At 45.9% G+C, this 72,089-nt stretch overlaps 3 protein-coding genes and 2 pseudogenes across 3 annotated transcripts; 2 read left to right on the top strand and 3 right to left on the bottom strand.

Annotated features, from left to right (window-relative positions):
- Window positions 1-22,291: 22,291 nt before the first annotated feature.
- Window positions 22,292-23,266, top strand: LOC133883469 (ethylene-responsive transcription factor TINY-like). The gene has a single exon (XM_062322804.1). The coding sequence runs from the start codon at window positions 22,326-22,328 to the stop codon at window positions 23,127-23,129; it is 804 nt and encodes a 267-aa protein (XP_062178788.1). The 5' UTR covers window positions 22,292-22,325; the 3' UTR covers window positions 23,130-23,266.
- A 757-nt stretch (window positions 23,267-24,023) lies between these two features.
- Window positions 24,024-26,144, bottom strand: LOC133930101 (protein CPR-5-like; annotated as a pseudogene).
- A 4,230-nt stretch (window positions 26,145-30,374) lies between these two features.
- Window positions 30,375-45,935, bottom strand: LOC133930100 (uncharacterized). The gene is made up of 7 exons (XM_062376801.1): window positions 45,870-45,935; window positions 31,654-32,385; window positions 31,431-31,503; window positions 31,291-31,351; window positions 31,111-31,210; window positions 30,997-31,026; window positions 30,375-30,915 (listed from the first exon to the last, which is right to left on the bottom strand). Exons 1-6 carry the CDS (start codon window positions 45,933-45,935, stop codon window positions 31,009-31,011), a joined length of 1,050 nt encoding a protein of 349 aa, XP_062232785.1. The 3' UTR covers window positions 30,375-30,915; window positions 30,997-31,008.
- Window positions 45,936-52,894: 6,959 nt separating this feature from the next.
- Window positions 52,895-55,311, bottom strand: LOC133930099 (cyclin-D6-1-like; annotated as a pseudogene).
- A 13,753-nt stretch (window positions 55,312-69,064) lies between these two features.
- LOC133883274 (uncharacterized) lies at window positions 69,065-70,211 on the top strand. The gene has a single exon (XM_062322546.1). The coding sequence runs from the start codon at window positions 69,273-69,275 to the stop codon at window positions 70,029-70,031; it is 759 nt and encodes a 252-aa protein (XP_062178530.1). The 5' UTR covers window positions 69,065-69,272; the 3' UTR covers window positions 70,032-70,211.
- The last annotated feature ends 1,878 nt before the right edge of the window (window positions 70,212-72,089 follow it).

The following is a 72,089-nucleotide window of genomic DNA, read 5'->3' as shown; positions in this document are numbered from 1 at the left end:
AAGTGTCTCAAGCGCTCAGAATGGACCAAATAGAAGGAAGCAATTGAGGCAAAATTGCACTCACTCAACAAAAGAGAGGTATTTACTTCAGCAATACCTACTCCTCAAAATATCTTCCTTGTGGGATCAAAATGAGTTTTCATCCACAAACTGAATGAAAACAATGAGATAGTGGGATACAAATACTTATATGGGTCACTTGATTCATATATCTATATGAAAGTTGCTAAAGGGCTTAAAATTTTTAATTCCAAAGTAAATCACAATATGTATTGTGTAAAACCGAAAAAAGTCACTTTATGGCTTAAAACAAAAAGGTAGAATGTGGTACTAAGTGAGTTCCTTCTATAGAAATGTTACTAAAATATGATGATTGTCCATGTGTGTTTATAAAAAAAATCCTCAATTGAATTTTATATCATCTCAGTGTATGTAGATGATCTCAATATCATCGGAAATATACAAGACATAAATGAATCATACAATCATCTCAAGACATAATTTGAGATAAAAAAATTTGGGTAAAACCAAATTTTGCTTAGGTCTACAACTTGGTCATCTTTCCCCAAGAATACTTGTACACCAGCCTTCATATATCCAGAAAATATTAGAGAAATTCAATATGGATAAATCATATCTATCAAAAGGACATATGGTCATTCTATCCCTTGATATGGATGAAGATCCATTCAGACCTTGAGATGATGAGGAGGAGATATTGGGACATGAAGTTCCATATCTTAGTGCCATTTGAGCTCTAATGTATATTGCACACTATACCAGACCTGATATTGCATTTGCAGTTCACTTGCTAGCTAGATATAATGCAGCTCCAACAAAATGCCATTAGGAAGAAGTAAATAATATCCTCTGATATCTCCAAGGTACAAAAGATCTTAGTTTATTCTATAAGAAAAACCAAGATATGACTATAGTTGGATATACTGATGCTGGCTATTGATCTGGTCCTCATAATACCAGATCACAGACAAGCTTTATATTCTTATATGGTGGAACAACTTTCTCATGGAAGTCATCAAAACAAACTCTCGTGGCTACTTCCTCTAATCATTCTAAAATAATTACATTATATAAAGCATCACGTGAATATGTATGGCTTTGTAGAATGATTAATCACATACAAGAATCATGTACTATTGGTTCATTAGAATCACTTACCATTATCTATAAACATAATGCTACTTGTATTGCACAAATGCATATATCTTATATAAAGAACAATATCATAAAGCATATTACCCCCAAAATTATTTTATCCTCATGAATTACAGAAAAATAAGGAGATAATATTTTGCAAATAAAGTTATGTGATAATCTTGTAGATTTATTCACAAAGTCTTTACCAACATCTTTATTCCAAAAATATGTTTTTAGAATAGGTATGAGATGACTTCATGAATTGCAAAATGCAGAGGGAGTAAACTCCTAAATTATAACATGTTTATGATTATCAAATCATACATATTGTACTCTTTACCTTTATGAATTTTTTCTATCAAGGTATCTCATATAAGATTTTTACGGAGGCAATATTGAATACAAGCTGTCACATCCGATTTTATAAAGGGACAAAACCAGATGCAAACCACATGTATGTCAGGATCAAGTTTCATACATGCAGCGACTTCATCAGTGTATCAGACATAGTGTCATTAATACAATGTTCAACTTAAACAGAATAGACCTCAAAGTCTCTAACTAAAGCAAACAAACTAAACACAGCGAAGCTCCTATCTTCCACAGGCAATTGACCGAGGGTCCACCAGACTAGCAATCTTCATCTTCATCGACGTAGTAGTCTGGTTCTCCTTCATTGTATGAGCAGCGTTTGACGGACATTTAGATGAAAATAGCAAGTGTGAATACATATCGTACTCCGCAAGTGTGGGACATAAATGTCATACAATCTTAAATAAAGGAACAAGCTATAACAGGTTAAATTTGCATAAATACCAATTATTCTAACGAAGAGTTAAAAAAGTATCCTATTTAACTAGGTGAATCACCACTAAACTTCCATCCTCTAGAAACATCTCCACATGTTTCCCAACCACCTGAAAACCACTTCAAGTTCCCAAACCATTCGAACCAAACCAACTAATCATGTGAGGATCTAAATCTCTCATGACCATAAGCACGACTGATATATCAGATTTTACACTCTACAGAGGTTGTCCAGCTTTCCCCACGAGTCGTGAATTTCTCGTTGCCGTGTCCACGAAACACTTAACACACGCAAGTGGTGTATCACCCGGAAATTCACTACAAGGCCGTTACATAGTTTCATCCAATATGTGCATGCCCACTAGGTTTCACTGCCGTCAAAAGTGGTTTTCACGCCACCCAGAAGCCCCCTTTTGCACCTTGTAGTTTCCAACAATTTTCACCATTCCCTTCCACTACACATCTCATACAACTAACCAAATGGTTCGGTCCTTAGCCGTCCCCACACATCCATTCTTTTGTTTGGCATGCACAAAATTGGAATCCACTAATTAATAGGTCAAGTCTGTCCTATACCAGATCTCGTGGTTGGTACGATACTTCTTAGGTTGTCGCTCTATGAACTGGTCCTTACTTAGATTACTTGAGCAAACACTAAGCCAACAATATAACTATGATCATCATCAGCACATTTTTTCTCAAGGCCTAAGGTTCCATGTTGCTATACCATTACCATAATTTCACAACTCATAGTTGCATAGTTCATTAGGCATGTTTAACTGACTACCCATCCATACCCTTTTGTAAAGTTAAGCATAAGCTACCAAACAAACTACTACAAACAACTAGGCGACAAGGAATATATGGAACATGGTACTATAAATAAATAGGATTCATGATTAACAGTATGCATGTTTGAAATAAAGAACGCATTTGAAAAACTAGGATTAAAAAGTTTAAGGACACTTGCCTCTTCCAACTTGCTGCTTAGACTCTTCAAATACTTGGTCCTCGAGATTCTCGAACTGCTCCTCGTCTGCTCTCGGAACACACCAGAAAAGGACACAACAAAACTAACTAAGATAATACACCAAACAATAGCTAACATCTATGAAAAAGGTAATAAAAGATAAGACGATTGGTTTTGGAAAAAAAAAAACTATGAGACCAGATCCGTAGCTTTATTAAGTTGGATCCTCTCCAAACGGTGACATGTGGGAGCACTAATCTTAATGCAACCATACCACTAACCATCCCATTAATCTAGGGATTCCATTAACCAACATTCTATTTCCTATTTTCATATACAGTCAACATGTATACCATGTTCAGGATTCGCTCCATCAATTAGGGCTCAACCTTAGAGTGCTCCCGATCTGCTCCATCAACTGGTCTTGACCATGACACGCATGGCCGGAAACGGCCTGGACCACAAAGACAAGGTTGGCCTAGGCTTCGACTACGGTGGCGTGCCGAATGGAAATGGCCTTCACCACGACTTCACGGTGCTCCGATCCACTGCATGACGCCATGTCCAGCGTGGGGTCCGATCACTATGATGCTCCGGTTGGGAGAGCCTTCACTGTGAGGATGTTGTCAGCGTTGTATTTGACGACATGCCACTAGGCGCTAATATCATTGCGTGGCTGCCTGCATCCATGCTTTGTTATCCAAGTCACAATTGTTTCACCCTTGTTCCTTCTCAACTTTTATAAATTACTCCCTTCACTTCACTTCTTTTTTTATGTCATATCTACTAGACCCAAGCGCCCGCCACCATGTAGTCCAGCCAAAGCATTGGCCTCCTGGTCAAGCGGCGGTGACTCTACGATGGCCTACACCATTGCAAGGAAAACCAGTAAGGCCATGCGCAACGCGTGTACGTGGCTGGGCGCTTGGGACCTGTTACTGGTTTTCCTTGCCATGGTGTAGACCATCGCGGAGTCGCCGCTGCTTGATCAGGATACTGATGCTTCAGCCAAGCTACATGGTGGCAGGGGCGATTGGGTCTAGTAGAAAAATCGCTGGAGGATGTGATCTACGCGTTGGGAGGACGGACGCTTCAATCGGTTCCTAAGTTTACAAAGTTATTTAAGTACCTATAAAATGGTGTTTCCATTGTAGGTTGAGACTCCTGTATAGACGCTTGATGATGTAGCATTTATTCTCTCTTTAAGATTCTATATAAGCGTCTTTACATTGTACATGCCCTAACAACTCCCAAGTGAGTAATCAAGTTTGTAGCACTGTATTAAGCAATCATCCCTTCACTTCTTTTTGTTGATGTCATATCTGCAGTAAAAGAATTTCGCTGGTGGACAGAAGCCCACTTCTCACGCAACTTGTACATATTCTCCAACCAAGAATTTTCTTCCAACTTTGTGATTAATCAACAACTCATGTCATACCTTATCAAAATGTGCCACTAACCTATCTTCATAGACACATTTCTTGAACTCCGAAAGAAATTCTGAATGTTTGGCAATTACATGGCTAAGATGTTTTGGAGCATTTTGATACATATGCCACAAACAAAGACGATGGTTGGTGTGTGGGAAAACCATTGCGATTGCCTTTGCCATCGCAGCACACTGATCAATAAAAATTGTTTCAGGTTCCTTACCAGACATTGCTTGTAGGAAGATGCTAAAAAGCCACACAAATGATTCAGCGGATTCATCGTATAATAATGTTGCACCGAAAACAATAGTCTGCTTGTAATGGCTAACTCCAAGTAGCGGAGCAAATGGCATTTCAAACTTATTTGTTTGAAATGATGTATCAAAAGAAACTACATCCCCAAAGCAAGAATAATCCATGATAGCTTGCCCATCAGCCTAGAAACACTTAGATATTTAGTCGTTCTGTTCATCTAACTGCACAACATAAAAGAATGAAGGGTCTTCAACTTGTTTATTCCTCAAATATCCCAATAGTGTTTGTGCATCATTGGTCTCTAAGTATTTCTTGCCTTCATTTCTAATGTAATTGTTGCAATCCATCTGTAAGAAAGGAACATTTTTGGCTCTGCTAGACCACTATTCAAAGAAACCTAATATTTCAGATTGCTTGATCCCCGCTATCCGTTTCTTCATTATGTGTTGATCAGCATCTGATATTTGATGTTCTGACCTAAGCATGTGCCTCTTATCCAGACTTAGAAAAGAATGATTGTGTTCAAGTTTAACTTTTTGTATCTTCCAAATACCTTCTCGAGTGATGCAGAACTGAACATGAGTCCCACAAGATGTTCTCAAAAAAGCTTGTTCTTTCTTTCTTTCTTTCTTTAATGAGTTGGATGAATAGCCTTATGACTTTCATTACTGCAAAGTAAATATCTTGAATATAAAGTGCCATCTACTCTATGTTTCTTGTGACACCATCTGATGTTGAATCCTATCTATTTAGCATAAGAATTATAGAAGTTGTGAGCCTCTTTTTCATATGCAAACCACAATCTGACTCTTGGGACATTTTCTAAGGATGCACTCTGATTGTTCACCTGTCGACATACATAAAGCACATGGTTAATTAGTGGTAAATTTATTGAATCAAAGAAAATATCCCATGTTAGTGACCATTCGATGAACTGCGAGTGCATTTTCTTGTCAAAGATGTATATACCTTTCCATTTTGTTGAACTTGAACTTTATATTATTCAGTAAGACAGTTATAGATTGCTATGGCTTACCTCCGAATTTGTTGCAGTGTTTTCTCTAGCCAAAGTGCCATTATGGTCAAAGCCTACGCCTGTGACATTGTCATGTTGCAGGTCCTCTCCAACCAGACCGCCATTGTTGTCGAAGCCAGCGCCTGTGGTGCCGTTGTGTTGAGATCAAGTGCTGAAAAATTGGCAAATGAATAATTGGTGTAATTGTGAAATTGGCATAAGTGCAAAGTGATTTATCATTTCATGCATTTATGTGCATGCCATGATGTTAATGGATATGCTCATGGCAGCAAGATTATATATGTGCATGCGTTTATATGCATGTGATGATGATGCTCGCAGTTGCAAGATTATATTTGTGTTTTGATATGTGCAACATACTCGTGTGAGTGGTGTTGTACGGATTGATGTGAGTAAAGTTTGTAAAACTTCTCGGATTGAATGTTGGTTTTGTTCGTGTTCAGGTGTCGTTCTAAGGATGGACATGGTCGGTGACAGGACCAAGACTAAGTTCAAGGAGGAATTAAGATCAAGAGGGAGGAATTAAAGTCAAGACGGTCAGGAGATCATGTAGGACATTTGAACTAGAGAGCAGTATAGGTGAAAGTATCACGTCATGAAACGTATATACACTACTGCAAAAAAAACGATCAATGCCGGTTGAAAAATTACATCAGTGCTGGTTTTTCAACTGGCACTTTTTACTCAGCACTGATAGTCCATTACTATCAGTACTAGTTCACCACCTGGAACTATTGCTATTTCTAGTGAATAAAAAAAAGCAAAAATTGGCAGCGACGGAGCGGCATTCGAGCCTCGAGCTGGCTTAGATGCCACTCCCGTCACCACTGCCACCAGGCACTACCACTCTCGTCGTCGTTGCCGCGCTCTCGGACCCGCCACCCTTGGAGTCGTTGCTCCCCGCCGCGCTCCGCGCCCTCAGACCCGCCGTCCTCGGAGCCGCTGCTCCTCGTCGTGCTTACATCCTTCATCACCGACTTCAAGAGCACCTCCGACGATCACACCCGTGAGAGCAGCTTCAGCTCGAAGCTGCACCACAACAAAAGCAAAAGGCGCGTAAGCCCCACAGCTCAACATCATTCCGTCACTTCTGATTCCACGCAGCTCAACACCAAACCTTTAACCCCACCCCCCCAACTCACCTATGGATCCGGCTCTTCATCGACCCCTTCGGCGCGCTCGTGAACCCGGTCCATGCCCAGTTCATCTGCACATACAAACCACGCCATCAGGAACCCCACACAAAACCCAAATACAGGTGACGGGAAACGCCGAGCACCTTGTCTGCAACAAAGTTAACGACGGCCTTGGCGTTCTCCAGCGCCATGCGTCCGCCGGAGGCGATGCCGCACCAGAGGTCCTTCAAGGTTGGCAGTGGTGGAAGGGCGCCATCACCGCCACTCGAGAGCTCGTCTTGATCACTGCAAGCAAGCAGCAAAGGGAGGGAAGAAGAGACCAATCAATATGGGTAGGGCGCCATGCTGCGACAAGGCGACCGTGAAGAAAGGGCCATGGGCAGTGAAGTGGGAGCAGGTCGGCGGGGAAGAGGGAGCAGGTGACAGCAACAGATGAGCACAGGAGATAAGGTAGAGAGAGACAGAGCAGACGCGCACGCGAAGAGATAAGCTTAGCGCCGATAAGACGCGAGAGAGATAAGATCGAGCCAAAATATTGAATAAAAATTTTAGGTCCAGCTCTGCTTCAGTGTCAGTTTGAGGTTACAACCGGTACTAATAGTGAATATCAATATCGGTTTTTAGCGCCTCCCTCATTGTTCGCTCGCGGAAGTTTAATAACCGACATTGATACATCTTTAGTAACGGTTATTGTTGAACAACATTGATTGGATGCTACTTTTAATCCCTTCTGTAGTAGTGATGGGAGATGTATGAGCTATATATGGTGAGGTGGTGATGGATTGTGAAATATTACGTCATGTGATGGTACAAAGAATTACTCTATGAGCATGCATGTGTGTGTGCTTTGGAACAGAGGAGTCATGCGCTGCTCGGCCTGTGTGGCATGTGTGGCTGCTTATTAGGGCATGTGTGACGTATGAAGGAGCCACGTGGTGCATGCATGCATGCTCGCTCGTTAAGTGTGTTTGGTGCAGCTGCCAAATAAACAAAGAAGAAAAAGTGCATGGCTCATGCATGTGTGACTTGGACATGACGTCATGATGCATGCATGAAACATTAAGCAATTGTGAGAAGAGGCTGGCGGCTCAAGGCACAGCAGCAGAGCAGACCAAGCTGTGGGCTACTCGGGTGGTTTGGTCCAAGGTGCCAGTGGGCCGTGAGAAGCCGCAGTTGGCCCATGTGGACAATTGGCTCATGGGCGCAGGCGGTTGGTTGTGCTGAGCGCGGCCTACGGGCAGTCTGAAGGGTGGCCGACGAGTTCGAGTCGATCGTGGTGTCGGTCGGCTACAGGAATATAAGGCACGGTTTGTTTAAGCTGGGAGTGGGACTATAGATTCTAGCTTTTACCATTCTAAATTGAAATAAATAATTAGTTTCTTGTTATAGATTATAACAATTTATATATTAGATTGTTACAATCTAACAAGCTAGTCTCTCTATCTTTTCACAAATTATAAAACTCTATTTTACTAACTACTTATCAAAGTTAGTCTAAAATTACCCGTTCCTGCCATTGCCTATTGATCCCACCCAAGACCTGGACTCGCCACCACCGTCGCCTTTAGCGACGGCTTGAGAGCTACAGCTGCCAACACTGATGGTCTCCCCATCGTGCCTAACGGCACGAAGGATCCCTTCCTCGACGTGCACTATGTGAAAAAAAAAACCCTTCAATGATAGATGATAATCGTCATGAGTGACGGGCACTTCGAACATGTCACTGATGACTACAACCCATCATTTATAAGATCATTAGTGACGGGTCGTAATCACGACTGGTTATTTATGACTTGTTATAAGTGATCGATCATAACCTTAAGAAGCATAACCTTGACTATTCACTAATGACTCGTTATAAGTGACAGGTCATAACCTTGAGATCATAATCTTGACCCTTCACTAATAACTTGTTTTTCATGTTTTCTGAACACAAAAAAAACCAAAAGAATATTTTTTTCATCCGAGCCATCACAACACAACCCCATCGTCAATCATCACGGGTCACTTGCTATTTCTCACACTGTTTTTATACTCTGCATTCTGTGGGAATCAAACCCGTGGCCTCCCCTCGGGCGTGTAGCCACTTATCACCTCACCTATCATGTAGTTAGGATAGAAATATAATATTTTATCATTTTGACCTTCTTTGTTGAAGGTCATGAGTGATGTATCGTAATTATAACCTGTCACTCATGATTAAATAGTGACGGATCAGAATCTTGACCCGTCACTGATATTCAATTTTGCCAAATCACGTAGTTACATCTGTTTCTCCTCAACTTTTCTAGTCCCATTGCACTGCACATTCCTCAATTTTTAAATTGCAGTTACTAGAGTCCAAAGGGTGCGATTACATCAATTCATTCTTTTAAATGAGTTTAACCATTGCAGGATTGGATCCACAGTGATTGCCGCTTTTTCTCTTGGACCATCGCAATTTGATAGGTGATATGAAGTGCTTTCAGTAAAACAGATATAACTTTTGCATACAGATTCCGATTTTGAGGTTTTTTAACTCTACGGACATCTACAGAAAAGTTACATCCGTTTCCTTTTTACTTTGTTGGGTTCTGCAAATTTTTTAGGCCAAATTTGTCTTGGAAGATTGAGTTCTCACCCCCTGAAGTTTCTACACTATTTTCAAAATACGTGTTTGTGTCCATAACCACCATCTCTTACATCAAACTTGAGGCAAAATGTATAATAGTTTCTATTCTAGTGCCGATGATGTGAGAAAAAAAAATAGAGAAAAATAAAAAATATTGTGCCTACTACACTGTTGTACCATACACCAGTTTTGTTCAACTTGTGAATGAAAATTCATGAAATAGGCTAAACATAAGTTCTAACTTGTTGATGCATTTTTCTATAAATTTTTGTAGTCTCATACCTCTTTGGTTTGAATTTTAGTTGTTTAAGTTTATGTTTTTATGCATAAATGTTCAGTTATAGCATGGTTATAAGCTTTCTGCACAATATCTTTTCAAATCTCCACAGTATGTTTAGTTTTAGTTGGGAAAACTAAGTAAGAGAAGAGTAGTTCTCACTTGGGCTGTAGCTGGCCAACTCTAATAAACAGAGTTAAGTAATCAGTGACATCACTTATGACTTGTCATTCGTGACATGTTGTAACATCGCATGTCACTTATGACTGGTATAGGGAGACTCGTCACTGATGGTAAGTCATAAGTGACGAATCATAATGTGACCTATCATTTATGACTAACCTAGGACGGGTCACAACTAGACATGTCACTAATGTCGTCAGTGACGGGTAACTTGTTACCCATCACTGATAACATATCATAAGTGATGGGTCATGGTCCGATCCTGACCTAAGGCTACATAAGTGACAGATCGTAACAGGATCCATCACTAAAGGTTCGTAAGTGATGGGTCCTAACGAACTGTCACTTATGTAGTGTCTCCTTTGTCTATTTTTCATGTGGTGGTGGTGCCCCCATCCCGATGCATCGCCTAGCGTGGTGCCCCATCCTGGCGTCTTAGGCGGCTAGACAGTGAGGCTCGGGTGGTGGAGGGTTGTTGGAGAAGTGAAGATTTGGTGTTGCAGGGCTCGGAAGAAGGTGGTGAATGGCGGAGCTCGACCAGATGATGATGCCAAACTCGATTGAAGGGTCACGAGACGTTGGCCAAACTCGAGGAGGCTCGGTGATGATGGGCTTCAACAGAGGAGTTCGATGACAATGGAAGCATAGCAGCAGCGACGAAGCTTGATGGTGAGTAGTCATAGATGACGAGATGCGATCGATGAACGATGTCATGAGCTCGGATGGCTCCAGGAAGGGCTTGAGCAGCACGGGGATGACATCGGTGCGAAGGAAGTTCGGCAATGGCATGAGGACTCTCAGTTGGCTCAAACTCAATGGGAAGTGAAGGCTTGAGCGCGGTGTGGCAAAAGGAGGCTCGGCCGAGGGATGAATCGAGGATTTATAGAGGGAGGAGGGCGAAATGAATTGGCCGGTGGGGATTAAAAGGCAGGGGAGGATTTGGGCATCGGTTTCCTTTTCTTCCGCGTGATTTCCTTCACGAATTCGATGCACTTCCTTAATGTGGTCGCTAGTTTCCATTTGTTGCGTCACACGCCAGTCAAGTACATTGATGCGCGTGGGATTGAGGGGAATTGTATTGGGTAGGTGTACATAGGAAAGGAAGGGGAAGCTTGGGGAGAGAAGAAAGAGCTGACTTGTGGGGCCCATACGGCAGAGAGACAGGGAGGGAATAAACAAATAGGGCATTACAAACTTTTAACATCCAAAAGTAGCAATCCAACACCCCAAATCTAAGTTCCCAAATAGCTATTAGCTTTTTGATCCTCAGCTTTTTACAATCTATAATCTATTTTCATAATTCCCAACTGAAACAAATAGAGCCTAAAAAGGGCTGAGGAACAGTAGTCCGATGATTTTTCTGGAGCACTGAACAGAGAGGAGTAGTTTAGAAAATAGATTAGAAGAGTAGTAATCTAGGTTTCCGCGAGGGAACTTTTTAGCTGTGCTTTGATGTGCATCGAAGTCATCCATACAATGAAGATTAAATTATAGTAAGTTTTTCTCCATGTTCATTGCTTTTGTCGTTTCGCAGTGATTTTCGGTGGAACGCTTGTTCGTTGCAATTTTTGTTGATTTGATCTATCCAAAATCATCATCAAGCATTAAGGTAATGTTATAAAAAATTTGTTTGGTCGAATTTTAGTAATTCTTGCTCTATTTATGTTTGATCTATTTTCATCATAGTCTATCACAATCTGCTTGCAAATATCATATCTTTAAATTCAGATATTCGATTGACTTGATTCTTGTGAGAATAGTTTCGTATTATTGTCTAATTTCTACAGTAGAAATTTAAGGACAATTTAACGGTTGGATTTCTCTAGATATCGTATTTAGTGATATGATAGCTGTCTGTCCCGAACTAGATTTCATAAATAAATTGAATATTTGATCGGAGTGTTTTAAATTTTGAATTTAGATTCCGTAATCATTCATCTCCCTATGATTGGTTAGATATTTTACACGTATTCGATACTACACCTCTCCTGCTAGAGCGCCATTGTTGTACAAGCCCGTGTTTGTGACGTCGTCGTTCTACAGGCCCTCTCAGGCTAGAGTGCCATTGTGGTCGAAGCCCGCGCCAGTGATGTGGTCGCGGTGAAGGTCCTTTCCAGCGGAACCACCATTGTGGATGAAGCTCACAACTGCCATGGCGTCATAGTCGAAGCTCCGCGGTGGGCGTGACGTCCTGGTTGAAGCCATTGTGTCTTGGGATGCAAGTAGAAGAATTAAGATCAAGAAGATCGGGATTAATTCTAACCTGTGCGTCGTGGTCAAGCCCAGTTGATGGAGCAGATCGGGAGCACGTCATGGTCGAGCCCTAGTTGGAGTGAATCAGGAACAATAACACTAGTTGCTTGTTGATTCCCATCGTATACTTGTTGACTGCATATGGGAATAGGAAACGGAACTGTTGGTTAATGAAATCCCTGGATTAATGGGATGGTTAATGGGATGGATGTATTAAGATTAGTGCCGTCACATGTCGCTATTGGGAGAGGGTCCAATTTGATGAAGTCATGGAGCTGGTCTCATAGGATTTTTTTTTTTTGCCGGTTCGAACAAACAGTTTGGGTCCAACTGTTGGCGAACTGCGAAGCTCGTAAACTGTTACAGGAACTGACGACCCTGCGTCAATGTCCAGTGTTCGGCGCGTACAATGTGCATGGATGCGTGCATGCAGTTCGGAATCTCCATCTGATGACATATGCTGGTAGTACTACACAACATATCTAGAATGTTAGGACCCATATAATTGGAGCTGAAGGTTGAGCGACAGATCGAGAATTCAGGGGCGCCGTGGCACGATCGGCACGATCCAAGTTCTTACCCTCCTAATTTGCCTTCGCTATCTGAGAGCAGTGCCAAGCGACACTCACTTACCGGCTTTTGCTGTGCCGGCACGAGCAAATGATCAAGTTGCTTACGTTACCGTCGTGTCGTTTCCTACATATTGACCTGCTGGGCCAATAAAAAGCTTCAATTTTGACGATTGGTCGAGGCTCTCCAAGGGATCATGCTTTCTGCAAGCAAGTACTCAAGTGGATTGTGGGCTTGTGGCAATGATCAGTGTCGATCAGTCGATCTAGCTTGTCATGACTTGAGCCGATCGGTTACTATTGCATAGTTGCATTGCATGCATGCGCATTGCACATGTGGTGGAAACTAAGCCAGACCATTCTAGCCAACTCTGCAGCAATTGTGTCCCCTGTAATCTGTCGTGGTGTCCGTGGTGTTTAATCTGCATGGCCTACCTCACGCACCACAGATGCGTCCAAATGCATGGATGGGAACCGTGCATGACACCCTTCTCCTATAGCTGGAATGCTGGATCGATCTAACCGCTCTTCGCTTTTGACCCGACGGATTAGGCTTCAGTACGTGTCGACAGCGTGCTTAGTACTCACTATAATCATAAACCTAAGTCATTTAGGATATACACACGATCTATAAGGTGACATTTTGACTAAAAGTTTCTTTGAAAATATGATATTTCGAATAAAATGACAATGTACTATGGAAATGTATTTTTCAAGATGAGTTAACAACAATCTTAAGTTGTCAATGTGTGAAGTTCTTTATATATTGATGTCCAAAGTGAAAAAGTTTGACCAGCAAGAATTCTAAAACGATTTACATTTTCGATCGAAAGTAGTATATGTTTATCGATAGAGAAAATAGAATATTGCTACATGTGAATACATCACTTCAAAAATTCATATGTATATACACACATGGACGACTAGCTGGCCCATGCTTGCATGCGTGTGTCCATGACACACGTTCCACTGGGGAAATACAATTCTGTTCCTAGGTGCATGCGCACCAATTTCGAGTTTGCATACTTTTGAGTTCTAAATAATTCTTGGATGTAGAATATGATGGAACGTGATCACCTGCAATTTGGGAACAAAAACGATCATTTCTGAGCTGTTAAAGATGAGAAATTTAAATAATTTTTACATGTAAACTTTTCTTTTTTTTCTATACAGCTCATAAATTATTGTATTTTTCCCAAAATTTTATAGGTAATGCTACATCATATTCTATATCCAAGTATTTTTTTTAATATTTTGTAGAACTCATAAGTATGCAAACATGAATGGGTGCGCGAGCATCCAGATGAGACCTCCGTTCTTTCTACCACCTGTTTTTTTTCCCCCACGAGAAACATTGTTCTACTACCCAGTTGGTGTACTCACTACTAAAAAAGGTTTATCCGTATTCTATTATCATAGCCGATTCGGTTATAATGAACAGTGATAAACTATCAATGTCGGTTTATAAATTCAATCAGCGCATAAAAAGCCAAACTATCCAGAACTGGAAGTGATGATGATTATCACTACCGGCTCTTATTACGAACTAGCTTTGATACATCACTATCGATTCTAGCTACAAACCAGGAGTGATGTATTAGCATCAAATCATAACAAGAACCAGCATCGATAAGAAAGTATCACTGCTAGTTTATAAGCTCAACTAGCACATAAAAAGCCATGCCATCAATAACCGACAGTGATAGCCCACTGCTGGTACAATTTTTACACATTGCCGGTATAGCTTTTCCCGAAAGTTTATAAATTAACCTCCCATTGATCTCTCTCTCACACACACTTGTTCGCACGCGCAAGATCAGCCTCCACCCTCTCTTTCTCCACCACCGCTGTGACCTCTTCCGCCATGGAAACTCCACCACCATCTAAGGGCACCCCACGGTTCCCCTTGCCACTACCATCTCCAGGCACTCCACCCACCTCGCGCCTTCATCCAATGTTGAAGAGGTAGCTCCAGCGCTGTATAGTGCTGATAAGGTGCAGTTCGACTCCAGATCGGTGAGGTCCTTGTCCATTGACGAAGTCTAGGAATACTTCATTGATGAGCCAATGTTGAAGAGGTGTCGGCGCGAGGAGGAGGAAGAGGACAGCAAGGAGTCAAGCAACGACGAAGTCGGTGGCCCTGACGACTACTTCGTCGCCAACGATTCCAACTGGTGGTAGGTGTAGGCGCGCGGCTGGTGGTTCGTTTGTGATGGCAATCTGAATTGAGGTTTTAGGGTTACTTTTGTGTGTGTGGCCGTACGTTTCTTTTGGTTGTACAGTGATTGTTAGGTAGGGTTTAATAATTAGTGTGATGAAGAACAATGATGTTGGTTTAGTAATGTAAAGCTTAATTAATTATTGCTTGTAGGTTTCAATTTCAATTTTTTTGCCGGGATTGTGCCTCACTGCCGGTTCGTAACTGGAACCGACAGTGATAAGGAATATCAATCGGCAGATTAGAACCAAAAATCGGCAGTGATAGTTCATGATTATCACTACCGGTTCAAAAACCGACAGTAAAATAATTTTTGAACTAACAATGATGAGGAATTCTATAGTAGTAACAATTGTTTACTGCTCAATCTTTTCATTTCACCTTACCCTACACATGTAGCTTGGCCCAGTTAAGGCCCTCAATAGTTTCAGTTCAGTTGACATATATAGCTTTACTACCTAATAACAACTTATTAGTGATGAGTGAGATAACCCTTATTAGTGACGGATACCACACCTGTTACTAATATGGACTCAGCAGTGATGGGTCTGAACCCAACCCATCACTGATGACACACATCGATGGGTCTGGATCCGCCCCATCATTGATGTGTGTTAGAAAAGGGAAACTAGTTGGGTTTGTAGTCATTACGGGTACATCAAAATTGTACATCTGTGACATGAGGGCTACATAAAAACTCCACCTTACATAAACATTTTTTGACATACTCAACAAAGGTTGCTCAGAATCTTGCTAATAACAGGGCTCAAAATTCAAGCAATCATAAGTCATCAAGGACAAGGGACTAAAAGAAATGAACCTAAATCAGATCATAATGTCACCAAAGGTTAATAAGAAAAATGGAGTGCAGGATTAACAATCAATATGACAAAGTTAGTGTTGTAAGCATGTAATCTAATAGTTGCTGCACCACATGCTACAAAAATTATCAATGCCACAACATCTTGAAGCGGTAAAAGTCAACAATTTCATTTCATCTAATCTGAGTGACCAATATTGCCATCTAACGGTCCGAGCGCAAGAAAGCAATCAATTAAATTTGACCCTTCTCCTCAAAATGTGCTCTCCAGTAACATTGAGAGGTTTTCAGAATTGTACTCGAAGAACAAACCATTTGATTAACAATCATGCTTTGATACAATGTTACTGTCCTCCAATGAGATTGATACAACAATAACTGGAAATAGGTCTTGACCATTATATATATATATATATATGTATGTATATATATGTATATATGTATGTATATATATGTATATATGTATGTATATATATGTATATATGTATGTATATATATGTATATATGTATGTATATATATATATATATATATATATATATATATATATATATATATATTAGCACTGTGAAACAAAAAGATATTTTTGTAAACTACACAAGGCAACTCTACAAGTACCCAATACCCAATCATTTAGTGAGGATAAGTCCAGCGAAGACAAAATACACCATACATCAACCACTCTTTACATTACATTTACAAATTTTGTTTCTTTATCTCTATATAGGGGCTATTTTTAGAGAATGATAGTAGCATGGTAATCTACATAGAAGAACAAAGGAATACAATTAATGTAACACAAAATGAATGTCAAAGACAAGTTCCGGTCATTCAACAAGGATATGCTCCATGGCTAGCACAAACAATAGCACCAAAGCCATATTCCCAAGTGACTTATTATGCATATGAACAGAAGTAGGAGCATTATGAATATAACAATTTTGCTCGTATATCCTTGTTAACTCTGAAATCATCTTCAGACGGGTTCTCAAAGACAACTAATTTCCTCGAACCCAATATGTTGCACTACTCACAATACTCATCAATTATGAGTTAACTCTGAAAGAAGAGTAAGATACTTTAAGAGGAAAACTACCATACTAACCAATCAAGTTGATGTAATCTAATAGCTTAGTCTTTAACATCAGTTCGCAAAAATGACACATACGGGCACTCGCACAATGATCCAATCAAACCATGTATCATAGGTCGCAATTGACATGAATTTCATAATGGTAACTATCTCCCACCTTGCATGAGAACTGCAATCTTCACCGACTATCCTGTCACCTTGGGCAAATTCACTTGCGCTCACCAAGACCAACACAAATCCAAATTAACACGCACAACAGGAAATAAACAAACATAGAAGAAGAACAGAAAGGAAGAAATGATACCGTGGCACGGAGCTACTGGTCATTGTACTTGGGGTCGAGGTTCATGCGGAAGTGCACCTCCGCCGACTCGACAAATTTTTCCAACACTAGGAATTAAAATTTAGCGATGAGAGGGGTTTGATTGCATACACAGTCACGCTTGAGTGGGAGGGCGGCCTTGCTGGTGCACGGCCTGGTGGGGGAGGTGAACGCGGAACCGCGGTGGCCCTCGTACCATCATCGTCGTCGTCGTTGTCTTCATCGAACTGGACCTGCTCCACCTCCTCCTCGAGCACGGTCCCTTGGGGATCAGCAACGGCACAGAGGAGGGGAACTAGACGGTCGCAGATGCCGTCGGAGAGTGGTCCTGGTCCCGATGTGGTGTCGCTCGCTGCTGCCACCATAGCCGCGCTTGGGGACAATCGAATCTAGTTGTGCTTCTATCGTCCCCAAGTTAAGAAGGGCTCCATCACATCCCTGCATGGGGGGAGGGCGGCAACGAGGTGGGATAAACCCTAACCACCCCCGTCTGCCCCCTTTAAACAACAGCGCTGGTGCCCTCCCACATGGACCGACAGGCCGAAAGGCCACCTAGGCTGGAGCCTAGGTTTGTGGTTAAACTCAAGTGATCAACACATCAGTGACTGATCTCTTTGTAACCCGTCACTAATGTCTCAATCATTAGTGACGAGTTATATTTAGACCTATCATTGATGGCTTGTGTCGTTGCAACCCGTCACTAATGATTATGTCATTAGTGATGGCTTGTCAAGTGACTCGTCACCGATATTATTAGTGATGGATGATTTTGTCACCCGTCACTAATGACATATTATTAGTGATGGGTCTAAGACGGGTCTCAACCCAGTGTCACATAAGTGTTGTGACCTCCTAGGATCCGTCACTAATAGAGTATTAGTGATGTTTACTTAGTAGTCATCACTATTGATGTGTCTATTTTGTTAGTTTCTTATCTAGTGTTTCGTTAGAATATGCATAGTATTACTACTACCTAGTAACCTAGCTTGGTTAAATCATGGTACTAGTATAGTTACCTAGCTAACTCAAGGTGACAAAGAGACAAATATTAATGGAGACAGTTCGGGACGGTCAACACAGTCGTCGTGAGATCCAGGACATGCAACGATGCCATGCACGCTGCCTTTGGTCCCTACGTGCATGCAGTCATGTCTAAATCGCATAAAAGCCCGTAATAAAGCATGCACGCAACGATCACCTCGAGGTGGTGATGGATATGGATGCAGCATGGATCGGCAGAGCCATCGTTGTGCACGTCGTCTTGCGACCAGAACGTAGGACAGCCTGCCCCGGGATGCATGCACTGGCTCTTTGTGCACAGTACTCCCGACGCATGCGCAGCTTGACAGCCCCACAGCCACAGGGGCACGTCGATCGGGTGCTTGCACACCTGGATGCAGTGAAGGAAAATAAACGCAATGAACTGCAAGCAGGGACGTGATACTCAGGAGAAAACAGGCGAGATCAATCATGTGCCCTTTCACTAATTTCCTCGGACTAATCATATCGGTCCGAATCGTAAGGACGGCAATGATGTGCAGCAAGTACTCCTGATTCCCACTGATTCCCAGTGCTAGCTGCAGTAACTAGTACTGTAGGAGGTGCAGTAGTCATGCGACAGCGTGCAACGGTGCAAGTAGTGCATGGGTTCTTTACTGATCATGATACGCACACGACCTCGCTTTACTGATCGATTCGACCTCGATCGACGGGGTTAATATGAGATTAAAGCACGGGAGAAATGTTAGCTAGGTTTGTGCAAAGAGTAGTACTAACAATAATGACGATGGTGACAGATAAGGTCACGGTAATTCTACTATGATGATGTAGCTATATATTATTTCTTCAGTATTAAATTTTTTTTATAGTTATCCCTGGTTGTTCTCTTTTTAGCTGTTGCTCTTTGCCGAGTTATTCTGTTAACGTAAAAAGCTCAATTCTTTTTAATGGATATATAATAGTGCTTCTACCACTGTTTCGAGAAAACTAAAGATGGCGATGTGCTTCTGAGGTGCCGACAGAGAGAGCTATAGCTTAGACCGAGCTGTCTGAACGTGGGATTAGAAGGACAGGCATGAGCGTCGAGCTAGATCTAAGGACTTTGGCGCAGAGAACACAAGCAGCAGCTCACGCGACGCCATTGGAAGAGGTAAGCAAGATGGACAAGCACGACGCACAGCTAGCTACGACTACGAGCCTGCCTATTGTCAAGCTCTAAGAGAACAGCTTCTAGAGAGAAGCTCGAGCCTCCTGCCCAAACACTTGAGCTACACACACCCTGGTTTCACAGAAGTCTAGCTCCAGATCTGCTGAGATATTGGATCGACAATTTCTGGGGGTAGATGCACAATGTCACTACAGGAAACCAGAGAATATCCCAAATAACAGGGTATTTTTTACGGGCCACAAGCAACTCACGAAATATGATTTTATTGACAGTTACGGTAGAACTCAGCTCTTTTTACCGGAGGTTCGAGGAAAACTCCTAGAAAGTGCAATTTCCCTGTCAGTTTGATAAAACTCTCAGGGAAATACAATTTTTATGTCGGTTACTAACTGTCAAATTTTATTTTGGTATTATTTTCCACGCCATGAAACAATTTCCCCCACTTGCAGCACTAGGGAAATATTTCCTTACCATTTTCCAGTCTTTCCCTGACAGCTTTTGCCATTAGGGATTTTCCAATTTCCGGTAGATTTTAACAGAAAATCTATACGCATTATGGTTGGGGCTGGGAATGAGGAGATGTTGTAGATTGATGGTGGAAAATTCGATTGTCTAATTCAGTAAAATAAACATTTTAATTTATGGAGAAACCACTAACAGAAAACTGCATTTAGTTGCAAAGCTTACAAATTTTGTAACCACCATATATTTTAAGTTGAGAAATATACTTTAAACATAAAAGATCGCATGTAGATATATACATGATAAGGTATCTAGTTGTCACCACCTTTACGTGTGCTACCGTGCTACTGATCTATGGTTACGAAATTTTTGGAAAAATATTGAAAACATTTACTTAAAAACAATCTGCCATGCCATAAAAATTTCAATCGTAAACAAAATAAAAAGAAAACCTGAGAAAAAAAAGACAATTTTCTGCTGCAAAGGAAACCTGAAAATAAAAAAATAAAAAGGAGATAAATATAAATTCTATTGTTTACCAACATTTGTCTTTTTTTCCTGCTAATGTACATGTGTTTGAAGTAGTGTTTTTTGTGGGATACTTGAACACATCACCAGTAGTTAACATAATGCTTTTAGATTTTTTTTCATAACCATTTCACTTGTAAAAGGAGTGGTAGCACGGTAGCACACGAAGATGTGGTAGAACCGGATATGTTCTGGTAGATATTTAGATCCCAAAACATGCAAAATGTTTCATTATGGGCTTTTAATTTGTCAAATGCAAACACATCAATATGTATTTTTTTTTCCATTTTTCCATTAAAACTGAAGGTCTCCCAAAGTTTACCGTTAGACCTTTACTAATTTATTGCGTATGGAAACTAAAGAAAAAGAACATATACAACCAACGCTCCATTATTGGGACTGAAAATTGCGGAGACTGAATATTAATGAACATAAGCGTCGGTAGATTGACCATAGGCTGGCTGGTGCATTTCGGGCAATACTTAGGCCTTGTTTGGTACACAAGAATTTTGCAGAAAATGTTCATGTAAGAATCTTGTGAGATCCTCGCGTTTGGGGCCTCAACTTAAAAATTCAAGATTGGTCTCCAAATCTTCATATGTTAGCTGTCCCCGCTTACTCTGACAAGGTAAGTCTTAAATCTTCGTGAGGCAAACTGCAATTATAATCGTAAAAATTTCAGTAGAACAATCACACATTGGACTTGCTAGTTATGTCTTCAATTGTTTTTGAAAGACATACGTTACATCAACTGTGTTAGGGTTTGCTACAGATCTTCGTTAATCATCATTCATCGCATCCCACTTAGCCTATCTTAGGCTGGCCTATGAATGTCCACTTGATGACAATATATCGATGTCTTAATTGCTTGGCAATTGAGAATCTCCCTCAGAGTTGGTTACCACCCAACCAACCAGGATTTGATTCCCACATTCTACCTATTAATGCTAGGTGAACATCTCTCCCCCTAATTGAGTTTTTTTAATTGCTTGGCAATTTTCCGGGATACTAGCAAATATTCACAAGTCCCTCCTAGTCCTAGCTTAGCCCTATAAGTCGTCAACGAACGGAGTGACAGATGTAATCAGCAAAAGTCTTGTCAAGAAGATCACTGAATAGAACTCAAAAGTTCACCGGTCGAATAGCATATCAAATCAAACCTTGCAACACTAAACCTGTTTGTAGTGGACGCACGAATTAATGGTCCAGAAATCAGTTTGAATGATCCATCTTTCCTGTGTGGCCGTAACTATCGGCGAGAGCCGGGATGTATATTTAGGTGAATTAGTAATTGTACACGTATTTTACACATGTAAAATTAATTCAGAATATAGTAACTTAAAGAAGTAAAAGAATATAATATAATAAAAAATATATTTATATTCACGAATTCATAATACGATCATATAATTTTAAGAAGAAAGAAAATGATGATTACATAGATGGAAAGGAGGAGAGTTGCCTTTAGGTGCATTGTTTGGACTTCATTCTCGCAACCGGACGTTAAAAGAACATTGTCCAAGTACATGGGCAGTCCTAGAATAGTACAACTACAGATATCCAATCACATCTCTGAATTTTACCATACACATTCATCCAGGCTGGATAAAGTATGATTATCAGCTTTACTATAATTTTCTATGGAGTGTGGAGTTACAGGGTTTAATTGGTGTGTTAGTTCAAGATCTTTTGTGACGATGCACTTACAACGGCTCAATAAGCAAGCTGTTGGTCGTCTCGTATTCGAGTGTTCGTAAGCAATTTTATCCTATGTACTGCAACGGTCTGGTTGAAAATTTATCCGTTGCACCGGTCGTCTTCCGGGCACATTCACTCCATCAATAAGCTAGCAAGGGACACGGATGCATCATATGCAGACACTTCTAGAGAGAGGAACAGAGAGATCTAGAGAGAGGAACAGAGAGATCTAGAGAGAGGGGGGGGGGGGGGAGGGGGAGCGCCGCTGACGACGACGGCCGCGACAGGGACGTCCTTACAGTAGAAGAGCAGCGTTCGTTGAGGTGTCAGCGTCATGCGCGCTACCAACCACTACAAAATAACCCCATTTCCCCGCTTCCTCCACAGCATTTCCATTGCACCTTTGCGCTCGCTCTTGTCATTGGCAATGCTGGACTCCGATGTCACCAGCCCGGCGTCGCCGCGGGGAGGAGGAGAGAGGCGAGTCAGGGGCGGGAACAGTGACGGTGGCGCTGGTGGCGGGCGGCATCCGACCTACCACGGCGTGCGCATGCGGGCGTGGGGAAAGTGGGTGTCCGAGATACGTGAGCCGCGCAAGAAGTCGCGCATCTGGCTTGGCACCTTCCCAACGCCCGAGATGGCGGCGCGCGCCCACGACGCCGCCGCGCTCGTCGTCAAGGGCCCCGCGGCCGTGCTCAACTTCCCCGAGATGGCCGCGGCCCTGCCGCGCCCGGCCTCCGCCGCTCCACGCGACGTGCAAGCCGCGGCCTCGCGCGCCGCGGCAATGGACTACCCCGTGGGCGCGACCGCGGCGCCAGTGCCGGCTTCGCCATCGATGGCGCCAGATCCGCGCCAGCACGGCCAGATGTTCGATCACGACGAGGAGCTCGAGGAGATCGTGCAGCTGCCGTCGATCGACGAGGACGTCGCGGCAGATCACATGTTCGGGACGACGTCGTTCCACAACTGTGCCTTCGAGCCGTGGTACGAGCAGGCGTGGATGCACGCCGGCATTGCGGCGCACGTAGAAGAGATGGTCGTACCCGGGTTAGACATGGAACAGCTCTGGACGCAGCAGGACGGTTCCGTGCGCTCTTGTGGGATCTGTAATGACCAATCAATCTCTCCCCCTCTCTGATCGGTGATCACTGTCTCTTTCTTGACTGCTGCTTGTTAATAGCCAAGCAGCTAGCCAGTATTACTTCGACGTCTCAACCGTTCCTACCATCTTGTCTAATCTCCTTTTTTGGCGAGCCTGGCACTCTAACTTCTGAATTTTCTTATCTTTGTTTTGACTTTTCAAATTGTTATTTTCATATCTATTTTTCTACAACAAGAAACATAATAAATAAGTACATTAAAATTATCTACACGAAATTTTCTACAACTTTTTTATTCACCATAAAAATAATTCTAGCTTTTGCTATAGCTAATAATAGTCACAATGTAACCATATAGCTTCCCTAATAGTTCGCAAACAACGCGATTCAGAAATTCATATCCTGATCTATTCATCCAAATTCAGCGTTAAAAAATCTTATACATAAAAAATTGTCTATAACTCTCTAGTACATCAGATTCTAAAATTTATTTTCTAAAAAGCACTAAACTTCGATTAGCTATCGGCAGCCACCGCCCTCTTACTCAAGAGTAAATGTATCTTTTCTATAGATCAAATAAACAGCAGTGACGAGAAGAAATAAAAATTAGAAGCGGTGGCAAATAAGAAAGTTTATTTCTAGATGAAAAATAGAGAATTAACCTATTTTCCGAGGGCAAATAAGAAATTTTCTTCAAAAATAATGGGCAAATTGAGCTAGCTAATAATTAAGTAAATACAGTGGCTGATTGGCATGGACATGTATCTGGCTGCAGGTACATGTCGTCGAAAGCAGCTATTGTGCATTCGATGCGATGCGAACGATTCAACGTCAGATTAAGTGAGACGATCTCCTAATGTATAATATTCCTACGTTGCAATAGATGTTAAAGTAATACTGAATTCACAGAGCAATAGTACTATTCAAAGCTAGGACAATGCCCTAGAATGCTACTCGTCTGCAGCAACTCCATCTGTTATATACAATTTTGCGCTCAAACATGAAGCACAGAGCTGGGGACAACGATGGTATCATGGTAAAGATTTTAAATATTGGTCTACATAACTTCATACAAAGGGAAATACATACATCAAGAGCTTCAGAAAAACACGCAATTATGCATATTCTTGGGCTTGCCAAACTCGCAATACATGAACACGTTGAACTCGCAATTAGTAAGTAGCAATACATGACCTTAAAGTTTGAAGAGTATGCGGTCAATACAAGACAAACTGAATCTCTTAATATTTACAATGTACAAACAAATTACCAAACAACAAAGGCAAGGAACGATTTCAAAATAAACAACAGAGCTTACAACTGGCAGCTAACATAGATGGTGAACTTCTATGCAATATCACAACGATCAAAAGCCTAAATCAACAGAAGTTTTGACTTCAATGAGAGGATGATACCCCATTATATTAGCAAAACGATGGAAGCAAGTTGAGTTGGATAAATATGCTCATTGCTGCTGCAGAACTTCAATCAATTTTCCTTACTGAACTTCTGAATCTATTCTCAAAGAGAATAATTTTATTTCTCCAAAAAAGATTTACTTTCACAGCTGACAAAGATGGATTTAGTTCTTCAGCAAAATGATCAATCCAGTCAGGAAGAGAAGCGAATGACAGGAAGCCAGTCAAGGCTGGGGTAAAATGTCTACCGAACAAACCCAATATGGGAACCAGACAACCTCCTTGCTATGAGATACCGATATAGGACCATGAAGAAACAAAGTACCACCCAGCATATGAGCCAGATGTTCCCATCGCCACCTAGAGTGTTGGCACAGAACCTACCGGCAAAGCCCCAAATAACTCCCAACAAAATGACGTTGAAAGTTACAGGCATATTTGACCCAGTCATTGCAGAATGTTGGAATGCTAACCAAGCAATTGCCAGAATCATTACTATGCCAAAGCACATACATGTTGCTGCTATTAAGTGACATCTTATGAACAAGAACCCAGAATTTAAGTTTGACACTGAATTTGGCGTCTGCCATGATTTAGATCCCTGCATGAGGGGAACAAAAGAGAAAGAGAACCTTTTCTGATTACTACACAGATTTGTTAAGAGTATATAATTCATTGATCATTGATAAAAAAAAAAGATGATGAGGGTACCCACGAAGTGACAGAGCATGCTGTTGTAACATCAGTTATCCTTTGGCGGCCTCCAGCAGCAGCAGGTCCTCCCAGCCGTGCTTCCCCTCGCCTAGCTGCTCAAACTCGGTGCAGGTCACACTAGTGTGCCACGGCACCGCGCACAGTACAGAAAGGAAAAGCCACAAATAGCAAGATAATTGATTCAGTCACAGTGCTACAGATGCATGAGGTAATGCATCATGCTCTACTCTATAAACTATTCCCCATGGATCAGTTGTAATCTAGCCTCATTACGTAAAACCGGCATCTCGTCAATTGCAATGATAATGAACAGAATAATTTACAAAGGTCAAATAAATAGTGTTATCCTTACAAACCAACATGCATTTACTTTGGATGTTACAAATTCACAGAGTTAGACATTATGCACTACATATATTGGAGATGGACCAGAATACAAACAAAACGAAGATCTTCATCAGGCACATACTTATCATGGCGTCACCATATCGTCGTTATGGCGGTGTGGCGGGATTTTTGGCCTTGCCACGGCGACGCCACGTCGCTGGCATCTATGGCGTCCGCCACATCTGAGTGGCGTCGGTATGGCGTCGCTATGGCGTGATTTGGCGTCCTAAAACATGTGGCGGGCGCCATAAGTTTCTATGGAGGGGATTAGAAGAGTCCAGAACTCCAACTTACCTGCACATCGTGCTCCACCTCCGCTGCGGCGCCGCTCCATCTCCGCTTGATTTCCGACGGCGCATCCACCTCCGCCGCCTCTGCTCCAGCCGGCGGCCGCCTCCACCCTCTGCTCCGGCCGTCGGAAGCCCTAGCCCTTTGCTCGGAAGTCCTCTGCTCAGGCCGCCTGCCCGCCTCCACCCTCTGCTCCGGCCGCCTCCAACCTCTGCTCCGGTCGCCTGCACCCTCTGCTCTGGCCATCCGCACCCCTCTGTTGAACTGCTCAGACGCCCTCCGCCTGGACAGCCATCCCGCCCCCTCTGCATTTGCTCGGACTCCTCACAGCTGCTCCTCCCTGGTAAGGTCCCTCTGCACCCCTCTCTGCTCGCGTGAATGCAGCAAAACAGCAGCTAATGTCGCCCCTCTGGTCTGCAGTCAGCAGTGCTATGAGCTCAGGGCTCACGGTCACGGCTCAAGGCCTCAGGCAGACAGGCACTAATGTTTCTTGCGCTGAACTACTGAAGTGCAAAGGAAAAAATAGAAAACTAATATTTTGTATAGTCAAGACTACAATTACATTCAAATACCAATGTAATTAGGAAAAAACAATCAAGATTCAAAAGTTAAATACCAATGTAATTAGGAAAAAACAATCAAACTAAGTTGTTGTCACTTTTTTTCAGAACATGGCTACTCAAGGGACTAGAAGTGCAGAGGCCTCGGACGCCGCATCAAATTATGATCCAAAGACTAATCCAAAGCGCAAGCCGAGAAGGTCAAATGATCCTGGATGGAAATATGCATTTTGGCCGACTATTGATAATAGAGATCTCTTGCAGTGTTGCTTGTGTGATAAAACTGTAACTGGAGGAATTACAAGGCTCAAGGAGCATCTTGTGGTTATGGAGATATTTTGAAGTGTGGCAAAACCACACCAGCTATTGCTCAGAAGATGCAAGCTGCTTTGAAGGGCAAGAAGAGACCACTTCTGCTTGATGATGATGGAGAGCTTCAAGGAGAAGATGATGTGCTTGATGTGACAAAGGAGTCCCAAGATGCTTCTAGAAGCATTGTGCATCATAGTTCAGAGACAGTTGCCAAAAGGAAACAATCTAGCTTTTTGAAGTTCAGAGCACCAAAAGAGCCTAACACCAAGTCAGTCGGTTCAATACTTAGGAGAACTCCAAAAGAGGTTGTGGAAGAAAGACATTCGAAGGGTCCTTCTCAGATTAGTATCCAAGCTAGCATGAGGACAAAAGAAGAAAGAGATGCTGTCAACTTGGAGTGGGCCAGGTTCTTTTATGAGCGTGGCATACCATTCAATGCCGCAAATTCTAAGCAATTTGAGATTGCTATAGAGGCCACTGCACAATATGATTCTGGGTACAAGCATCCTACCTACCATGAGCTTAGGGAGCCATTACTCGAGAAGGTTGTTAAGGAAACAAATGATTTGAGGAAGAGGCATGAAGATGCATGGAAGCAATATGGTTGTACATTAATGTCAGATGGATGGACGGATAGGAGAGGGCACCATTTGATCAACTTCCTAGTCAATAGTCTGGAGAGGACTTTTTTCTTAGAGTCGATTGATGCATCAAGTGAAGTTCATGATCAAGTGATGCTAGCTGATTTGTTAGAGAAGTGAATAAGCGACATTGGTGTTGATAAAGTTGTGCAAGTTGTCACTGACAATGGGGCTAACTATAAGGCAGCGGGCAAGTTTCTCATGAAGAGGTTTCCTACGCTTTATTGGATACCTTGTGCTGCACATTGCTTGAATCTTATGTTGGAAGATGTTGGAAAGTTGAAGGCATTCAAGAAGCCTATCTCACGTGCCCGTCATGTCACTACTTTCATCTATAGGCATGGAAGACTTCTTAGTGCAATGAGGGAGAAGACAGGTGGTAGGGATCTTGTGAGACCAGCAGCAACTCGGTTTGCTACCACATTTCTCACCTTACAAAGTTTGCACAAGCATAGAGATGCACTAAGATATTTGTTTACCTCTAATGATTGGACGAGTTGCAAACTAGCAAAGACAGAGACCGGGAAAAAAGTGTATGATATTGTGCTTTCTAGAGAGTTTTGGAACTCTGTTGAGGATTGCCTTAGAGCTTCTCTACCACTTATCATTGTGTTGAGGGTGGTTGATGGTGATGAGAGGCCTGCCATGCCAGAGGTTGCTTCTCTCATGAATCATACAAAAGAGAGGATAAATGTTGTCTTCTGTACTGAAAACAAGAAAAGCTTGCTCAATAATATCTTACAAATTATTGAGGGTCATTGGGATAGGCAAATAGACACCCCACTCTATGGTGCTGCCCTCTTTTTGAACTCAGGAAAATTCTATGCCATCCAAAAAGAGAATGATGAATATGTTGGGCACCTAAGGGGTTATTTCAATGATGTGCTTGCACGAATAGTGGAAGATGAGACCCTTCGAAACAAAATTGAAGAACAATCCATGCTCTACGAAGATCAACGTGGAAGCATCTTCAAGAATTGCATGGTCCTCCAAACTATCAAGTCAAAGAACCCTTGTAAGTGATTTGAAATTTTAATTACAGCATGTTATTTACAGCTTAACACGTAATATATGCATATTTATTGTCAATTTAGTTGATTGGTGGCGTGCGTATGGTGGTCGATCTATTGACTTACAAAGATTTGCTAAGCGTATTGTTAGTCTTTGTGCTTCATCATCTGGTTGTGAGCGTAATTGGAGCAGTTTTGAATTTGTAAGTGAAGTACTCAAGTTTCACATTTCAATTAGCAAAATTAATAATACATTTTTGTTAACTTTGCTTGCTTTTATGGTTGCTTGTAGATTCATACAAAGAAGAGAAACCGGCTAGAGCATAAAAGATTGAATGATTTGGTTTATGTTGCCTACAATCGGAAAATGACTAGTATGTTCCAAAAACGCCGTGAGGAAGCGGGTAAAAGCTATGTTCCTTTGGTTATGGAAGACTTTGATTGGGAAAATGAATGGGTTGACCCAACGGCCCAACCTCAATGTTCTAGTGCTTTGGACAGCATATGAGACCAAGTTGATGAAGCAATTGGTGCATCACATGAGCTTCGAGGTCGTAACCTTCCTAAGACCTACGCTCGTCGTGCAAGACATATATCAAGAGTGGTTGAAGATGATGAGGAGGAGGGAGAGGAAGAAGACATCATTGTAGATGATATTGATGTTGATGATTTTAGTGACAAACCAATGGATGCTACTGAAGATGATGCGGAGAACATGGATGCTTCAAACGATTTCGATGAGTTTGCATTGGATGACTTTTGAGAGATGAGAGATTTGAAACTTTGAATGATGATTGATGAGAGAGTGCTATGTCTTTTGTGCTATATTTACATTGCTATTTATCTTTTGTGCTACATTTACATTGCTATTTATCTTTTGTGCTACATTTACATTGCTATTTATCTTTTGTGCTAATATCCTATACTATAATATTTGTATTCACCACGTGTATGGCGTCGCCACACCACGCGTCATGTCGCTGTAAAGTTGTGAAGGTGGTGGGTCGTCACGCCACGCCACGTCGTAACAACTATGATCAGGCATAAATGCAGTTATGGCTAACGGGGTCGGCTGCAACTCAAAAAGATCAGCTATCACACTACATAATAACCAGAATGTTGTTGTGTTGGCTCATTGTGCATAACTCACATTGATCACAAGTCACAATATAGCTTTAAATTTTCATACACTGTAATTAATAAACACAAATATCATTGTAAATTTCCATACACTGTAATTAACAAATACGCCTAGGCACAGTCGCAGCAATGCAGTGAAAAACACCACATAGATCATACAGAGGGGCACAGTTGGATGTGAATCTTGGAATGTTTCTGATCAGGACAGTAAAATAAAGGTGGATTTGATTCTGCATGATAGTGGCATCTGCAGCCACAACTTACAATGCACTTTAATCAATACATCAGGTTGAATCCTATTTAAATGTGTCATGTTTGCATAGTACTTATTTGAGAGAGAAATGTTGAGTACATATTTGAGAGAAAAACAATACTCAATGAATATTCAGAAATCAGAAAGCAGTGCTCCAAAAGCCTAGCTAATCATCATTGCTTTATATAGTAGAGATAAACTGGCAATGACAATACGCCACCATGTAAACAATAAAAGGCTAAACCTCAGGAAAAATTGTTGTTAGATGGTTCTCCCAATCATTTAGAGTTGGCAACTCCCCAAGAGCCTGCGGGAGCTTTCCTTTCATAAAATCCGGAAAATAAATATAAACTAAATAAGATTCCATGAATTAATAACCAAGTGTTATGTACTGTAGATGGAAGCTTCATAAAAAGATTCAAAACTTTTCCAACACAGAACTACAGAAGTAACAGGACATAATTCATCAAAGACGGAAACAGACCCAAAATGACATTCCGATACAGTCAAAATACATTGGGACATCTAATGCATAATCCACATATCGGTCAAATCTGCAGCCAAAAAAGATTATAATAAGGACCGTTTTATATAGGAAATATCTTTGACCAAAATGAAGCCATCAATCAAATCACTGGCACTCAAGTGGGGGAGAGGAGGAGCTTCACAAGAATGCTAACCCAAATGAGTCATTGAAGTGGTTTGATGCAATTTGTGCATATTGCACTAAAAGGTGCCTGTGCATTAGATGTCCTAAGGGGACAAGTAGGCCTTTCAGGAAAACTTTAGAAACAACAGGACCATTTTTGCTAAATGATGAACTGATGATTGTAGATCAAGCAGTATGGATATTTATTTGTCCATTTTTCGAACCCGAGGAATTGCTGCAACATATCTGATTCACTTTGGTATCTTGAGTTCAAATTTGTGTCAAATGTTTAAGATTTAATCCGAAAAAAAATTGTTAAAGAACAAGGAATTGAAAGAAACAAGATAGAAAACCTCCGACTTACTTTTGCTTGTCTGTCAATTCTCATACTCTCGCTTCGAATGCAAAGCTAAAGATTGCTGGTCAGAAGTTGCAGCAATGTCCCTCAGTTCCTGAATAGAAACGACAAATGAATGAAAATTTGAATAAAATGAGGAAATAAACCTGATCGTTGGCATCTGCAAAGAGCTTACCAAAGCTTTTTCTCATGTATCTTCTGACAACTGCAAGAATATTAACAACACTCAGTAGACAATACAATAGAAACAGGTGTTCACAGTAAAAGAATGGAATAGATTGAAACAAACCTTTTTCTTAGGGCATGCAACAAGATGAGCATTGGCATCTGCTGAGCACTGGCACTCAAGCATCCCTGAGCGGTTGTTTTCAGTATCTGTCCAGAAATGGCTGCAGATGAGGGCAATGGTGTTAGCAGCAGCAGATAAGAAACAGCTTATGTGAGTTCTGAAGGGGTATGAAGCAAATACCTTCTTAAGCTGAGAAACCCATTTGGCTTTCCTTCTTTAAAGGGAGAATTAGCAAATATTACTGTTGCAATCTATTAAATGAATGAGCCAGGATTATGTGAGAACAGCACAAAAATGATATGGGAAGATAATACAAATACCCATAGGCTGCAATGCAAGGCCAGCACGAAATTTTCTTATCATATCCTGCTCTGAACTGAAGTCAAGATTAACCTGCATGCAGAAGAGTGAACTCTATATTAGTAAAGCTATTTATTGATGCACTTGTTAAATTCGCAAATAACAAGACACTATGTTCTAAGCATCAAACATGTGATGCGTATTTACTTGCGGTGTTGATAAAGGAAAACAAGTGAGCACGACCTTGCAAGTGCTGCCTGATGAAGACGACCAGCAGCAGCAGGGAGAAGGGCAGTATCTGCTCCACCCACCTCGCCACCTGTTGTATGTCGTACCTCTGATATGACGACGAGGACTCCCTCCTGCCCTCCACGTCGCCTGCAGCCGGCGCCGGCTCGGCGGGGTGCGCCCTCGCCGCGTCCCCCTCCTCCTCCACGACCCTGTCCTCCCCATTTCGGACGACGTCCCCGCCTCGCCATGGCGCACAATCTGGATTGGAAGCTCGCCTCCCCCTGCCCTGGCCCCCGCCTGGTGTGGCCCGCCGCCGGGGTCAGGAGGGAGGATGCCGGAGTACTCAAGCAGCGCGGAGAGCGGCGCCTGGATGAAGCTGGAGGGGGAGAAGTGCATGCCGTACCTCCTCAACGAGGCGGGGCAGATGGAGGCTAGGGCGGCGCGTCCATCGGGTGGGGCGCGCAGGGGGAGGGGAGCTTCCAGAGGCGGCGGCGGCGGAGGGTGGGCGGCGCTGGGTCGGAGGGTGAGGGCGGCGGGGGCGACGTCGGGGGAGGGGGGGCGGAGGCACGCGGCGAGGCACAGGCGGAGGCGGTGATGGGGCCCATGCTTGTCGCTGTCATCGTCGTGGCGAGGAGGATGGGGGCGGGGGGGCGGCGCGGAGAAGCCGGGGTGGGGCTGCACGACGATCTGGAGAGGAGGATGGGGCCGGCGGAGAAGGAAATTAGGCCATGTTTGATTCGGATTCTAAAAGGTTGATTCTGATAAAAATTTAAAAACTGAAATAAACAGTTATATTATAAAAGTTGAATTGTGATCATAATTCAAAAACTAAAATAAACAGCTGGTTGAAAAAATTGAATTGTTACACTCCAACACATATTATAACAATCTACAATCTAACTTTTATAATCCAAATTTTACAATTCAGATTCTTATAATCTACAATTTATAAGCTGTTTTTCACAATCTACAGTTCAAACCAATAAGACCTTATTCGAGACTCGTGTTAACTCTTTTTTTTATATATCACATGTTTTTTTCTCACTCTCAGTTGTATATATGCTAACTGTTGGATCAGAGAAAGACAGTATAGATTAGGATCTTATAAAGATTTTTCGGTGATGAGTTCTATAAATTTCCTTTTGACGGCAGGGTTGAGTGGTTAGATGAGGTAATGAGCGGTGATTCTGAACAGTTTTTCTGGTTCGGATGGTTTTTCTTTTGTCTGTTTTTTCATTTTTATTAGTGAGTGGAAAAGGGAGGTGGTGCGGTAATAGACTCCGGTTTTATATAGCTGAGATATGATTATTAAAAGATAATTTAAAAAATATAGGACCGTTTTAATGCTACACAACGATTGTGTAAGCTGGTCACGTATTACTTATTGAGTTGGCATTTGCAAGTGACATGACTCGCCTACTCTTGACAGCTTCTGAAAGGTCATAAGTTGATATGATATTACTTGTCCAAAACTTAATTTCAGAATGAAACAGGCTAAAGGTGGTTAAATGGGCAGCACGGCCCATTTAAAATTGGGTCGTGCTGTATCCGGGGATTGACATAGTAGGCTCCATGGTTTTTGTTCCCATCGGCTCTTGAAAAATTGAAAACAAATAATAAAAACTCACGCTCACCATGAGTCGAACACACGACCTTCCACTTAAGAACCAAAAATGCTATCATTACACCTCATATCTTATATGGTATTAGATTTAAACAAATTATATAAGATCTTAAAAGATATAAAAATTTAAACGGGTCATGTCGTGCTGGCCCGACGTGTCGTGGCTCTAGCCTAGACATGGCCCAAGCTGTCGAGCAGTGTTGGCATAGCCCGATAGCCGCCGTGCAGTGCCATGCCTAGATCAGGCCGAAATGGTCATGCCTTGTACCGGTCTATTTGGGCCGGCCCACTTGACCACTTTTACCAGACAACTAGCTCGATTTTCAAATAATAATCTTACAGTTTGTCAAAAAAAAGATTATGAGATTATATATATTCCAAAAATTTCTTTCACAATATAAGTCTATTAAGGAAGAATAGCGTGTATTTATTGTTATGTTTTCACTTACTACCCCTTCTTTAATAATGTGAAAGAGATGGAGATAGAGGGTGGTTGAGTACTATTCAACAGGGGCATGTTTGGTCATGTAAACACCTATATTTTTTATTTTTATGAGAGTGGTTGAGTAGTACTTTAAAAAATATGGGGATTTAGGAGATTTTTTATTTTTATATTTTTAAATAAAAAATTACAAATATATACCTCTATTTTAAAATATTTTAACTCTAGACTCCTATCTCTTACTGGAAAGGCAACAAGTCACCTTCCAACCGATGACAGATTGTGGTATAAAGTAGCGTGGCCGGCCTCACATTGGTTATTGTGCTCATTTATTGTTTTCACCTATGTTTTTACAATAATATAGAGCAATTATTAGATGTAGTTTTTTTATATAGTTGTAACCGTTGGATCTAAGATTTTTAGGATAGTTGTAACTGTTGAAGCTAGTTTTTTAAGAATAGTTGTAATTATTTGACGTAAATTTTGTAGGAATAGTTGTAACTATTGAACCTAGGTTTTTTAAGATAGTTTTTTTTAGAGATGCTCGTAACTATTGGACTTAGGTTTTTTAAATAGCTGTAATTATTGGACTTAAGTTTTTTAGGTAGTTGTACTGTTGGCCAGTGCACTCGGGTCGACTAGTGTAACTTCGCCCCTGTATGTACAACTGCATATTTAGTGTATGACTAGTTAAATACCCGTTCATTGCATCGGGAACAGAAAATTTCCACAAGAGAATATAATTGATTGAGTATCACACGACGAGCTACAACAGAAGGCTATCTTACACCACACAACATATATGTTCTATAAAGCACAAATAATGCACTGTCACTCAGTCAAAGTATGCCATTTTGAGCTAAGCATTTTTATTACATATGTCTCCTTTGGTCACATGACAGAGCAAAACCTTATTCTGAGCTCTAGACCACATGCCAAGATATCGGAGAACAACCCACCATTGCCAGTCATATGCATCTAGTAGTGTATCTCTAACAGTCATGAAGAGTGTTACCAATATCACAAGCTAAATACCATCTAAGCGCATATCCAGCTAATTGACATACTTATATTATCCTTTATCAAGATGTGGATGGCCTAATGTGAGAGAAGTAAAGAAGAAATGATTTTGTGAAAAAAGTTGGCATCCGAGCAAAGAAAAAAGAGCATTTTAATTGTTAAAGAATCAGAAAATATAAGGTTTCGAAGACCACCAAACATGGCCAATGAAAAACGCAAGTGAAGCTGTTCAATTCTACTCATCGACATACATCCTAATGCCTATTTCCAAGCATGTATCTTAGTCATGAAGATGGCAGACACGAATATGAAAGGACGGGAATTATCAGGAATCTCGTAGCCATGCACATATGCAAGAGATATTAATACCATAACCAATTGAGCAGCTACGCTAAAGGCTCATTTGGTACAACAATAGTAAAAGTGTAAAATTTATATCATTATATGAATTATTCAACTTTACGTACTTCAGAAATCAACTACAGATCGCTAATATATGTTTATTCTACAAGTTCTTCTTGCTTCACCATATACTCCATATCATATATCTCTCCTCTTGAGCTCTAAGACGACCATCATGTCACACCTGAGAGGATTCCCCTAGCAATAACAAATATTTGTAAGGAGGTTCATTTCATTTCTCCAATCATAGATCTTGGCTCTTGCCTAAGATTTTGAACATGAAACATCGATTTAATAGGGCATGTTGTGTCTACCTCTTTCTCCATGATTAAGACAACAGAACAATGGACAAAAGAAAACTCCCTTCATGTTCCAGACAGTTGCAATTAGCAGAATGAAAGGGGGCTTGACAAAAGCTATTTTAAGATAAACAACTAACCCAAACAGAGCAATTCTTTTATCTCGGAATAAAATATTAAAATAAAAGCATGAGACCACTTCAAATATATAAATAATAATTTTTACTCGTCTCAACATATGCTAATCTAGTTGGGTGACATGATAATAACCTTCCCGGTTGAGATTGCATCGAGGCAAATATTGCCTACAAGCTAAGAATTTACCTGAAAAGTAGTTTCCATACAAAATGGCATGAGTGATAGATTGACAGTGGAACACCTTATTTCATTCCAAGTACCTTCAAGGTCAACCTATCATGAAAATTTGCAAGTAGCCTATTTTTTTACCTTGCACATTGTATCAAAATTGATAGTTGTTTCTACAAAACTGGATCTTGAGATCACCATTTCAGTGAAACAATCACAACAACAACCTTTTTAATGGGGTCATTGGCTTATTAGATGTCTAGAGCATTTAAAATTACAGTTTAGACTAATACATGGTTGTACTTTAGTCTTATAGTTATTCTGGACACGGGACTCTGCAAGATGTGCAACATCTGAACTGGAGGTCACTCCTGGAGACCTAGTAAAAACAATGTTCAAAGAATCAAATGGTTACTCTTACTAAGAGAAAATATCTAGTAAATATTACTATAATTTAACGTGTACTACGTTGTGGCAACATGCTACAAATAACAGAACTCAAAATGGTTTGAACATTATTCATTGATGGCCAGCAACTGCATGCTCAAATATGCTTTGTTTCTTGGAAATGAACAACCACTACTTGTGGTATGAGCAAATTGAATAACAAAAGTTTCTAAGACAAATTTTTAGTAGCCTTTGATGAGCAATTTAATTGACCTTATTAATTAGTACCTCCAATGATGACCGGACCATTCAAATTTGGGTTGTGGCATGTTGTCATTGCAGTGATCACTTGCTTAGTCATACGGGTCAGATCTATACTCCTACCGAGCAAGTCGAACCCACCTTCAAAAGTTATGTGTCATTATTAAGAATAACATAAACTTGTAAAGCACCAAGTGAAAAAAAAATACCAACCTTGGTTACAGATCAAGAACATCATCTGTGATCTAAAATGCATTGTTTGCAAATAGTTCCTCGGTGACACCTATACAGAAGCACAGATTGCTATCATAAACATTAGAAACTATTCATTTCTTTCATAGGCCAAATCATGTCGAAAGTGTTCTATCTAGATGTTCACATCTATCGATGAAAGAAAGACCCAACCTCCCATGAAAATAGCATACTATTAGTTAGGTGAATGACTCAATCGTATCAAAGAAATTGGTTAGATAATTACCAACTAATCCGTACAACACCCGCGACATTTTCAATTTACCAGAGTGCTAGTCCATGATATTTCCATGCAAGTACTTGCAATGAAAATGCACTTTCTTTTGGGCAATTAGTTTAATGCAGGAAAGTAATACAAAAAGTAATAAGATAATATGGTTCTGGGTATCCTGAAATAATTACAATACTGATATTCATATATTCAAATGTAGGTGCCCATCAATTTACAAGCTTGCTAAAATAATGTAGAAACACTCACAACAGTAAAATAATTGTTTGGCGCATACCACTACTACAAAAGCCTAGAAATTAGTATTCTCTTATGGAAAATCTAGTGGGAACTATTGATAACGATTTTACAAACAAAATTGCATACAAGTTTTTGCAACCATATTCACGTACCGATATTGCATACAATAGTGGACGAGAACAATATTCTCTGAATCAATAGGCTTCAAACCATAAAAACACATATATCGGATGACCACTCAATATTGTGAGAGAGGAGGAGAATAGGTACAACCATGCTCTCCACGGGTAATATATCGATTGAGTGATACAAGAGAACTAACCATACCAAAAATGTGTGACTTTGCTTTAGGCAGTGAATTTTCCTGGTTCCAGGCTGGTGCATAACACTGTAGAAGTTTCAGAGGAAAAAATGCATGATAGAGGTAGAGGCAACTACAATCCAATGCATTTGGGAACTGAGAATACTCTTTATAATCTAGTGATATTGCGTTCATGTGTTGCAAGTGATGATCAATTCTACAGTGAAAAACATGTGAGAAACAAGAGAGGAATGAGACTACTTACAATAAAAACACTTGTAACATTCAGTAGCCACATGCTACTGTGCCCAGGCAAAAATGCTGAGACAACCTACATATTCACCAAGAAACATATGAAGCACGCTTTACCTTACAAAACCAATATAGTTAATCCAAATTACTGCGATTCATACACATGGGACGATTAATTGGTTAGGTAATAAAAGGCAAAGTACTAATTCATTGCAAAATAATATGCAATGAACTTGGGCTAACAAGAATAAAATTCAAATGCAAAGGGCGATAAAATAAAAAAATTGAAATTTGCTGGTAACCTAATACAAGCATCGCTCGCACGGTTGAAATTCAAAAATTGACCAAATCAAATAGTGCTCATCTTGGTGAGGCAATCGAGTCTCCATGTCCACAAAATTGAAGGCCATGGTAATGCAGCTAAAACCTGAAAGTATATAGGCACAAACAAAAGGCTCAAGACACCTTTGGCCTCCATCCTCGTTCGTAGCTCCTCAGACGTCAGTATCACTCGGCACACCACCATGTCGCACAAGGAGCTAGGCCTGCTCCAACCATGACATCTGCTGGCATGAGACCGAGCAACCAGCATCATCGCTAGGCATGTGCTGACAACATCAAGAAATAAATCAAGAAGGCAAGTATAATATTTAAAGTCAGTGTGGACAATATCAGAATTTTTACTAGAGTATAGTAAAGAAAAGTATTACGTCTAATAGATAACAAATAGTATTTATGCCGTAAAAAGGATCCTCTTTTAAGAAACTTCATCTACTCAAATATACCACATAATATATGAAGCAAACAGTTCTATACCCCTTACTGACCTACTCATAATTTAGTACCCCTTACTGACCTATTCATAACTTAGGACCCTAGACGACGGATTCAATGCTATGGGTCCAAAATGGCACCATTTTACCCTTAGCAAAGTTCCCTCCTACCCGTATTTTGCAATATACATACCGTCAGTTGGCACAATCCCAAATCCAAGGTTCACCTAGTTCAAATCAACCAATGCAGGTTTGCCTATTAAGCAAATAAGAATCATGACATCAGAAGACCATAACAACATTATGAACAATTTACCATGAGCAAATCTCCCTGACAGACACATAGCAATGAGACATGTAGTTTATAGTGCAAATCACATACCACATCTTCTCATAGCCCAACCTTTAGTGGGAGCGACGAGATCTAATAAAGTTGATTCTGAATCTGCATCACAGAAAAGCACTACAAATCTCTGAAGAAATTTGGAGATAGATAGATATATAGATAGATAGAGAGAGAGAGAGATCATGTACCCAACAGTCATCGAAGAACTGGAGGTTGTAGTGGTCGTGGATAGGCTGAAGGCGATGACAACTACGGCGTCGGTGCGAGCAACCTCGCACAGGGTGGTTGTGGAGAGGACGGTAGGGAATGGGTATTTGTCGGTGAATCAGGAACCGGAGGTCCCCGAACCCCGAGACCATGCCAGTAATCTGCCACGTGGCGCCATCCCGTGGAGTCTCATCCGCAAGGTAAGAAAGATTAAGTCCCGGGAGAGGGCGCTTGGGGCCACAGTCAGTGGTCCCCGAATACCCAAGTTCCCCGATGATCTGCGAAGTCTAAGTGCCGGGAAGAAAGTGCTCGGGGAGGTATACGGTGACCCCCGAGCACCCGAGTCCCCCGACGATCAAGAAAGCTAAGTACCGGGAGAAGTGTGCCCGGGGCCGCGAGCGGTGGCCCCCTGGGCACCCAAGTACCCCGAGGACCCATTGAAGGAAGTTCCGGGAGAGAGTGCTCGGGGCTGCGAGCAGCGGCCCCCGAGCACTCGGTCCCTTGAAGGTCCGCACAAGTGTGCCCGGGAGAGAGTGCTCGGGGAGGTGAACAGTACCCCCGAGCACTTGGTTCCCCGAGGATCAAGAAAGGGCATTATCGGGAGAGAGTGCTCGGGGACGTGAACAGTGATCCCCCAGGCACTCGGTTCCCCAACGACTCAGAGAGCCCCCTGACAGTGGCCCCCGCAGGGGCCCACTGATGAGGTGTCAGCCAGTCAAAGGTCCAAGGCCACATTTAAAGAGCGCGTGTGGCCTGCCACCCCCAACTGCTCCCGCCACGCTCGGTGTCAGTTCCTGCCACATTCTGGCAGAAAGGCGTGGGGTCATTAAATGCACGGGTCCCATCCCGTGCCATCTGTCCCGTCTCGGGATAACGTCGTAAGGGCCGAGGCGTTCCGTCTGCCGCGCTGCTGTGGCAGGAGAACAAGACAGGGCAGGCACGCCGGGCCGCTCTGCGGCTGCCCGGTGGGCCCTCTCCACGGCGTCCGTTGCCAGTGCATTTATGGTGACGGATGACCGGGCGTGGGGCACATTTTCCACCCCCGGTCACTTCGCACAGAGGCTATGATGACGCCCTTTCCATTTATGGTGCCTTGGAACTCATGCCCTTTCGTTCGGGGCACGCTGCTACCGGTGGGTATTTAAAGCAGCCGACAGCACGGACAAAGACAAGTTTTTGAAACTTTGAAATCTCTGAGCAAGCTAGACAAGTGAAGAAAGGTTGGAAAATCCCAGAGGAAGTAAGTAGCGAAGAGAAGAGAAGAGAAGATCGAGAGCACCCAAAGCCAACAGATACATGCAGACTGAAGAACAAAGAGCTTGAGGCTCCACGATAGACAAACATTCTTGTAACCAGCAACATCCTTGAGGGACATTCTCAGGGCATTTATAGTATCCATATAGGAGTAGGGTATTACGCCTCCGTGCGGCCCGAACCTGTCTAAACACCAGCGCATTTACTTCGTTCCGCACTAGATCGTTTCACCCCGCCGGCCATCGCATTTATACCCATTTATTTCTCCGACGAACATATTCAGGATCATCCCCCCGGCCGAATCTCTAAAAAGGGGTCTCTCAGGATCCCTGCGACAGGAGTTAACCCTCCGACAGCTGGCGCGCCAGGTAGGGGGGAAGCATCCCTGAATTTGTTTGTTTGTTTTCTTCTGCAGAAAAAATGGCCGGTGGTCATCGTCTCCAGCGCTCTGGCTCCAGCTCCAGTGAGGGAATGGAGCCCCTCGCTCCGGAGGCCCCAGTCGCTGCTGCGTCCCAGCAGCAGCCACGATCTGCACGCACGGCGTTCCCCTCTCAAGGGGACCAGGGCGCTGGGCCCAGCAGGGCCGCCGCCGCCATTGCCGGTGCACCATCCAACCCCCAGCAGGTGGCCGAAACTCCTGTCGCCAGGTCCGCGTCTGGTCAACGCCGGGCGCCGCTCCGGTGTAGGCTCGCCTTCGGCGAGGCCAGTCCTGGGAGCGCGCTACTTGCGGTGCACGCTTTCCTCAGGCACCCTCCAGTCCAGGCGGCGGGGGAAACCCCGGAGGGCCGCTGGCTCCAGGAAGTAGCCGCCCTAGTCGGCACAACCCACCGCCAAGTGCTGGCCGAAAGTTCCCACGCCACCTCCCAGCGCGGCGCCGCTAGGACCGGCCCATCATCAGGTGGCAGTCGCGCTGGCCGGGGGGCCTCCAGGCGGAGCGCTGCCCCCCTGGCCACTTCCGGAGCCCAGGACCTCCGCTTACACCTCAACGAGCAGAGGGGCATCGAAGACGTGCGCGTCACTCTCGAGCGCCAGCGGGAGACCCAGCAAGAGGCTGAAGCCGAGGACCAGGCCTCCTCTTTGCCGGCCCATGATCGCCAGGGCTCCCCAACTCGCCGGCGTTCACCGCCCAAGGGCGCTGCCCGCGCCGCAGGGTACGGCACCGGTTGCCATGCCTTCACCAGTGAGCTCCGCGGGGTCAAATGGCCCACCAAGTTTCGCCCCGAGCTGCCAGAGAAGTACGACGGGTCCATCGACCCCGTCGAGTTCCTCCAGATATACACCACCGCTGTCCAGGTGGCTGGTGGCAGCGAAAAGGTGATGACTAACTACTTTCATATTGCCTTGAGGGGCTCTGCCTGCTCTTGGCTTATGAACTTACCCCCAGGGTCTATCAGCTCCTGGGATGATCTTTGCCACCAGTTTGTGGATAATTTTCAGGGCACATTCACTCGCCCCGGCCTGGAGTGCAACCTCCACGCCGTCAAGCAGCAGGAGGGGGAGACGCTGCGGCGCTTTATTCAGCGCTTTAGCCAGGTCCGCAACACCATCCCGCAGATAACCCCCCACGCTGTCATTATCGCATTCCGGCAGGGCGTCTGCGACGAGCGGATGCTCCAGAAGCTAGGCATGCACGAGGTCGAAACCACCGCGGAACTTTTTGCGCTGGCCGACAAGTGCGCCAAGGCGGCGAAAGCTCGGGCGTGGCACGTTCCGCGCCCTGAGCACCCCGCCGCCAATCAACCAAGTCCTTCCCGCTCCTACAGGTGGGAAAAGAAAAAGAGAAGGAGGCACGAGGTTGTCCCCGTCGAGCTAGCCCAGGGCCCCGCTCGTGGGCCGGCCCAGGAGCCTGACCACCGGCAAGCACGCTGGGCGGCCGCCGACAGACGGCCTACGCCCGCGAGGGCTCTAGCCCGAGCCCCTCCTAGGGCTCCGGCTCCCGCAAGGGCTCCCGCTCCGGCAAGGGCCCCCGCTCCTGCGGGGCCCAAGCCGGGGAAGTGGTGCCCGATTCACAAGACCAGGTGGCATGACCTCACAGAGTGCCGCACGGTCAAGGGCCTCATCGAGCAATGCCAAAGGGACCGCGAGGAGCCCCGCCAGGGTGGCGACGATGAAGCCACCCCCAACAACCCAGAGCTCGGCTTCCAGGAGCCTGAGCACACCGTCGCCTTCATCGACGGAGGCGCGTACACGCCCTCCTCCCGCCGCAGCATCAAGACCATGCGGTGCGAGGTGTGCTCGGTGACCCCGAGCGAATAGGCCGTAAGGCCCCTGAAGTGGTCGGACACCCCGATCACATTCAGCTTGGCCGACCACCCCGCTAGTACTGCAGGCGTGGGGCGACTACCCCTGGTAGTGTCCCCCACCATCTGTAATGTGAAGGTCAGTAGAGTGCTGATCGATGGGAGCGCAGGCCTTAACCTCCACTCCAAAGAGGCTTTCGAGAAGCTGCAGGTGCCCTCCAGGCGCCTAAAGCCGTCGCTCCCGTTTTACGGGGTGACACCCGGGCACTCCCTGCCCCTCGGGCAGGTCGAGTTGCCCGTGACATTCGGGAGCCAGGACAACTTCCGGACGGAGAATGTCATCTTCGACGTCGTGGAGCTCCCCCTCCCCTACAACGCCATCCTCGGGCGCCCAACGCTCGCTCGGTTCATGGTGGTCATGCACTATGCGTACCTCACGGTTAAGATGCCGGGCCCAGCAGGCCCCATCTCCGTGTCCGCCGAGACCAGCAGCGCCGTCTCCTGCGCCGAGCAGTTATACTCGGCCTTGGTCTCAGCTCGAGCCGAGGTCGAAGGTCGTCCAGGGGGCCCGGGACCCTCTTCACCCAAACCCCGACTCGCTGTCGACGCCTCCCAGGTCGTCCGAATCGACGGTGACCTGGGCGGCAAATAGGAAAGCGCACTCGTCGCCTTCCTCCGGGCTAACGTCGATGTGTTTGCATGGCAGCAGTCCGATATGCCCGGGATCCCTAGGGAGGTGATCGAGCACCACCTAGCTGTGCACCCGGACGCACGCCCGGTGAAGCAAAAGGTCCGGCGGCAGGCGCCCGAGTGCCAGGAGTTCATCCTGGAGCAAGTGGGCAAGCTCGTTGACACCGGATTCATCTGAGAAGTCCTCCACCCCGAGTGGCTGGCGAACCCAATTATCGTCCCGAAGGCCAACGGCAAGCTCCGCATGTGCGTGGACTACACCGATCTAAACAAGGCTTACCCCAAAGATCCTTTTCCTTTGCCCCGTAAAGATCAGATTGTAGATGCAACCGCGGGATGTGATCTTTTGTGTTTTTTAGATGCAAACTCTGGTTATCACCAGATCCGCATGGCCATAGAGGATGAAGAAAAAACTGCTTTTACCACTTCGGTGGGGACTTATTGCTATGTATCGATGCCTATTGGTTTGCGCAACGCTGGGTCTTCTTTCCAGCGCGCTATCCGCATCACCCTTGATTCGCAGGTTGGCCGCAACGTCGAGGCCTACATCGACGATCTTGTGGTCAAATCCCGAGACCGCGCCACCCTGCTCAAAGATCTTGCCGAGACTTTCAACAGTCTCCGCACTACCCGCCTGAAGCTCAACCCCGAGAAGTGCGTCTTCGGGGTGTCTGCGGGCAAGCTCCTCGGTTTCTTGGTCTCCAACCGAGGGATCGAGGCCAATCCAGAGAAGATCCGGGCCATCGAGCAGATGCGACCCCCGGCTCGACTCAAAGAGGTTCAGCGTCTCGCCGGCTGCATGGCGGCCCTCGGGCGCTTCATCTCCAAACTTGGGGAGCGAGGACTCCCCCTTTTCAAGCTTCTGAAGAAGACCGGTCGTTTCGACTGGACGCCGGAGGCCGAGCAGGCCTTCCGCGATCTGAAGAAGTATCTCACCTCGCCACCCGTACTGGTGGCCCCATCTGAGGGCGAGCCACTACTGCTCTACGTCTCGGCCACTCCTCAGGTCGTGAGCATGGTACTGGTGGTAGAGCGCGATGAGTGCATGGGGTTAGGTGCTGGGACCCAGCTCCCGGCCGCCCCCAAGCACTCCCCTGTCCTCGCGGCTCCCCCCGAGCAGGGGGTTGAGCTCGAGCACTTGGCTCCCCCCGAGCAGGGGGTCGAGTCCGAGCATTTGGTTCCCCCCGAGCAGGGGGTCGAGTCCGAGCACTTGACTCCTCCCGACCAGGGAGTCGAGCCTGAGCACCCGGTCAGCCCCGACCACGTCGTCGAGCTTGGGGGCTGTAGCAGGCCCTCGGGTGGAGCCGCAGCCCGGGCCCACCGGGTATAGTGACCGGTGTACTTCGTCAGTGAAGTCCTCCGGGAGGCCAAGACAAGATACCCCCAGGCCCAGAAGCTGCTCTACGCCATGCTCATCGCTTCCCGCAAGCTGCGCCACTACTTCTAGGCGCACAAGGTCTCGGTGGTTACCACATACCCACTGGGGCCCATCCTCCGGAACCGAGAAGGCGCCGGGCGCGTCGTCAAGTGGGCGGCGGAGAAGCTAGAGAAGCGCTTCGACGGCCTGGAGCTGCGGTACATCCCTCGTCGCGACAATGCTCTGGTCGATGACCTTTCTCTCCTGGCCTCCTCCCGTGCGCGCGTCCCTGCCGGAGTCTTTGAAGAAATACTCACATGACCTTCCATCCTGCCTGCCGAACAGGACGAAGGGGAAACCTCGAGCTCAATTCAGGGGACCCCGGCAGCGCCCTCAGTGGGAAGCCCCAACAGGGTGCCGCCGTCCGGCTAGTGCGCTGCGCTTGCTGACAGTTCTCAAGATGCCTCGTGGATTGACGAGATCCGAGGGTACTTGAAGGAAAAGTTCCTCCCCGGGGATGATGCCTCTGCTGAAAGAGTTGCTCGGCAGTCCAAACGCTCTGCCATAGTAGATGGGGATCTCTACCGGCGTGGCGCAGGCGGCATCCTCCTAAAAAGCATCACCCAGGCAGAAGGCGGCGAGCTTCTCGCTGAGGTCCACGAGGGCGAGTGCGGTGGCCATGCATCGTTCTGCATGTTGGTCGGGAAGGCCTTTCGGTAAGGTTTCTACTGGCCTACAGCCCTCTAGGATGCTTCCGAGCTGGTTCGACGCTGCAGGGCGTGCCAGTTCCACGCAAAGCAGATTCACTAGCCAGCTCAGGCTCTTCAAACCATCCCCCTGTCATGGCCTTTCACGGTCTAGGGGCTGGACATTCTGGGTCCGTTCCCCCGAGCAATCGGGGGCTATGAGTACCTCTACGTCGCCATCGATAAGTTCACCAAATGGCCGAAGGCAGTTCCAGTTGTCAAGGTGACCAAGAACACGGTGCTCCAGTTAATCCGCGGTATCACCAGTCGCTTCGGTGTCCCGAACCGAATCATCACCGACAATGGCACTCAGTTCACAAGTGCTCTGTTTGGGAACTACTGCGAGGACCTCGGCATCAAGCTCTGTTTCGCCTTCGTCGCTCATCCTCAGAGCAATGGGCAGGTCAAGCGCGCCAATGCGGAGATACTGAAGGGGCTCAAAACCCGGACCTACAACGTGCTCGCAAAGCACGGGAAAGGGTGGATCGACGAGCTGCCTGCCGTGCTATGGGCCAATCGGACCACGCCAAGTCGCGCTACTGGGGAGACTCCTTTCTTCCTTGTGTACGGTGCTGAGGCGGTCCTCCCCTCCGAGCTCACTCTGAAGGCAAACAGGAACAGCAAAGGTGCGACGACGTCGACTATTTGGAAGAGCGCCGGTGGCATGCCGCTGTCCGAGCAGCCCGCTACCAGCAAAGCCTGCGACGTTACCATCAGCGTCACATCCGGGCCCGGTCTCTCGAGGTGGGGGATCTAGTTCTCCGACACGTCCAATCGCGCGAAGGGAGGAATAAACTGTCCCCTATGTGGGAAGGCCCCTTTACCGTGAACGGTGTCCCGCGAGAAGGCTCCTTCCGGTTGGCTGCAGAGGATGGGCAGCCGCTCCCCAACGCGTGGAACATCGAACACCTGCGCAAGTTCTTCCCGTAGATGGCCCTGTATGCAGGCTCAGGTCAACCAGGCCGGGGGCTTCCCCCCCGCCCAAGTTGACCAGGGGCTGCTACTAACTGGATAAGTCACCCAACCTTGTAAAAATTGTCAATACAATACATATATCCATGTGCCGTTCTTATGTCAAATTTTATTTTTTCTGGATTCCATATGTTTAATCTGTCTGTTGAGATGCTCTATTGTGCGAGAAAAGTTCGCTCTCTCATTTTCCCCGTTGATAAAAGAATCCCGATCGGTATGCGCACGGGCAGTTGCCGCTGACTTACGTCTGTCGTGGTAGGCTGTGGTGTTCGGTGTCGTGGCAGTCTCCCGGGCATCACCGAGTCCCTGGGGTTCTCGGGTAATCCTATCGCTCGAGCTGCTCGAGTAGTCCGGAGCCTAGGCCCCAGGGGCGGGCTATCGGTGCTCGGTCTGGACTGTCATACCCGGGCGCCACCGAACCATAGGATCTCTGGGTTATGCCTCTGCCTGTTTTGTCCGCCGGTCTGTGTATTCGAGAGGTCTCGGGTCAAAAATGAGAGCAGTCTACAATGAGTACCGCACTAACAGAGCGCACCAAGCAAAGAATTTTTCTATTTTTCTCAAGTCATAGATCAACAATCAAAAGCAAAAGCAGCTCGATCGCGAGGGCCTCAGTGTCCAGGTCGCTGCTCGGCCCTAGGGATCCTCGGGTGGTCCTACTGCTCAGGCATGAGTGGTCGGGATCGCCCGATCCTGGGCCCCCCTTGCGCCCCCAGTGCTCGGGCACCACGGCCATGGGAACCAAGTTCCCGGGCACCCCGAGCTCGGAGCGCATGCCTCTCCTGGATTGGTTGGCCGAAAAGCTGACAGCTGTCCGGTGAGTGGTTAAATTCACATGAATTTACATTCAGTAATATATTGTTCCCGAGTTGTCCTCGGGGCCCTCGTATTATAATCTGTTCGAAGAGATGGTCTCCTCGCGCACAAAACCCTGCCACATGTCCGCTTTTCCCGGAACAACAGAACGGACAGTAGAAAAGTGTACCGTACGTACGGTAATATCTGACCGAAGTCTTTCATGGTGGTCGTGGTGTTCAGTCCGCTTAAAAGGCCCCGGGCACTACCGAGCCTCTGGGGTTCTCGGGTTATCTCACTGCTCGGGCTGCTTGAGCGGTCGGGAGCCTAGACCCTGGGGGCGGGCTGTCGGTGCTCAGTCTGGTCCATCCTAGCCTGGGCACCACCAAACCGTGGGGACTCTTGGTCGCATTCCCGCCCACACGTGTCTCCAGTCTACCTGTTTGAGTGGTCACAGAGTGGGAAAGTGTTCACTGGTCATGGCGTGCCCCGTGCTGGATCGATCTATCTCCCGAGCAACGAAGTTCATGCCTTTGTCTTTTGACTTAGCCGTTGCGGACTCACGAGGGCTCGGGGGCTGAACGCGCAGAGAAGGCCTCACTGCTTGGGCGACAAGTGGTCGGGGCGACTTCATTCTCGGGGAGGGAAAGGTCGGGCTCGGTCCGACTGAGTACTCCTCGGGGCATCAAGTGAAAACAACAGAAACTTCATCAAGCACTCAGAAGAACACTGGAGTTGCGACCCCAAAGAAAGGCTTCCATTATATTCACAAAAAATGACAGCTATTCTGAGGGATCACTCCCATATTTACATCAAGTCAAAGAAAAAGAAAATTACAAAAGCCTAATCTAAGTCGGAGCCCTCGCTGCTGCTCCCCGGGTCCGGAGTCGGCGGTGCCTCTCGCGTGAAGCAGGCCGCCACCTCGGTGGCGGTGCCCTGAACTGCCTCCCAGGCGGCCTCCTCCTCGGCTTCGACCACCCCTTCCCGAGCTGGTTCCAGCGGAAAGTTCGGGTCCTGGCTTCGGTAGCAGGCCAGGACATGCTCGGCCACCGCTTGGGCCAAGCCTCGCCCTTCCCATTCAGTTAGCTCCTGGACGGCCTGGGGGAGTGCCTCGAGGCGCTGGCTGATTCTCTGGAAGCCAAGGGCGATGTGGCCGATGCCCGTCCCCTTTGCCTCCACATGGACTCGCCCGAGCCCGGCCACCCTCACGGACCTCTGCACCTGCCGAAGGATGTCTTCCATCATCAGCTTCACGTTGGCCTGTTCGGTCTTGGTGGTCTCGAGCTCCTCTGTCACACTCTGCAGCCGCTCCTCGAGGCTCTGTCAGCCGGCCGCGCCGGCCGAGGCGGCGCCGGGTGCCTGGGCTTCAGCCTGCTTCACCCGCTCTGCAAGGGCAGAGAGGGCTTGCTCGTGGGCGGTCAGCTCTGACTCCCACTTGGCGGCCCACTCCTCCCGAGCGGCTGAGGCCACCACCGCCTCGGCAGCCTCCGTGTCCCGGAGGATCAGCAGTTCCTCCCGCGCTTCCAGATCCGCCGCCGTGATGCCGATGTCGGTCTCACAGATCGCGACGTCCTCCTCCCTGCGCTGGAGCTCCTCCTCCCGACACTGGAGTTCGGCGCGGATCTGGTCAGCCTCGCCTTTCTAGCGGGCCAAGTCAGCCCGGGAGGCCTCCGCCGTCCTCTCGCGGGCCAGGACCGCCTCCTCCCGCGCCTGCGCTTGCCTCTCCCTGGCGAGCGCCTCGGCAGCTTACTGCTGTGATGCCTCGGCCAAGCGGACGGCTTCTTCCTGCTCCCGCACGGCCTTCGTGCGAATGCCCTCCAAGGCCTCCCTCTCCTCCTCCAGCACGCGCCGCTCCTTCTCGTTGGCGGTGCGCGCCACGGCGACGCAGGCCTCAAAAAGGCGCCTGCCCTTGGCAAGCTCCTCCCTCTCCACGGCAAGGGCGGCGCAGCTCGCCTCAAGCTGCGTCATCTCCCCCGCCACGGCCGCCTCCAGCCGCCTGATCACCTCCCGGGCGCTCCCTAGCACGACTGAGAGGGGGTCGGCAGGCCGGCTGGGCGACGGCCAGGCGCTGGGTCCCCGAAAACTGCCATGCAGGCACCGCCCATGACGAGGTCGTCCACCCCATGCTCGACGCGCTCGGGGCGGGCTCAGAAAGCGCCGATTGCTTGGGCGCGGCCGCCGCCACCCGCTCGGGGCTGGACGACGCCTGTGGCTCTGTCTCGGCCAGCACGCTCAGCGGCTCCGTCTCCACCAGTGCGCTCGGCTCGGGCGCACTCGGCTCGGGGGCTGGGGCTAGCCTCAGTGCCTCTGGCCGTCCTTGGTCTCCGGCGGTGCCCGTAGGCGGCCTGCAAAAGAAGAACGAGGTTAGTCTCCGAACTCACTCCGGGCAAGGCATGCTCAGGAAAAAGGGGGGGAAACTTACGCAGATTTGGGTCTTCGGTATTGCCACCTTGATTCCGGGATCCTGTACCCCGGGCCCGATGGCGTTGGTCCAGAGTCCTCCCTCCTCCTCTTCCGCGGGGGGCTCTGCGGGGCCGCCGTACGGTCTCCGGGCTCCAGACCAGGCCCAAGCAGATCAAGGTCTAGTTCCAGAACCGCAGATGCAGCCCCCGCCGACGGCCCCGCGCTTGATGACTGGCCGTCCCAGCCTCCCTCCTTCTCGCCAGGCGTAGGAATGAAAGTCCGGGGGCGCTTCCCTCTGTCCCCCGGTGCTGTCGCAGCCCCGCTGCTAGCGGCGCCTCCTCCTCCGGCCTGGCGGCTGTTGCCTGCAGCAGCCCCACCGCTGGCCTGCGGGACGCCGCCTGCGGCGCCCAGGCCACTGGTCTGCGCCGGATCACCTGCGGCCTCCTCGCCGGCCGCCTCGTCCACCCTGGGAATCTGGATAGTCCTGGGGTTCCGGCACCTTGGCCGGTCGACCAGCCCCTGGGCGTCGAACTCCGGCAGCTTCGCTTGCAGCGCCACCCGGTCAGGGTCGGCGCAGAGCGCTAGCTCCTTCCAGGGGAGCTCCGCCCAGCTCAGGTCGTCCACCCCGATCACCACCCGGAGCTGGCCCCTCAGCGCTGCTCTGTCAAGGTCCCACTCTGCGCCGATCTGGGTCCGGGTGATGTCCTGGGGGCCGGTGTACACCCAGCAGAGCCGGGCCCGCTACCGCAGAGGCGCCAGGCGGCGGCGCAGGTAGTCCGCCACCACCATCACCGAAGTAAGCCCGGCCTGGCGCAGGAAGTCGATGCGCTCCAGGACCGGCGCCATCCGTGCGTCCGCCTGCGGCGGCACCTCCCAGGTCACCTTCTGGGGCTCCGCCGCCATCTCCGGCAGGGTCAGACGGTCGTGGGGAATGACGTCGAAGTAGAACCAGTCGCGCCACCAGTCCTCCCACTTGCTCCACAGCACCTGGGGAATGTACTGCTCCCCCAGGCCATCTCACAGCCGGAAGTTGCAGCAGCCGGCGATGTCCACGGTGGAGAAGCCCCTCTTCTTCCCGGCCGACCGCAGCACGAAGAAGTGCCGGAAGAGCATCACCGACGACGGCACCCCCACGAACATCTCGCAGAGGTGGGCGAAGACCGCCGGGATGACGACGGAGTTGGGGCTGAGGTGCACCAACTGGATCCCGAACGTGTCGAGGATCTGAAGGAAGAATGTCGAAAATGGCAGCACCAGCCCGGCCGCCACGAAGGAAGTAAAGAGGACGATGCGCCCCGGCCGATCCGTCGCCGATGGGAAGTTCGCCGGCGTCACCACCGAGGCCCCCCGCTGGCCCTCGGGCACCATCAGCTTCCGCACCTTGTCCGCTGCCTCCTCGTTCACAAGACGGGACTCCGGCAGTACGCTGTCAGGAGTCTTGTCACGGCGGCTTCCTCCTGCTCTCGACATCTTGTCAGGGTAGGGGATGATCTGGATGGTGGGGGAAGAGGGGTGCTCTGATCACCTAAGAAAGGTTTAGGGCTTAGGAGCGCAAGGAAGACGAAGGCTTGTTCGCAGAGATGGCGTAAAGAGGGGGGTGGTTCGCTCCCCTCCTCCTTTTATACCCCAGGGAAATTCAAACGTCGCCTGCCGCGGCGCACTCGGCAGGATGGTTTCCTCGGCCAACGCAACCACCAGGCGAATCTCCCTCAGGCCGTGCGGTGTCAGCAGTTGCCAGGCGTATTTTCCATGATTTGCGCGGTTGCCACGCGCGCCGCCTGCCTCGTTATCACGCGCTGCCCGTCCCGTTATCACACGCCTCAGGAGTCGGTTGGACGCGCGTCCGTTCAGCTCTCCGTTGGGCCGTACCAGAAGCCTGGACCGGAAGGGCCAGTATCTAAGAGCGCGTCGCGTGGCGTCAGTACTGGCTTCGGCCTCATTGACGACGAAGGGCCCATCCGCAGTCTCTGGGCCATCGCCTGCCAATGGGCCTAGGGACTGCTATCGGTGAATCAGGAACCGGAGGTCCCCGAACCCCGAGGCCAGGCCAGCAATCCGCCACGTGGCGCCATCCCGCGGAGTCTCCTTCGCAAGGTAAGAAAGATTAAGTCCCGGGAGAGGGCGCTTGGGGCCACAGTCAGTGGTCCCCGAATACCCAAGTTCCCCAATGATCTGCGAAGTCTAAGTGCGGGAAGAAAGTGCTCGGGGAGGTATACGATGACCCCCGAGCACCCGGGTCCCCCGACGATCAGAAAAGCTAAGTACTGGGAGAAGTGTGCCCGGGGCCGCGAGCGGTGGCCCCTTGGGCACCCAAGTACCCCGAGGACCCACTAAAGGAAGTTCCGGGAGGCCCCCGAGCACTCGGTCCCCCGAAGGTCCGCACAAGTATGCCCGGGAGAGAGTGCTCGGGGAGGTGAACAGTACCCCCGAGCACTCGGTTCCCTAAGGATCAAGAAAGGGCATTCTCGGGGGAGAGTGCTCGGGGAGGTGAACAGTGACACCGAGCACTCGGTCCCCGACGACTTAGAGAGCCCCCTGACAGTGTCCCCCACAGGGGTCCACTAATGAGGTGTCAGCCAGTCAAAGGCCCAAGGCCGCATTTCAAGAGCGCACATGACCTGTCACCCCCAACTGCTCCCGCCACGCTCGGTGTCAGTTCCTGCCACATTCTGGCAGAAGGGCGTGGGGTCATTAAATGCACGGGTCCCATCCCGTGCCATCCGGCCCATCTCGGGATAATGTCGTAAGGGCCGAGGCATTCCGTCTGCCGCGCTGCTGTGGCAGGAGAACAAGACAGGGCGGCCACGCCGGGCCGCTCTGCGGCTGCCCGGTGGGCCCTCTCCACGGCGCCCGTTGCCAATGCATTTATGGCGACGGATGACCGGGTGTGGGGTGCATTTTCCACCCCCGGTCACTTCGCACAGAGGCTATGATGACGCCCTTTCCATTTATGGTACCTTGGAACTCGTGCCCTCCCGTTCGGGGCACGCTGCTGCCGGCGGGTATTTAAAGCAGCCGGCAGCACGGACAAAGACAAGTTTTTGAAACTTTGAAATCTCTGAGCAAGCTAGACAAGTGAATAAAGGTTGGAAAATCCCAGAGGAAGTAAGTAGCGAAGAGAAGAGAAGATCGAGAGCACCCAAAGCCAACAGATACACGCAGACCGAAGAACAAGGAGCCTTAGGCTCTAGGATAGACAAACATTCTTGTAACCAGCAACATCCTTGAGGGACATTCTCAGGGCATTTATAGTATCCATACAGGAGTAGGGTGTTACGCCTCCGTGCGACCCGAACCTGTCTAAACACCAACGCATTTACTTCGTTACGCACTAGATCGTTCCACCCCACCGACCATTGCATTTATACCCATTTATTTCTTTGGCGAACATATTCAGGATCATCCCCCCGGCCGAATCTCTAAAAGGGGATCCCTCAGGATCCCTGCGACAAGAGTTAACCCTCCGACAGCATTAATGGGCTCGAGGTGGCCCCGGCAGCCTTGAGTGCCTGATAAGAGGGGTTATCACCGACGCCGCACATAGCCACCATCACCTCACCGCACTCCCGTAGCTTCTCCTAGTCAAGGGAAAACACACCAAGAGTTAGCATGAGACCCATCTATTCTTGCAGATCTCACATTCTTAGGTTCTACTAGGTGATCATTAAGGGGCCTAACAGTAATTTGTCTAAATCATGAGAGTGTTTTATGATGATCGGATTGTTAATTCCAAAAGTGAGAAAAGAACAAGCTTTTATTGGGAGGTCAATTGCCCCATTCGCACCATTCCTTGAGGAAAATAATTAAAAAAAAAGATAACAGTGGTAAATAACTAGAACACCAGAAAGCCACCTCTACCAAAGGATCTGGAGTGTGTTTGACATGGCAGGGTTAATTGCATGATTTAATGAGTGTTAAGAGGGGTTTAGTGGAAACAAAGTGTATGGATTTATATAAATGTGCTCACACTATTTTCAAATAGGCAGGTGACAATGCCGGCTTGGAACATGAGGAGGTTCACAGCGGTGACCTCTCCAGTGGCGTCAAGCAGCACCACCGTGGCCGCAACGGAGGGTGAGAACTCCGCCATCTTCACCTTTGCAAAAAGGCACCAGAGCAAGAGTTCAGTAGAGCTCTCGCTGAGTTGGTATTTCTTGGTCTTGGATGCCATGCCATTCCATGGCATTAGCGTTGACATGGGAGGGCGTGGACGACGTACGTATCAGGCTGGGCACGGAGGAGGAGGTCGACGACGCGTGCTTGATCGCAGTGATGACCTGTGGCAGATGCCGTGGTGGTGGGTAGCACACGGAGAGGAAGAAGATGAGGAAGGCGAACATCGTGACAAAGCGCGCGCACCACTCTAGCGCACCCAGCACCACATGCTCTATGTACTGGACAGTCACGGCATCGAACATGAACTACTCGTCCTTCTGCAAACCAACCCACCATAACAAAAAAAAACACCACAGGTTTTAAACAGCAATCCCAAAACCAATCATCCACTACATCACAGCCATGAAACAACAAATATGCTTAATCTTGTACCTGAATGTAGACGATGGAGAAGGCGGTGACATGCTTCATCTTGGCGGTAAGGGAGAGACAACTGATGGCGAGGAGCCGCGACACCCAGGGCTGCTACTCAAACTGCATGGAACCACGGGGGATCAGATCGGAGCAAATTCTCGCACAAATTTTGGCAGAAAGACTCCCATGTTTCGCATTCTTATGGGCAATTGGTGCTTAGAGAGGAAGTGATCCACATAGTTGAGCGCGGGGTAGGTGACGTGTGGGTTCCCAGCGAGCTCGATGTCGAACCGCACCTGGATCGATTGAGGCCAATTAGGTCAAGAAACCAAGGAAGCCGCAAGAAAGAACCGGAGACAGATAGAGGGAGATAGGGAGCCGAGAGGAGAAATGTGGCACGCACCTGTACCTTGGAGATGAAGCCGTCGGCGTCATGGCAGGCACCGGAGGCTGCGGCAAAGGCGGAGGGCGAGTGGTGGCCCTCAGCGTCGAGGGGGTTGGTGATCAGCTCATCGATGGGGTTGGTGAAGGGGTTCTCGACGTCGAATTCATACTCAAAGGCGTCCTCCTCCTGCAGAGGGGTCAAAGACGATGATGACTGGAATATTGGGGGGGGTGGCTCGAGGCAACAACGGGGTAGCGGCAAGGGGATTTGGTGCGCTTGGAGAGGAGCTACGGGAGGGGTCCGGGGTGGGAGATCGAAGCAGGGGTAGGATGGTGGCGGCACGATTACATGGGGATAGGGGAGGAGGGGAGGGGGAGTGAATTCGGGATGACAAAGCTCGTACGATGAAAAGGTGAGGGGGATGAGAGTTGTGGCATGAAAAGGTGAGGAGGAGGTGTGCTTGAGATTCAGGAGACACGGGATTCAAGAAGACGCGATACTTATTAGAGACTTTTTAAATAGAAGAGATTAAAGCCTAGTATATGGCACACATTTTGCTTCAGCTTTTCCTAAAAAAACATTGAAGCGCACCCGTAGCTTGGAGATGAAGCTGGCAGCGTCACGGCGGGCATCGGAGGCCACGACGGAGACGGAGGGCAAGTGGTGGCCCTCGTCGTCGAGGAGGTTGGCAATTGGCTCGTCGATGGGGCTGGTGAAGGGGTTCTCGATGTCGAACTCATATTCGAAGGCGTCCTCCTCCAGTGGAGGGGTCAGAGATGATGACGACTGGAATATTTGGGGGGGGGGGGCGGTGGCTCGAGGCAACCACAGGGCAGCGGCAAGGGGATTTGGGGCGCTTGGAGAGGAGCGACGGGAGGGGTCTGGGGTGGGGGATCGAAGCAGGGGCAGGATGGTGGCGGCACAGTTACGCGGGGAGGAGGGGAGGGGAAAGTACATTCGGGATGACAAGACCCGTACGATGAAAAGGTGAGGGGATGAGAACTGTGGGATGAAAAGGTGAGGGGGAGGTGTGCGTGGGATTTAGGAGACGTAAGATTCAAGAAGACACGGGATTTATTAGAGACTCCTTAAATATGAGAGATTAAGACCTAATATATGGCACACGTTCTGTTTCAGCTTTTCCAAAAAAAACATTGAAGTGCTTATGTGTAAGCATAAACAAAGACCAAAGTAAGAAGAAAAAAAATATCTCCCACCAGCTTCTCCCATGAGAATTGTCTTCTAATACCAACTCTTCCCACCAGATGGATTTCTACACAAGTAGAAAAATTGTGTCAAACGGACCTAAACATACCATATCATACATATCCCTATGTGTAACCGAAGTGACAAATAATGAAAGAGGAACAGTCCTTCGGTTAGAAACACTTCTTTCTTTCCTAGAATTGCAGATGTACTGTTACTCAACTAATTCATTAAAGCTAGGTCCACCCCATGTGCTCATAACAATGAGTAAAATACTAGTACTGCTCAAACAGTTGTACTGTCCAGTGAAGTGCCCGACATGTGCTATTTTAGTACACCTGGCAACAAGAAAGCACCGTTCCATGGAAACGCATCGCGCTGTATCTCTCCGTACAGAAATAGACGCCATCCAGAATCTCAGAACACGACCATTGCTAAAACGCTTGCTTATAGTACCAGCCTAGCAATCCTGACGCAGATTTGTTCGTGTTGATTACGCCCTGTTCACCACATCGATCGGACAGGCAGGCAAGCAGCTCGCTGCCGCTGGCTATAACGAACAGCTAGTTGCTTGCCCCAGTACACTACACAACCGCCGCCGACGCGCGAGTCGGCCGGTGGGAGTGGGTGGTGCGCGCGTACGACGCTGCTCCCGCGCGGCGCTGGCAGCGCAGCAGTGGCATGGAAAGGGTCGCGCGCGAGGCAGGAAGTGACGAGCTAGCTAGCTAGGCGCCACACGGCGATCTGGTCAATGCGTCCACGTAAAAACATCACGTCGTGGGCGCGCGCCCCTCCGGCCTCCGCCGGGGCCGGCCGGCCGGCCATCCCTCGAGCGCGCGCGTACGGCCGGTGAGCCCGACGTTTTGTTTTGGTTGGAGACAGGTGAGTCAACATGGCGTGACGGGTCGGTTAGTTCACAGGTTGCTTTTGGGTCTCTCCTCCTCGCGCTGCGTGCGTGCATCCGCGACTGCGAGCCTGTCATTTTTTTTAGGGGAGCGAACCTCTGCTACTGGACCTGACTTTTATTCGCATCTGTATCTTTCCGTATCTGTACGTAGAAAGCGAGATATATATATATATATATAAAAGATGCTGCAGAATTAGCCTACAGTTGCCCGTTAGATGGACAACAATGAGGTGTCATCAATGGCGGCCCTTTGATATGGGACAGAAGATGTCGTCCATCAAACAGGTGACCTTGTTGTCGCTTGTTGGATGGGCAACATCTTCGTGTCGCCAATCAACAGGCGATATCTTCCTAGGGTTGTTGAACCTTGAATTAGTGTTTCACCTCGTGGTCATTTTGGTTTGTGGCAGAGTAAGCGTCGTTCATGCGTCACTATTTGTTGTTTTAGAAGTATTTTCAAGTCCATCGCCATTCGATGTTTTTGAGATATTTTTGACACATGGAATTGTCGGAAAAGTAAGGTTGAACATGGAGATTTTAATCAGAGCTGCAACATACACGGTGGCATGTATGATGCACGATTATTTTAATACATCCATATACCACCTAAACCTAATATGCCTTAGGAAATGTAAACAACATGATTACAATATTAACTCTACCGAGTGCAATGTAGGCACTTTCTCTTTCTCGTAGCTTTCGGTCTTACCTCATGTGCCCAATGTGCCCTCTCGCACTTCCTCTCCCTCTCTGTCTCATGGGCCTCCTCCTTCATACAGTTTTGCTCCTCCCTCATCTTCTACTACTACTCATGAATACATTTGTGCGTAGTCTCCCTCCTCTCATTAACTCTCATTTCATGGAATCGTCTCCAAGTAGTCCAGCTCCGAGTGTGTAGGAGGAACATATCTACTTGCGACTGCTCAATATCCAGCCACTATACGAAATCACATAGTGGTGGTGGAGACTGCAATGGAGACCAAAATGTTCAGTGGTAAATCCAAGTTGTATTTGGAGTAGTTTGGCCATAAGTGTTTACTTGGTAACGGTAGCTAACATGGATGTTTCCCTGTGATAGATCATACTCATAGTTCAGGCACATGAAGAGACTACTTTCGTAAGTGTCAGAGAATTCGGAGGATTTCATCACCCTACAAAGGTCTTCACACCAGCACATGTGACTTTGACCCTAGAAGATGTAGTATCCGGCAAGTATTTATTGGAGAGAGGATCGGACGCAATTGTAGTAGAAGTTGTGGAGGTTGAGGCTAATAGTTTGGTTTTAGATGTGGCCAGGGGATCCTCTATTTATACTGGAGTTTTGTGCTGGTTAATGGACTAAGTCCACATAAATTGAACATGAGAAATCAATTGATTTTGCTATAGGGAGTGGTCATGTCAACTAAAAAGGCTACTTCTAAAAAAACATATTTCTGAAAAGGCTAGGTCTGAAAAAGAATAGGTCTAAAAAGGCTACTTCTGTCCTTCTAGGTCTGAAAAGGCTTCTACTGGGTGGAGCGGGGATGTTTCCCTCTTCTTTCACATGATGCTTTGTGCTCAGCCTCTTGTTGTTGACGTAGGAGCGCTTCACACCTTTGTAGTTGTTCCTCACGCCTTTGAAGCCTCCTGTCTCCTTAGAATATCCTGTCAGACACGGTGTTCCTCCTCATGCCTTTGAAGTTCCTTGGCCTATCGCTTGTGTTCTTGTTCTCAGTGTTGACCTTCTTATTAGTGCTCATGACATGCCTCCTCCCGCAGGTGTCTTGACCTCGAAGGACGTCGACATTCAAGCTCAGTTGCCACACATGAATAATGGATGCTCATGCCATTGTTGCACTTTCATAGGGTGGTTCCTCTAGGAATCCATGTTGACCTATTTTGAGACTTCAGAAGTAAACAATTAGTAAGCGAAACGATGGAATGTGCAATATCTATATAGTTATAGATGTATGCATATTTATTCTATTCTTTTATATGCTACTTTGTGGAGTAATCTTGGTTGGAAAAGTGATTCTACGTGGTGTCAGCTATTCATGAATAATGCAATAGTATGCCAAGTCCTTTTGGTAAAAAATCAATTCCTATTTGGCGCAACAAAAATAATTTCAACATGGTAAAATGAGCTATGTTGCTCTCACGCATATATAAAAGGCTCATGTATCTTCAAAATGAAACCATAACAATCAATGGAGGCTAGGGCTGGAGGGTCCGAGGAAGAATGGGGGGGAGGGGGTAGGTGGTGGTTAGATGGGAGGGTTCCTTTGGTCCAACAGAGTACAATGAGCGTTTCCATAACTTCCCTTTGCAGGATAAGAGTGAGTTTCGTCCTCCAAGTCACCTAAGGCTTTACAACCACCCGAATGAGGCATGGCCCAAGTGCTCCTATGGCTACGACTGTGTTGTCCATATGTACAATGTGAGCACTCATAGAGAGGGGTCGATTGTTCCGATGTCCTCTTGGGAGGGTGAGAAGTATATTAGCTTGAATGTTAATATCATTTTTTTTTATACCAATGTAGATTGTGACCTCCACATTTACGCGGGTCTTCGACGATGACCACGGCAATTGTCAATACATGAGATGGGTCAATCCTCCTATTCTACAGCATATCCAAGATTACATCCTCCACATGCAAGACCATATCTTCAACTTGAAGAGGGAGGTGGATGTTATGCCAAGTCCTCCTGTCATACAACTCGGGGACCCTACTGTATGCATCGATCCATGGTGCCCCTTGTCGTGCCATAAAATGGCTCCTACTCCTCCTCCTCCTCCTCTGCTAGCACAATATGGTGGTGCAGCATATTAGGAGTTAGGATGCTCCTCTCAGTTCACTCTAAGTCAATATGATTAGAACGGCTGTTATTATATTGTTGTTATTTGTGTAGCGTACATTCGATATGTGTCTTTTTACATTCCCTAAGACATGTTAGATGAAACTCTGATATGCCACTAGGTGTATCGTACATGCCATTATAACTTAGATCGATCGTGTTTATTATGTTTGTTATGGAATGCTAGAGGTATGACTCTATGGTCTGAATAGCAGCACTAAAAAAAACATAGTAGGTGTCGGGACTGGGGGTGAAAGATGGCCTCGAGGGCTTGGCGGTGTATGCCGATGGCTGCGGCAGGGCAGTGAACATGGCGGAGGGGGGAGGGGCATGGTGGCAGAGGAGCCGATGTGTGAGGTCCTATCGTGAGGTCCATGGAGGACCTACAGCTAGCCATCCTGATGACCTTCTGGACCTTTCAATAGATCCAATCGAACGCCGCGCTGAACTCGCTACTACCGATGTCTAGGCCATTGTCCAAGCGCTCACGGTTCGTCCGTGCCTCGACCCCTATCTGGTTCAGTATGTCACTCTGCACACAAAAGTTTCATTGGATTAGACAAATTTTTGGTAAGCTAAATTGGTAGTAAAAGATAAGTTGCATTGTCCAGAATGTACCTCGTATGAACGTGCCATGTCCCTGTGCACCAAGTCTGTGTCACACATGTGCGCCACATGGGACGGAGGCTCCGACGGTGTGTATGTGACCTAGATCCATGTGCGAGCCATGAACCAAGATAGGTACTCGATGTAAGACTCGTTAGAGTGAGGCCAGTCCTCGTTCATGACGTCTTTGACAGCCTGATCCCATTTGTGGACCCACGGCTGCACACATGATGCAAACGTGCTTGTCGAATGCACCCTTTGCACGTCAACCTACATAAACGTAATCACATGACATATGGTTCCACAATGATAAAGTTTAAGAAGTAATATAAGGTATGAACCTGTGGATGTTAAGGGGCACCGTCCGAGTGGGTGGGAGCAAGAACGCTTGGAACCGCCTGAACTGCCGCATCACATGATATAGGGAGTACTCATCAACACAGATGCCAAACACGAGGGCACTCCTCATCAGCCAGTACTTCTGGTACCTTGTGCACATGATAGAAAGTTCATGGGGGGGGGGGCGCGTGTTTGTACCTCCTCATCAGTGTACGATCTCCACCGAACGTCATGCACCGTTAGCTCGTTGAACTGCAAAATGAAGTCCGGGTATGTGCGGTGCATCTAGACACTAGACCAAGTTGGCTATGAACCAAAAAAAGTGTCATACAAACATGGTAATAGAAGGAATTAATGAATACATTTATAGTTGATAGCTCTTACCCACCATTAGTAGCATAGAGAACACATGGTGGGCCCATCAACCCCGTCTGCTAGAACCATGTACGTGTTGTGGTTGACAACTGACCGCCTGATGGCGAACTTCTCGTACGACAACAGCTATAATAGTAAAGGACACCCGGTGAAGAACGTGTTCGCATCAGCCTTGATCCTAGAATCGCAAAGGCCCCTGTAGGTAGCAGCCAGCACAGCTGAAACCCAACTGTACTAGGGGACCTGGCATACGGGACCATGCTACGCGACACCGAGTTGTCGTGGGTCTCGATGAACATGATTCACACGAACAATCATAGCATGTACGCCTCCAAGTGGCGTGAGATGTTCTCATCACCTACTAGTGGGTGGATGTTCTTGGCCTGTGAATTACAATACAACAAATAATAAGTTAATCGGTGAGGAACATGAACGACATGAAAGAACATTACATGAATGACTTACCACAAACTATATGAGGTATGCCTTCGTTGCGCCGTGCTTTTCAGACCTAGGAATCGTCCTCAAGGGGACCAAGCCGTCCCATTGGACAACAGCTTTGAATTGTGCTAGGAACTCCTAGTGCCACATCCGCCTACGTCCTTCTCGCCAACTGCATTGTGTGCGCAAGGTAGGCCTAGCAGCTGGGAGATGTCCACAAGCATTGTTGACATCTCGCCACACGGGAGGTGGAAGGTGTGCATCTCACGCCGCCACCTGTCCACAAGGGCTACCAGGAGGGCCCTGTCATAGCTAAAGCGCCTTGCCGACTCAACGCCCACCGAAACACCACGTCTGCATCCTCCATCCTGCATAGAGGAAGAAGCTCAGTAGCATGCAACCTACAAACAAAATACACTTAGTGAAAGCTTTCGATAATAAGGCGTATACCATGACAGAGAGAAGTGTTGCAAACCTCAGGATCCACCGAGCGTCAATCCTTATGAGCTCATCTAGCACATGGGGTCGTAGTACCGGGAGCTCATTAGCCTGCACGATGGTCAAGTAGGACCGGTTCCTGATGTCGAGCTGAGGGTCAAGCAACACTGGGTGCGCTTGAGCCATACCTACAGCTTCAGGTGTGCTTGAGCCGTATATGCAAGTTTGAAAGTTAATTAGACTTTGTTAACCAAAACAAATAGAAAATAACAAATAAGAATGCAAAATATGACATGACAAATTAAAGTGTTCAATGCGTACAAACATATATTAACATAGTTCCGTACATACATACCACATGACATAACATACTTGACAAAATAGCAAACACGACTTAACACATTACAACAACAATCATAATAATAGTCTCACAACTAGAATAACAAACTACAATATTGCATACATGAATAGGCATCACACTGTGAATTACAACATGAATCAATCTCAATGAGCTGTCGAAGCTGACGATCAACGAGCATGAGGACATCTCCCATCTACAGCTGAGCCGGAAGGACTTGCTTCAGCGGGATTTGCACCTGGCACACAACGGTGCATTTCTTGTAAATGTGGCATGTTCCGTTGCACTTGCTGCACCATTTCATATGACAGTCGACTTATGCTTCATCCATGTCATTACGGATCATCATCTACTTGCATTGTCCCTTCTTCTGATTCATCTTGTCGAGATCAGGGATCAACACTTTTTCTGGCCCAAGGTCCTTCGTGAGTGAACCATAAATCTTAAAACTATATACCTCATGGTTCCATATGTTGAAGAGAGCTTCCTTCCTAAAGTAGTCTGTGACGTATCTTTGATTCCTCATGTCCATCATAGCACAAATAACAATCACATATGAGTATGGCTTGTGCAATAGCATCGGCTTGTAGTAACTGCAAACACACATATTCATCGAATAGTGTGCACTTCTGGATAACTATCTCATGCTCCCCCCCCCCCCTTCTTGCCTTTGTCCCTAAAGAGAACTTTGTATCTATGCTATGCAGCACACATGGGCTTCACCTGGTGCATCTTTGCCTTCTCTGTCTTGTCTTCCATGTACTTAGTGCTTTTCATCTCATATATCAGATGAGCATCATTTAGTGCCAGCCGAGCTAATGCATAACGGTCCATGAAATACTTGCAGGTTTCTTGAAGAATGAACTCAACATTCTCGACTAGTGGCAGGCCTCTCACACCTTTCATCACTTAGCTTTACACATCTGCTAAATTTGTAGTCATAATTCCATACATAGCCCCATTGGTGTCATAGAGTAGATCTCACATCTCCTTCGGTTCATACTCAATCCACTCACTAATTGACCTAGTAGATGATCTAGTCATCCTCATCGTTTCTTCATAGTCCATTGGCAAGGCTTCAAGAGGAACTAGTTCATCCTTCGGTCCCCTCACTGACCTCCGTGCACACTCCTGCATTTGTTTCTTCATCAACTCATCCAGTGTCTTCCATAGGGCATCAAACTTCCACTACTGGTTCTAATAACACATCCTCTTGAACATATTCATGAGGTTATTGTTATTGAATTACCGGAAGAAGTTAGCACCCAAGTGCCTCATGTATCACATACTCTACAAATCTGGTCACACAGAACCCATCATGCCATCCTCTGTACAATTATGTAGATCCTGAATTGCCTTCAGCATCCCTGCATTCGGTCATGTATAATGCATATGTCCGGCCAAGCACCCACAATTATCATCCTCACATGGTATAGGAACCAATACCAACTGCTAGTGTTCTCACTCTCCACAAATGCAAAGGCCAACGGTAGCACTTGGTTGTTCCCATCAACCCCAATATCAATAAGTATCTGACTCTTGTACATGTTGATAAAGAAAGTCCCATCGATGTAGAGGAAAAGGTGACAAAAGCTTTGATACATGCTCCTAAGGCAAAAAAAAAAAATACGCTTCAGGATGTACTTGCTAGGTTTAGAGAGCAATGGATCCTTATCACAGTCATAATAAGTCTCTGGGTTCCTTCGAGTAATGGTTTAAAGCAAACATGGAAGATTGTTATATGATGCTTTGTAGGTCTTAAACCTCATTTCAATTGCCTTCTTCCCTCCAAGCCTTGTTGTAGCTTATAGTGTACTGGTACTCCTCAATTGCCCTGATTTGTAGTTCAAGTTGTTCAAAATCTGGGCATCTATGAGATTGGCAACAAAGGCTGATATCAGGTTCTTGTGGATCGGCTCAAGTTCATCTAGCATCCAATTATGGTTCACCATAATCAACACTTCTCAATAGTTAACCCATTTCCCCTTGAAGTTGTGCATCCGTCACGGGCAACCCTCCTTCACACACTTCACATCGTACTCCTTCTTATTTGACTTCACAACATAAAACTATCATTTGGTTCGCCAACCTCATCAGCCGCCTCCTCCTTCACATACCCCCACCCTGCATCTCCTAATCTCCCTCCTTATTCTTACATTGCAAAAGCAACATAGGTGGTCAACCTCTTTGCACTACATCATGTAGTTACCTCCTCCAAATATGGTTTTCCCTGAGAGAATACACCTCCCAGTACACACCATCAGTCCTACGATTTCTCACAATGCTAATGGTCATCTCTTGAACCTCGAGGTCTATTTTGAAATCCCGCATCAACCAGTCGTACAAAAGCCCGACACTCTTCTGCGTAGGTCTGGATATACCCTTGTCCATTGACTCAAACACAGACATCATTACCCCTTCCGGACCATAAAAAAATTCACTATCACCATAAAAAATCCTAAACTATCACTTATCTAACATAACTGCCAATAATTAAAAAAAACTCTACTATTATTATGAGACAGACAACTATATTCAAAACATTTACACCTATAGAACATAAAAAAATAACATATGTAGACCTACATCTATTTGCTCTACATTGCTTAAAAAAAAGACCTAACAAGACTACATCTATTATCACTTAATCCTACATCTATTTGCTAAGTTATGTCTAACCCTACATCCGAACATAAATGCCAGCCATCGTCGAAGGAAAAATTGCGAAACTATATATAAATCGTGCATCTACTTCCAAACCTATACTAGATCTAGTTGCTAACATATGTCTACATACTAGATCTAAATTCTAAAATATGCCTACATACTAGATCTAAATGATAAACTATGTCTAAAGCTACATTTTTATTCTACACTATTTCTAAAAATAAATCTAGGTTCTAACCTATGTCTAAACTTAGATCTAGTGGTTACCTTAACTAGTTTGTAAACAATCCTAGGGAAAATTATTTACCTTTTTTTGACAGGGCTTCGCCACTTCAAAATCCCTCCCCTCTCCTCTCCTCCTCCTGTTCATTGTTCTCTATTCTCTCTCTTCTCAACCAACACAACTGCCAAACGAGGTGTGGGAGGGAGGGTGCGGCCATCATGTCATTTATATAGGAAAAAAATGTGTCATCTGTTAACTAGGTGACACCTTATCCAGTGGGTCCAGAGCGTTACGTTGTATAAGCTACTATCGTCTGTTGGAAGGACAATAACAAGATATCACCTAACCAACGGACGACACCTTGACTTGATAGCCAGGTTAGCGGTGTTATTAAATTCTCATCCATTTCTCAATGGGCCTTATAAGGTGTCGCCCATGGATGAGGCCCACCTTACCATTATCCATTCAGTGGACGACAGTAGACTATATCTTTAATTTTTTGAAACAGACGTGTGTATGTATGTGTGTCTGTATATACATAAAATTCCTTTTTTTTTAGAAGTATATATAAAATTCCTGGACTCTGGGCGGTGGTTGAAGCTGCACGGGCCGTGCGATCGCGGAGGCGTGGGCCATCGCACGATCTGCGTGGACCAACCAGGGCCGCAACTCCAGCCCACTTTACATGTCCTGCGAACGATGGGCTACAAGGGGATAGCCGTACCTCGAGCAACTACGAGCATCCGATTTGGACCGCAGCACGGAGAATCAAGGCTGCAGATCGCAGATTTTTATATTTTTATATTTAGAAAATAAAAAATTACAATACTAGACGTCCCTTTGAAATATTTTAAAAAATAGGCTACTTTCGTTCTTTAGACGAGCGACAAGCACGTGTCCCCCTTTCAACAGTCAATAGGTTTAAAAAATAAATCTGTCATCCGACAAGTTAAAAAATAAAAATATAACATTATAATACTCTTAAAATTCAAAACACTATTAAAATAGTAACTTTTGAAAAAAAATTACAACTATACATAGTTTGACAGACTGTGTACAATAAAATTTGTTTTTTCATTTCTTATTGTACAGATCATATTTTTGTCTAGATTTTTTAAGAGCTAGATCATAATATTCTTTACACCACCAATTTTCTTCAGAAATTTTCATGGTAATTTTGATATTGTTTTGAATTTTGAGAACAATGAAACACATTATTTTTTTGATTTTTAATCTATTGCTCGTTGGAAGGATAATATAATATTTTTTAAACCTATAGCCTTGAATGGACGACAAGTGCATGTTGCTGTCTTAACAGGTGACAGTAGATTATTTTTATAAGTTTTTGAAATGGATGTCTATTTTTATATTTTTTTTATTTTTGAAATATAAAAATATAAAAAGTTCTTGCAGAACGAAACCACAGCAACTCAAATTTCAAAAGAGCTCACAATAGTTTTGCAGTTCCTCTCTCTCTTAAAAAAAGATAATTTCTTGTAAGCCATTTAAAATTATCGAAATCCTCGATCTGCCACCAAAATTATTATTTTCCTCATGTGTCATTACTTAAAAATTCCATAAGGGATAAAAAATTTAAAATTTCCTTCTCATGTGTGCCACTGTCTACTTTATGACAGCAATTGTATATAGGGATGAAAAAAATTAAAGTAATGACATATGAGGAACGAAAACTTTTGTTTGACAAATCAAGAATTTTGAAAAAATTTGATAGCATACAAAGAATTATCTTTAGAAAAATAGTTTTGCAGTTTATCAGAGGAAATAAAAAGATGTAATGAAAAAAAGAGAAAAAAGGACCCCCTCAGCAGTATCGCTGCCACTCATTCTCCCGCTCTGCCGCGTCTACCCAGGTCTAATGGAACACTGCACGTGAATTATGGAACAAAAACAATACTCCTCTGTCCAAGAATATAAGACTATTTGTTTGGAAAAAGTTATCAAAAAGTAAATTTTAACTGTTAATTTCTCTTATAATATATTATTAATTACTATAAAATCAACATCATATAAAAAGTATTTTAAAATACAAATATATTGAAATAAAATTTGTGTACTAAACATAAATATAATTTGACTAATTGTCAAACAAAATATATAAAATTTTATTCTTTTAAATAAAATACGTCTTATATTGTTGAACGGAGGGAGTATATTGCTGGAACAAATGAATAGGTGGAACATCATCTGCAATCTAATAGAGCATCAAGTCGGTACTAATAAAGATCACAATTGAACAAATGGAGTTGACTCTAAGTTAGTGGAACAATGCTCATAAGCAACTTGAAACATGGAAACACACGTTTAATTATTTTTCTTACGGAAAAATGTAGTTTTTGAAGCCACATAGCCCATACCACAAAATAATTGGGCCCACTGCACTAGACAGGCCGATCTACGAGTGGACTTCTATAGAAAAATCCGAATCAGCCAGCCATGAAGACCAGCGCGGCCCAACGCTTCGGCTGGTTTGGTTGTGGGTAGGTGTGCAGGTGTGCGCTGCGTGATTTAAACCCGCGCAGGCGGAGTCCAACACGACCCGCCCTAGTGTAGGGAGCTACTGCGGTCCGACCAGTCGGACAGAAAACGAGTTCCGCCCACCCCCACACCCAGCAGGTAAAAATTAAAAAAAACTCCTAATGAGTTTTCTGTCATGGGGTCCGCCCGATGATCGGCGGCCCGGAGCCCTACCTCCACGCACGGCGCCTCGGTCTGCCTCGTGCTTGCTTCCCTCCCCGGCCGGGGGCACCTAACCCTTGACCCCGCGAACTCACGGATCACAGAACGCTTCCTTCCCAAGTTACCAATTTTCTTACGGAATTCCGTTTGGTTTTCCAATTCTTTTTTCCTTCTTCTTTCTGTGTGTGGCCGCGCGCGCCATATCGCACTCTACGATCTGCGTCTGTTATAGTCTTGTCAGGAGTCTGGCTCCAATGATCCGATCTGCCTTTCTCTTTCTGCCTGAGTAAGCAACCACCAATCCAAACTTGACCATTGTTAGTCAGACTGTTTCATTCTAGAATCGGATTTAGGATATATAGTGCTCCTACGATGGATGATTCGTTGTGATCGGAGGAATTGCTGTGTGTGTTGGTCGATTCAGAGTTGAAAACTCGGAGGTGTGAGATTCTGTATTCAACTGAAACCCTGCAAGATTTCTGTTGAGAAATGCCTGGTTTTACCTGAGATATTGTTTTTATTTTATTTTAATAAATGGATGCAAATTTGTTGTTATTTGGAGGCCTTTGGACCGTTCTCATTATTCCTCTTATCGTGAGCATGAATTGACGCTTAAATTAAACGGAGTAGGACCTAACCCAATTTAAGCGAGATAAGCATAGTGGTAAGCAAGTCCTTCATTTCAGAGTTCAGATCAGTAGAAAAGGTTAATTACTCCAACAGACTATGTCGTTTTACACCTTGATTTTTTGTTCCCATGATGACCTATTGCAGTAATTCTTATGTTTGTGGATTTTACGTGAGTTGAGTACCTGAGCATTATGATCAGATCTCTATGATAAGTTATCCATTATACAGTATGCACGTATAGTCCTTTCAATCAAAATCTGTCACATAGATAGTGAACAACATTAAAAAAAAAAACTGACAACGTTGTGGGCTGCTTGGATTTTGATGCATAGTTGATCTGTTTTTGATACAACGTTGTTGATCTCGTAAAACGATAATACTACTCAATTCTACAATGCCTACAAAATTAGCATAACTGTTGGATGACCAATACCTGGCCTGCCTTAAAGTTCCACTTTCTGAATATTATCGGTCCACCTTTTGACGACCAGTTTATTTTGTTAGGGTACCTAAAACTTTCTACCAGACCTTATTATAAAGTAAGTATAAAGTATAACTAAAGGTCCCCTGTTATGTTATATGAAAAAACTAGAAGAGCTTTTGTGCACGCATAATTGTTTTTATGATCGCTTGGAATTATTCTCCAGAAGTTTTACATAAGCATGCATATATTTATACAGATGAATTGATAAGAGTTGAAAATTTCTCTACATGGGAATATATAAATACAGCCGCTGCATATACTTAAAATACTTCTAACTTGTCTGCTCTCTTAGTTGTACCTAAATTTTCCCGTCTTACGCCATTCCCAATTTCAGCACAACACATTCATTTTGTAGCAATTAGCAGTCTGGTCAAGCTGGACAACTACATGTATCATCCTGCTGCAAAGTTGATCTTCTCAAGTAGAACAATGCTCTGTTTCCGGCAAAGTAGTTAACCCATGATTTGGGTCATTGAGACTTGGAAGGATTGTCCCTTGGGCTTTCCCAACATTGATCCCAAAGCTAACTTGCGCGAGCTGCATCCTCTTCGCAGTTGCAGGTTGCTTCACTCCGCCGTCATTCTCACCTCCGTAGTAGTCTTCTCCTACGGCACTCAACGCATCCGGGCGTTTGGTGCCCCCAGCCCTTACATAGCTCACAGCTCCGGACTCTTGCCGTTCCATTCCAGAAACGAGGAACCCGAACCTCTCGATGGAGCCGGTGGGATCGAACACGCCCTTCGCGGCGGCGAGCACCGCCGAGGAGGCGTCGACTCGGCGAGTTGCCAACCGCATCATCCGTGCCCTGCAGCACCAGCTCCGGCTGCTGCACCGCGCCGGCGCGGACTTCTTCGTGCTGGGCGCCACGGGGAACGTGTACACGGTGACGCTGGGCACCACCCCAGCGTGCACGTGTCCGGACCCCGCCGTGCCGTGCAAGCACATCCTCTTCGTGCTGCTCCGCGTCCTCGGCCTCTCCCTCGACGAGGCCTGCGTCTGGAGGCAGTCGCTGCGGCCGTGCCAGGTCGCGCGGCTCGTCGGCACGCCCACGTACCCGGACGTGCTCGCCGGCCCGCGCGCCCGGGAGAGGTTCCACCAGCTGTGGTCGGCCCGGCCGGCCAACAAGGTTGCCGAAGGCCGGCAGGAGACGTCGTCGGGGCGGCTCGACGGCGCGGCCTGCCCCGTCTGCCTCGAGGACATGGCGCCGGAGCCAGCACCGCAGGGCGGCGCGGTGGCCGCGAAGGCGCTGCTGACGTGCAGGATTTGCCGGAACGCGGTGCACGCCGAGTGCTTCGCGCGGTGGAAGCGTAGCCGCGCGAGGCGGGCGGCGACGTGCGTGGTGTGCCGGGCGCGGTGGAGGCAGCCGAGACAGGAGCAGGAGGAGCAGCAGTACATGAACCTCGCCGCGTACATGAACGACGAGGTCGACGCGATGCAGAGCGACGACGACGGCGGGCTGTGCGCTGGGTAGTTGTGGACCTTAGCTTATGAGGCTAATTGTGACATGAATGTGAAGCTGTACATAATAGCATCTCAATTCATTGGTTTCTCATCTTCCTTGTTTTCCTTAGGAAACTGACTTATACGACTTACTACATCATATGTACAAAACTGATGTATGTGTTAATAAAACAATTGTTTACTAATGTTTTTGCAAATCTTAGCGACATGTGTTCCGAAGAGAAGATGGCGTATCATTGTACATAGAAGTTTTTTGGCCTTCTTTTGTTCCTTGTGCACCCTATATATCCAAATCCAACCTAAAAGCTCGTGAAACAAATGAGTGCTATCATTCAGGGTTCCAATTTTTGCTGAAATTTCACCAAAAACTCTGTTTTATCGGTAAAAAGAGTACGGGTAAAATTCGAAAAAAAAAATCTGGCTGAACGTTTTAGAAATTTTCTACCACTTAAGGGTACATTTCTGTTATTTACTGTTTTAGACTAGAATCAACTTTTGATCTGAAACTTCGGACAGTAAAGGTGGAAAATTCCGGTTGCCATCATCAGCAGTAATCTTGGTTCACTAGTGAATTTTCTATTACTGTTACCATTCCATTCCTTTATAGTGTTGACATATGATTTTTTTTTTTCGAGAGAACGTGCCTGAGCACGCATTTGATTAAGAGAATAAGAGTTTGTTACAACACGCTGAGGCAAACACAAGACGCGCAGCCTCCTTACACACACGAACAGAAAGGGCTATTACATAAACAAACTACAGACCCACCACCAAAGCAAGCAAGTATTTGGGTTCTTCAACGAAAACTGCAAGTGTTTCCGCAAATAAAAAAGGAAGAAATTAAATTGTGAGCACTATTTGATATATTGCGAAACATTTGAATAAGACATTCAAATTAGCACGCAACAATTAAGCACCAAGATGCACACATCATTACATTTATTTATATAGATCATTAGGTCAGGAGTACTAGTCCTTCAATACATACTCCATGCACAATTAAAATTAGAGCATGGAATTAACCGAAGATAGGACCCGATCGTAACGCTGCTTGTGATGACAATACACCACAAGAGCGCCAAACAAAGCCCCATCCAAAAACAACGACGAAATCAACCACAATCTCAGAGCTACCAAAGGGTGTCCATCCACTAGCCAGCAATATGAAGAACAAGAACTGCACCCTGAAACACACTTGACAATCTCTCCATGCAACAGATTGCATGGACCAACTACAGCACTGCTGACTGCTCAAGCTAGGTGAACATGTGCACCCCTAGCCTAAAAAGAAGGCTATTAAAGCATCAAGCAAGCTGAGTAACATAAGTACTTATCATGCTTAAAACTAATCGACCAACTAAATTAGTTTTTGTTGATCGACACCCGGTCGTTGGACTCTTCCACTACTACATATATTCTTATCAGTGTCGATTTAAAATCGTCATCAGTGACGAATTTTGAACCGACACTGATTACTTGGCACTGATAGTCACAAACTATCAGTGCCGGGTATGGAACCGGCATTAAAAATTGTTATCAATGCCGGATTATTTTTACCAACCGATATTGATAGGTATTTCCCGCCCTTTTTCAAAATGTGGTGGTTGCCGCCAATACCGTGGCATTTTCAATTTTTGGCCGTTGTCGGCAATAGTATACGGTATATTTATAGACACACACATATAAATTTAATTTACGAGACGTTAAGTTTTACTGTAACAAATATACACAAGCACATATAAATTTCATTTCTAAAATATCAAGTCTCGTCACAATATATACACCGTATACATGTGAGGTTTTATCACAACAATGAAAAAAAGTTTAAGGTTTCTTGCCAATCGAAGGTTCTGAACTCTGCTTTTCTTGTTGGATGAAGGTAATGAGAGAGGAGCCAAATTCATGGAACTCGTCGATTGGACTGATGACTTGATCATTGATGAACTTGACAAGTTATTCTTGAAGTGCGTTGATTTTAATGGTCATGAGTCGATCTCTGGACTGCACGAGGAGCTACAATTTCAATAATTGAAGAAATCAATCCTTATGAACACGTGTTGGACCTGAA

The sequence above is a fragment of the Phragmites australis genome, chromosome 10 (assembly GCF_958298935.1).
Source record: "Phragmites australis chromosome 10, lpPhrAust1.1, whole genome shotgun sequence".
Taxonomy (NCBI): Eukaryota; Viridiplantae; Streptophyta; class Magnoliopsida; order Poales; family Poaceae; genus Phragmites; species Phragmites australis.
The sequence above is the reverse complement of the archived record's forward strand: the minus strand, read 5'-3'. Positions and strand labels throughout refer to the sequence as shown.

Coding starts and splice junctions, on each gene's coding strand:
- LOC133883469 (XM_062322804.1), top strand. CDS start 22,326: ATGCGCGCTACCAACCACTACAAAATAACCCCATTTCCCCGCTTCCTC.
- LOC133930100 (XM_062376801.1), bottom strand. CDS start 45,935: ATGCCACCGGCGCTCTTCCAAATAGTCGACGTCGTCGCACCTTTGCTG. Junction 32,386..45,869: donor TGTTCCTGTTTGCCTTCAGA/GTGAGCTCGGAG, acceptor TCAACCTTTTAG/AATCCGAATCAAACATGGCC. Junction 31,211..31,290: donor GGGTTTCTCAGCTTAAGAAG/GTATTTGCTTCA, acceptor CCTCATCTGCAG/CCATTTCTGGACAGATACTG.
- LOC133883274 (XM_062322546.1), top strand. CDS start 69,273: ATGGAGCCGGTGGGATCGAACACGCCCTTCGCGGCGGCGAGCACCGCC.